Raw genomic sequence first — 72,089 nt, forward strand, 5'->3', positions numbered from 1 at the left:
TTCTCTTCAATCACACTCATTGTGAACTATGAGAGACACTCAGGAAACAGTCATTCAACAAGCTGATGGTGTTCAAGCTGGGAATGGAACCAGTTTTGACTCCAACAGTCCTCTTTTTCTTCATGCTTCTGATGCTCCAGGAATGACCTTGGTTATCAACTCTTTTGATGGAAGAGGATACCAAGGCTGGAGGAGATCTGTGCTCATTGCACTCTTAGCTAAAAACAAGCTGGGGTTTATCAATGGAAAATGTGCTGAACCTGAGGCAACAGCCAAAGACTTCCCTCAGTGGAGCAGATGTAATGATATTGTTACATCTTGGCTCCTTAACTCTTTGTCCAAAGATATAGCTCATTCTGTGATATATTCAAGAACATCAAAGGATCTATGGAAAGATTTGGAACAAAGGTTTGGACAATCAAATGGTGCAAAGTTATATCATCTGCAAAAGGAAATAACAGGATCAGTTCAAGGGTCTAATGATGTTGCAAGCTACTTTACAAAGCTGAAAAGATTATGGGATGAGTTGGATTCTCTCAACACAGATATTGTGTGCAGCTGTGTGTGTATCTGTGATGGAAAACACAAAATGATCAAGTCTGTGGAGGACCAAAGGTTGATTCAATTCCTGATGGGGCTCAATGATGGGTATGCTCAAGCAAGGGGGAACATTCTCATGATAAACCCCTTACCAAGTATCAACCATGCATACTCCCTTTTGTTTCAGTCTAAGCTTCCTATTTCCTACTGGGGAGAGTGTGTGTTGACTACAACACACTTGATTAATAGATTTCCCTCTTCTGTCCTCAAAGGAAAAAGTCCTTATCATATCCTTTTTGGAAAACCACCAAACTACAAAGGACTGAAAACTTTTGGTTGTCTCTGTTATGCTTCAACTTTGAAAAACAATAGAAGCAAATTTGATCCTAGAGCTAGTGCTTGTGTATTTTTAGGTTATCCTCAAGGGCAAAAGGGTTATAAGCTACTAGAGTTTGGCACTAAAAGAATATTCATTTCTAGGGATGTTCATTTTTTTGAAAACATTTTTCCTTTTTCCAAAGCACATCCAGAGACAAATCATCTTTTTCCCACTTCCTACTTCACACCATCCAGTGGCCAAGCATGAAGACTCCAATCCACCTATACCTAATCCCACATCAGAAACACAAGTAACTGATCCTGAAATTCCTTCCTCACATACTATATCTGATCCTGAACCATCTGAAGTCACTATATCAGATATTGTTCCTGATCAAAGACCTACTACCTCAACCCAAATTCAACCAGAGAGACAATCAACTAGAACACATAAAAGACCATCCTACCTAGATGATTTTATATGTAATCATGTTTGCTTGACAGATGTCTCATCCAATTGTTTTGCCCAACCTCCACAGCCTTCTACTTTTTCTTTTGGAGCCTTGTCCTTGCAAAATCAACACCTATTAAGTTCTACTTCTACTATAATAGAACCTACTAGTTTTAAACAGGCTTCTATGAATCCAGCTTGGCTGTAGGCCATGGATAAAGAGATCAGTGCTCTACAGGACAATGATACATGGGAAGTAGTGGTTTTGCCTCCAGATAGGAAGGCCTTACCTAGTAAATGGGTATATAAGGTAAAACAAAATTCAGATGGCACCATAGAGAGACTAAAGGCAAAACTTGTAATTAGAGGGGATATACAAAGGGAAGGAATAGACTACAATGAGACATTTTCCCCAGTGGTTAAGATGACAACAATTAGATGTTTTTTTACTGTTGCTATAAAGAAGGGATGGCCTGTTTCACAACTAGATGTTAACAATGCTTTCCTTCATGGAGATCTTCAAGAAGAAGTCTACATGAAGTTTCCAGCAGGTTTGACTGCCCCTACTCCTAATCATGTTTGCAAACTTAAGAAGTCATTATATGGGCTAAAACAAGCTTCAAGGCAATGGTATGCCAAGCTTGCAGGAGCCCTTAGTTTCAAAGGATATTCAGCATCTTTGAATGACTATTCTCTGTTTTTTAAGAAATCAGGAACTCATGTTTCTCTCATAGCTGTCTATGTTGATGACATACTCATCACTGGGAATGATCCCTCAGAGTTTGAAGCTATGAAGTCTTTTCTTGACACTGAGTTCAAGATCAAGGATCTAGGTGACTTGCATTACTTCTTAGGGATGGAAATTTTAAGAGAGAAACAAGGTTTTATTGTCAGTCAAAGAAAATTTACCCTAGAATTACTGCAAGAATTTGATTGTAACTCCTTACCTACAGTTTCTTCACCTCTTGATCCTAGTACCAAATTATCTGCACACTCAGGCACTCCTCTTAAAGATCCCACCATATACCGAAGGTTAATTAGTAAACTAAACTATCTTACCCACACAAGACCAGATCTATGTTTTGCAGTTCTTGTTCTAAGTCAATTCATGCAAAATCCTTATACGGATCATTTTAAAGCAGGCCTTCGTGTTGTAAGGTATCTTAAGGGACATCTCGATCAAGGACTATTTCTCAATTCAGACCCATCTTTTTCTCTCATAGCATTTTGTGATGCCGACTGGGCATCTTGCAGAGATACTAGAAGATCTATAAGTGGGGTTTTCATCAATTTAGGTGGTGCTCCTATTTCGTGGAAATCAAAGAAACAAGCATCTATTTCACTATTATCTGCGGAATCTGAATATAGATCTATGAGGAGGGTAACAGCTGAGCTTACCTGGTTAACAAGATTGCTTAAAGATCTTTCTATTACTCCATCTCTGCCAATTCCGGTACACTCTGATAGTCAAGCTGCAATCTACATCGCCCGGAATCCGGTCTTCCATGAACGAACAAAACATGTGGAATTGGACTGTCACTTTGTAAGACAGCAATTCCTTTCAGGGTTAATTTCATTGACGTTTGTTCCCTCTGCTTCTCAGCTAGCAGATCTGTTCACTAAAGCTCTTTCCGGTCCCTCGCATGAATCGATTTTGTCCAAGTTGGGACTCGTTTCTCTCCCCTCCAACTTGAGGGAGGGTGTTGAGAATGAAAATCAGCTTTCAATCTCTAATGGAGGAATCACTGGTTTGATTGAGAAAAGTAAAGTGAAGAAGAAAGGTATCGTGAGAAAGAGTAAAGAAGAGAAGAGTTGAAGTCAAAGTCAGATGAAAGGAGGAAAACAAAAGTTTTGTGGACTTAAACCACACTTGGGCCTCATTTAACCAAATTTGAGTTCCCAAGTGTGTTTTGGGCCAGAATCTGTCCATACTCAATAAAGCTGAAGATATACATTTGTACATACACAATATACAGCTGGGACATAGTATAGGATTCTATCTTAGATCATTCTAGAAAATGTATAGGTGTACAAAATACAAAATATCAGAATTGTACAGTGGTACAGCTCATAGACAGTTACAAAGTTTAGTTTATTGCATTTTTGCACATGTAACTATTATAAGAATCAGGTTTTGATTCAATGAAAACACACAGAAATTTCTCCACATTTTTTCTACAATTTCTTCAAGGATTCCCCGAGAAATTTTCAAACTAGTCGCAGTAGAGGAACATATCACACTCTTACTAATCCAACAGCCAAGAAATAGCACTTTAGTCTGAGTACTATTTCATGTACAGCCTGTAACCTCTTTTCCTGCTACACCCGAAACACTGTATTCAGGGTTGGAAGAGAACATAACATGCTTTGTTCAATTGCTTCAGTGTTCCTTCTCTGTTCTGTCACCAACTGCTTCATTGTTCATTATTGATTAAAAAAAATGTGACTAAGAAATCAAAATTAGAAAGATATATGTTATATCGTAAATCACCAAATTGTAATTCCGAAATGAAAATATAAAGTAATACATTTTATAGATGTAAGAAACAATAATCAGAGACTGCAAATGAAAGATGGAAAACGGGGATAAAAGTCACTCCCTCCCTTCACTTTTAATTGCCCACGTTGACATATCAAGAAAAAGAAATTTTTCTTCTTCTTATTTACCCTTCACATTAATTACTCATTTTCAAATCATTTTCTGAGGCTATTGAGACTATACACCAATGAATATGGATATTATGATAAAATATATACTTCATTTATTAATTCTTAAAGAACGTGAAAAGTCAAAAGTGGACAAGTTATGTGTAGAAGAATTAAAATTGAAGTGCATACGTGTATACATGAGAAGAGAATAAATACTCAGTACTATGACATATGTCCAAGTGAGATAAAAAAGTAGTTGGTTAAAGTGTATATATAATTTATATATGATCCAAATTTGCATTGCTATTGTTCGTCCTCTCTTCACGTTTAAAGTATTGACAAAGAAGAAAAATTAGGGATAAAAGTCACTCCCTCCGTTTATTTTTACTTATCCACGTTAACATACCAAGAGAATTTTTTATTATTATTATTATTAATTTTACCCTTTACATTAATTACTCATTTTCAAAGGATATTGAGATTTACACCAACAAATATGAATATTATGGTAAAATATATACTCCCTCCTTCCCATATTACTTGTCACTTTCTCTTTTGCACGCCCCTTAAGAAATCATAAATAAAATATGCATTTTACTATCTTACCCCTATCTCTCTCCAATAAATACATTCTAATCAAAATTGACTATTTTCAAGAACATTTATTATTAAGGGTAAAATGGGAAAGATTTAATTCATTTTATCTTGGTTTTGTAAATGAACAAATAATTTGGACATATATTTTTAGTAATGTGACCAAGTAATATGGGACGGAGAGGAAAATATGAAAATATTTAATTAATTTTATATTGGTTTTGTAAATGAACAAATAATTTGGACATATATTTTTAGTAATGTTGAGTACTTCATTTATGAACAAGTAAAAGTGCACGGAGGAAATAAATATGTGTCGGAGAATGAAAATTGAAGTGCATACATATATATATGAAAAGAGAATAAATATTCAGTACTATGACATATGCCCACGTGGGATAAAAAGTAGTTTAATAATGTGGCCAAGTAATATGGGACGGAGGGAGTACTTCATTTATTAATTCTTAAAGAACTTGAAAAGTCAACAAGTATAAGTGCACGGAGAAAATAAATGTGTCGGAGAATTAAATTTGAAGTGCATACGTGTATACATGAGAAGAGATAAATATTCAGTACTATGACATATGCCCACGTGGGATGAAAAAAGTGATTAGTTAAACTGTACAATTTATATAGCTTGTGGTACAAATTTGTATTGCTGTGTTAGTCCTCTCTTCACACTTACATAGATATTAGAAATTAAAAGACCATGAACATTACTGCTCCCAGTGCACCAGTATCTTTTTAGTGATCTGCTAATTTTACCATTAACCTTATTGTATTAGCAAGGCAGTCCAGTAATACCATGTTGATTGGGGGACAACTTCAGAGAAGCAAATAATCGTCAAGTAGGAGAAGTTTAAACTCAACAAGGATGGGGAAAAAAGTCAAAAACCTATGGTGTTTTTCCATTGGGAGTTTTCGTTTGCTTCGAATGGATGGGTTTGTCTATTTTCCGCTTTTCCCCCATTAGGCTATTGTAAGGACGATATTGTGGAACTATAGGTGAAAGCATGTATAATAGTAACTAGTGACATTAGGCTCGTGCTAAGCTAAGGCCCAAATCTAAAATAAAAAGTTAAATTTGTAATTATTTTGATTATTCTCTCTCTTTGTGACATTAAGTTATAGAAAGATTAGTTTAATAGTTTCGGCAAAACTCTAGCACGGGCCCAAAACTAAGATTAAAAGTTAAATTTATAATTCTTTCTTATTTTTTCTCGCTTTTTGTGATATTAAGTTATTGAAAGATTAGTTCGATATTTTTTATAAACTCTTAAAAACTAAAGACTTCCCATATATTTAGATTGCATAAAAATAAACAAAATTTCTTTTTTTGTCCTTCCTTTTTTTTTTTTTTAACCTTCAAAGAACTACGTGATATAAAGTCCTCAATTTCTAACATCATCTAATGTGAACTACAACGTTTTCTTCCAAAATAAGACATCAACTAAATGTGCTATATTTATTCTTTCGTTGAGATTTTAATGAGGTTACTTATAAACAAAGATAAGTTTCAAATAAATAAGACTAAAATTTTACACTTTACTAATATTTGTAGATGACAATTAATTAAATTATACAAAGTATATCGAAACATGAAGAAAATTATTCACAATTTCTTAAGCATTTTAAGAGGACTTTAAAAGTTTCTAAATTTATCAAAATTAGGTGTGGCACCTCAAGTAATTAAGAAATAAAGTAGGAGTAAAATAAAATATATGAAGAAGTTAGTACATGTTACATCACCTTAAAAAATGTTAGTCTAGGGAGTTTTGTATTTTTTTTTTTTTTAAGTGTCTAGATATTTTTAAAACACCTTATAATAGATGAAACAATATAAGACAAATATAGGGATAAATTTGAAAGAGGCAACCTTTAGTTGTAATCTAACCAAACCTCTAACTAAGGACTACAAAAAAGTTACATTAGCCCTTATTATATAGTAATAATGTATACAACAACAACCCAGTGAAATCCCACATCGTGGGGTCTGGGGAGGATAGAATGTACGCAGACCTTACTCCTACCAAGGTAGGATGGCTGTTTCCGAGAGACCCTCGGCTCAAATGAAGCATAAAAAGGGAGTCAGATAGGGTTAAAAGATTCAAAACGATATTGCAATGAAATAATGCAAGCGACACAGTAAAACAGGATAATCAAGGAATTCAAAGCGATATGAAAATGCAAATAACGACAGCGGCACAGATAAAATAGAGTAATCAAAGTACAGAAAGTAGCAAATAATAACATAAATCAGAGCACAAGAAATTATAATGCGCTAATGCACCTACTAATAAGGGAAGATAACGAGACTTATCTACTAGCCTTCTACCCTAATGTGGGTCCTCCACACCCTCCTATCTAAGGTCATGTCCTCGGTAAGCTGTAACTGCGTCATGTCCTGTCTAATCACCTCTCCCCAATATTTCTTTGGCCTACCCCTACCTCTTCTGAAACCATCCATGGTTAACCTCTCACACCTCCGCACTGGGGCATCTATGTCTCTCCTCTTCACAATAGTAATAATGTATAACGGACTTAATTATAGTTTATAGACTCTTGGACAATGTTCGATAATTTTTCTTCTGAATCTTGGTGGATAAGTCCAATGACTCAACAGCAGCAGCATTTTGGAATTGAGTATCTTGTCTTGTGGATCTGATGTATAGTTAGGGGGTCGGTCTTGCTCCTAATAATTCGTCAAACTTATTTTTCATTATCCACAGTAACGGATTTACTTTAACTATTTCCAAATCATCTCATATTTCTGGCTGCATTCCTCTCCTCACTTTAGTTTCCCATCCGACCAATCAAATCTGCCTCTTACTTGATTAGTTGCTAACTGCCCTTACTCCAAAATGGGCTTATTCTATTTGCTATTTGTGGAAGGAGAAGAGAGAAGATTAAACTAAGAGAACATTACTAATGCACGAAGGTCTTTTAGGATCATGTTAGTATTTAGCGAGAAAAACAAAGTAGGTCCCGCAATAAGAGAGGGGAATGCCTAGTATGATTGTGTGGTGCTTTTGAAAAAGCAAGTTAGTGCTAAGTACCCAAGGGTGTTGCCTAGTGGTCAATGAAGTGAGTCGAGAATCATGGGGTTTATTTAGGTTCAATTTCTGGCGGATGAGAAAACACTAGGTGATTTCTTTTAATTTGTCCAATCTTTGGTGGACAGAGTTACCTGATACCTGTGCTGGTAGGAGATAACATGTCCCACCTGGAATTAGTCGAGGTACGCGCAAGTTGGCCCAAACTTCAGGGTAATAAAAAAAATAAAAAAAAAAAGAAGCAAGTTTGTGCTAACGCTAAGGGGTAAAATTTTGGTTTAGTACAGGAAATATCTGTTAGACTGGTTGATGATAATCTATTGTAATTGTCTAATTATCTTTACAAATAGTTTACTTAAAAAGCCTATAAACAAGTTTATTTTAAAAAGTATTAAAACATGCTTTTTAAGAGTTTGAATTTTTTTTTGTTAAACACTATAAAGAGTGTCGCACAATATAGTGAACATTTTAGACGCTTTGGCTTCTTTGCAGAGCTTTTTATATCAACATAAACCAATGTATTTTTGCAGGCAAAATCTCTGTGGAGGATGTAAGCATCATTGAACAATGAAGCAGTTGGTGACGGAAAAGAGAGAGAACACTGAAGCAATTGAACAAAGCATGTTATGTTTTCTTCCAACCCTGAGTACAGTGTTGCGGGTGTAGCAGGAAAAGAGATTACAGGATGTACATGAAATAATACTCAGACAAAAAATGAGAGTGAGCTTGCTTCCTCAATGTCGTAATCTTATAAGTCTAGGAATGCAGAGCAACAAACCCATCTGGATATGATTTATTTACTCAATAAATTCCTGTGACTAAAAAAAAAAAAAAATAGTTCTAACTATGCCTCCACGAGTACAAGGTTGCTGCAGATGGTCTCATTTAAAGCAACTTGTCATTTTTGCAGCATGGAATTGACCCCATCTTCCTCCAATATAGACATGAGAACAAGAGGTGTATATCCTTAAATTCCATGACCTTTTTCTTTCATCTCTAATAATCAAACCACATTCCTTGTTGTTGAGACAATTTGCCTTCGCAAATTTATTAGGAATGCGCTGAATTTGTTTATTAACACATTTCATTAGACACTTCACACCGTAAATAACTCCAACTGATAAAGATAAAAAAAAAGAAACAAAATATTGCATATGTTCCCTTTGAGACTTACCAAGTAACCATTTGTAAGGAAATACTGTTTAACAGTGCATACAAACTGAGATTGACCAATAGGGTGGCGATTAGTAACTTCTGCGTGAGGAAATGCCTTGCTTTAATGGAAAAAAAGATTACAATTAAAAGATGAATATCATCTAAACATCCACCCAATCATTTGGCCAATTTTTCATCTAAAAAAACTGAAACTTCTTCTAAGATTAAGGGAACTAACTTGCAAATTCATCTAGTATAAACTATAGGACTCTACAGATGTTACCTTTGAATTCAAAATTCTCGGAAGTCTCTACAACAGTATCGGCTTCTTCTTCTTCTTCTTGCAAGTACTCTGCACACTCTGCATATTAAATAGAAAGTACAATGTTATCTAATGCTTTAAATACACTATTTATGAAATGGAGTGTGTAAATAAGGCCCTTTTGTTACTGCTAAATTAATCAAAAATGGCAAACTTCAGTGGAAGTCACTATTTATAGCTGGACAATTTGGCACAATATTTTGATGGGGTTACTAGAGAATTGTGTTGGGTCTCACAAGGTGGCTTGGGTGGTTCCTGGACAATTAGGTTGGCCGCACAAATGCCCCCCCTACCAAACAGCTTTTAGCAGAAAATCAAGCAATATCTATATTTTTGCATGGGGGATTATGGAGTTGCAAGCAATCTGGAGCCGAGGGGGTTCAGATGAACCCCTTGGCGGAAAAAAATACTATTTTTATAAGACTAAAATTATTTTTTATGTATATATAGTAGATGTTGAACCCCCTTAAACTTCTTCGTATATTTACTTTTTTTATATTTTGAACCCCTCGGTGGAAATCCTGGCTCCGCCACTGGCTATCTCCCAATGTAATTTATGGGAACGAAATATACAGTATTACTTTCTGTGTATACAAGTGTGTTTGAGCTGAAAAAGTGAGTAGAGGATACAAATTGTTGAGTAGACTTGTAGCTAGGAAGTTGAATGCCCTTGAAGCTTGTTCCTAGCTCGTCTGCTATATATAGTAATTTGAGTACTTGGAGTCAGAGGCGGCCGCATGAATGTCCAAGTTGGAGTCCATTACTGGCTTGTAGGTCTTCAAATTAGTCTATTGAATTTTTTTTTACTGTTGGAGTCGATATTCTCTCCCAGATCTCTGCGATGGTTGTTGAGGGAGTTTGGTAGATGTACGTTCAAGCCCTTAAGACTCGATCAAATTAAGAGAGTTGGAGAGGTCTACGGCGGGGCTGGCAACAGGGAGGACCCACCTTGAAGGATAGAGGTGCACATGCACCTGGTAAATTCAGAAAAAAAAATATATATACTCAAGTCGACCCAGGATTTGAGCACAATGGGAGCATAACTATTTTTTGTACGCCAATTACTAACGAAAAAATTCGGCGTACAACTCTTAAAGAACTTAATGATTATGATTGCAAAATACAAATTTCAATGTCATTAATTTGGTATTACTATAGCAAAAGTACATCATCCACTCATGCTTGAACTTGGCGCATTTTCATCTTTCGAAAACGATCAATAATAGCATCATTGCTTACAGTTGCAAATACTTCCTTCTCAGAGTAACAAACTAAACAATTACTCTATGTCCCAGTTTATGTGATACACTTTCCTTTTTGGTCTGTTAAAAAAAAGAATGATACATTTCTATATTTAGAAATAATTTAACTTAAAACTTCTCTTTTTACCTTTAGTGAAATGATTTTGAGCCACACAAATATCTATGGCTTGTTTTACACTATAAGTTTTAAAAGTCTTCTTTTTCCTTAAACTTTGTACCTAGTCAAATTATATCGCATAAATTGGGACGGAGGGAATTTTTAAAAATACATCACTAATAATAATATGTAATTCATCGTTGATGTACCTCAAGGATGAGAATGCTCTTTCAACAATTGCAGTCGCAATAGGTAAAATCGCAGTGAAGTAAATAAACAAGTGAAAGTGAGTCTCCACAAGATTTGCATTAACTAGCACTTCTGAAAAATCACTAATTCCTTTTAAATCAGAGAACCCAGGGTCACCATATCACGTGCATTATGAAAGTGCATTAGTGATTTGGCAAAAGCATTGGTTGATGCAAATCTTGTGAAGACTTATTTTCACTTGTTTATTACTTGTGCAGTTGACTCTGATTTTACTTGTCGCGACTGCAACTGTTGAAAGAGCATACTCATCCATGAAGTACATTTAAGATGAATTACATAGTACTACTTAGGGCTGTTCACAGTTTTGGTTAAAACCAAAACCAAACCGAATAAAATAACCGACATTTGGTTTGATTTGGTTTTAAATTTGAAAAACCGATAATATTTGGTTTGGTTATGGTTATAGTAAAAAATAACCGAATAAATAACCGAACCAAACCGATAATTATATACATAAAATTTATAATTATTTATATGTATAATATTAGCTTTTCATAAATAATTAAAGATATTTTATACCTTTTAATTATTAATTTAATTTTGGTCTACTTATTTTTAAGGCCCGTGTCTTAAAAGAATATGTCCAACAATCCAAGCCCAACTCTAATAAGTCGTAAGCATAAGGGTTGTTTGTATTTTGAAACCTCTATTTGACTTGTTCTTTTGAATCTAAACTGCGTTGCAAGTTTGGTCCACCTGATTTGCGAACAGCGTGTCTTTCCCTCAATATGCAGCAAAGTTCACCCTTGTGGGCCGTGAGGAAAAAAGATCTTCATAACAAATTTGAAGAATGTAGAGAGAAAATATTTGAATTGTCACGGCTAGTCATAAACCGAAAACCGAACCAAACCGACAATAACCAAACCGGTGGTTATTATTTTACTTGGTTTGGTTATGGTTTTAGACATTTAAAAACCGACTAAATTGGCTTGGTTATGATTTTAACCAATAACCGAACCATGAACACCCCTAGTACTACTAGTGATGTATTTTTAAATAATTGTTTGGTTTATTACTTTGAGAAGGAAGTATTTACAACTATAGCAGTGATGCTATTATTGACCGTTTTCGAAAGATAAAAACGCGTCGAGTTCAAGTATGACTGGATGATGTACTTTTGTTATATTAGCACCAAATTAATGATATTCGATAATATTGAAGTTTGTACTTTGCTATCATAATCATTAAGTTTTTTTAAGAGTTGCGAGCCGAACTTTGTCGTTAGTAATTGGCGCACTAAAGATGGTGCCTCCGTTGCGCTCAAATCATGGATCCGCCTCCAGCTGGAAAGCCGAAGGCATAGCCATGCAGGACTGGGATGCAGAGGCATTTCCCATGTTCCACATGGCTCAGGATCGTAAGCTTTGATTCGGCTGCACGGAATTTTGGACTGCTCCCCATCTCCTTGTTGAGTTTTAGTGAGGCTCAACCTTGTACTCGTGGAGGCATAGTTAGAACTAATTTTTTTGAGTCACAGGGAATTTATTGAGTAAATAGATCATATCCAGATGGGTTTGTTGCTCTGCATTCCTAGACTTATAAGATTACGACATTGAGGAAGCAAGCTCACTCTCATTTTTAGTCTAAGTACTATTTCATGTACATCCACTGTACTCAGGGTTGGAAGAAAACATAACATGCTTTGTTCAATTGCTTCAGTGTTCCTTCTCTTTTCTGTCACCAACTGCTTCATTGTCCAATGATGCTTACATCCTCCCCAGAAATTTTACCTGCAAAAATACATTAGTTTATGTAAATATATAAAAGCTCTGCAAAGAAGCCAAAGCCTTTAAAATGTTCACTATATTGTGTGACTCTCTTTATGATGTTAATAAAATTTTCACTCTTAAAAAGCATGTTTTTAATACTCTTTTAGATAAACTTGCTGTAGTTAATTAAACTATTTGTAAGAATAATTAGACTATTACAATAGATTCTACATCAACCAGTCCAGTAGATATTTCCTGTACTAAACCAAAATTTTAGCCCTTAACGTTAGCACAACTTGCTTTTTTTTTTCTTTCTTTTTATAACCCTGAAGTTTAGGCCAACTTGCGCATACCTCGACTAATTCCACGTGGCACTTGTTACCTCCTACCAGCACATATACTGGGTAACTCTGTCCACCAAGGATTGGACAAATGAAAAGAAATCGCCTAATGTTTTCCCGTCAACCGGAAATTGAACCTAAAACCTCATGGTTCTCGACTCACTTCATTGACAACTAGGCAACACCCTTGATTACTTAGCACAGAATTTCTTTTTCAAAAGCACCACACAATCATACTAGGCACTCCCCTCTCTTATAACAAGGACAATTGACTGAAAAAGACCTAAAATAAAAGAAAGGACAACTCTAGTAACACTCTATATACATTTTTGGGATAGAAATACAACAACAACAACAACAACAACCCAGTGAAATCCCACAACGTGGGGTCTGGGGAGGGTAGAGTGTACGCAGACCTTACTCCTACCAAGGTAGGACGGCTGTTTCCGAGAGACCCTCGGCTCAATAAAAACATAAAAAGAGGTCAGATACGGCTAAGAGATTCAAAGCAATATGGAAATGAAGTAACGCAAGTGACACAGATAACATAGAATAATCAAAGCACAGGAAATAACAGATAATAGCATAATAGCATAAATTAGAGCACAAGAAATTATACTACGATAATGCGACTATTAATAAGGCAGGGTAATGAGACTATCTACTAGCCTTCTACCCTAATATGGGTCCTCCAAACCCTCCTATCTAAGGTCATGTCCTCGGTAAGCTGTAACTGCGCCATGTCGTGTCTAATTACCTCTCCCCAATACTTCTTTGGCCTACCCCTACCTCGTCTGAAACCATCCATGGCCAACCTCTCACACCTCCGCACTGGGGCATCCGTGTCTCTTCTCTTCACATGCCCAAACCATCTCAATCTCGCTTCTCGCATCTTGTCTTCCACCGAGGCCACTCCCACCTTGTCCCGAATATCCTCATTCCTAATCCTGTCATTCCTGGTGTGGCCACACATCCATCTTAACATTCTCATCTCAGCAACTTTCATCTTTTGAACGTGAGAAACCTTAACTGGCCAACAGTCCGCCCCATACAACATAGTCGGTCTAACCACCACTTTGTAGAACTTTCCCTTAAGTTGTGGTGGCACCTTCTTGTCACATAGCACTCCGGAAGCAAGCCTCCATTTCATCCACCCTGCCCCAATACGATGTGTGACATCATCGTCAATCTCCCCACTGCCTTGCATAATAGACCCAAGATACTTGAAACTACTTTTCTTCTGGATGACTTGGGTCCCAAGCCTCACTTCCAAGCCAGCCTCCTGAGGTGCTTCACTAAACTTACACTCTAAGTACTCTGTCTTGGTCCTACTCAGCTTAAACCCTTTAGACTCCAGAGTTTGTCTCCAATCCTCCAGCTTAGCGTTAACTCCGCTACGAGTCTCATCGATCAGGACTATGTCATCCGCGAAAAGCATACACCATGGCACCTCACCTTGAATTTGCCGCGTCAATCCATCCATCACCAAGGCAAATAAGAACGGACTAAGAGCTGATCCTTGATGCAACCCTATCACAACTGGAAAGTGCTCTGAGTCTCCTCCTACTGTCCTTACCCTAGTTTTGGCTCCCTCATACATGTCCTTGATCACCCTAATGTACGCCACAGGTACACCTTTAGCCTCCAAGCATCTCCATAGGATTTCTCTTGAAACTTTGTCGTAAGCCTTTTCTAGGTCTATGAATACCATGTGTAAGTCCCTCTTCCTCTCCCTATACTGCTCCACCAATCTCCTCACAAGATGGATGGCTTCTGTAGTTGAGCGTCCCGCCATGAATCCGAACTGATTCTCTGAAATAGACACGCCTTTCCTCACCCTCATTTCCACCACCCTTTCCCACACTTTCATAGTATGGCTTAGCAGCTTGATACCTCTATAGTTGTTGCAACTCTGGATATCTCCCTTGTTCTTGTATAGAGGGACCATTACACTCGACCTCCATTCTTCAGGCATCATTGCCGTCTTAAAGATGACATTAAACAACCTAGTCAGCCACTCCAAACCTGCCGGACCCGCACTCTTCCAAAATTCCCCAGGAATCTCGTCAGGTCCTGGGATAGAAATAATGGAGCATATAAATTCTTTTGTTTCATAGGCCTAGCTAGTTACATAGGACTTAAAATGCTCTCTACAAAAAACAAAAGAATTTCATGAGAATATCACTTTCTCAAATTTAGAGAGGTGTAGTTGTGGGTAGTAGGAGGGAGGTTGGAGTTACGTGACAAAAATGAGTATCAAATAGCAGAAACAATAATTACATACTGATAGAAGCCAATGATAAGAATAAGAATTGAGAATGTTACAAATGAAAACGATTTACGCTCTCCCAGAACACAAAATGCTTTTCTACATTAAGTAACAATTGCATTATCCAAGATGCATACCAAATATAGTCAGAAGTGTGTGCATATAAATGAAGACAGAAAGAGATGCTGCTTAAATGAGAAAATTTACCATGAAATTTCCATATTGGTTTCTGTCCATCCGTAACCACCTCAAACATTATGTGATCTCCCTCCTTTAAGCAATATGTATCACGGAATTTATGCCATCCACCTCTAATACACACGCCAGTACCAAAAGGACGTAAAATTAAATTCCATGACCTTTGCCATTCATCTCTAATAATCAAATCGCATTTCTTGCTGATTAGACCGTTTGCGAGTGCAAACTGTCTTGGAAGGAACTGAAAGGGCATTTCACCACACACATCAGTAGAACAGTTCTTATGCTTCAAATTTTCACCAAATTTTAACTCCAAAAGAAAGAGAAAAGAAGTAAATGGTACGCATGATCACTTTAGCCTGATCATTGTTGAAGGGTTTTGGTGAAATGGGTTTTTAGACTTACCAAGTAACCATACTTCAGGCAATATGGCCTAATAGTGCATATGAGACGAGAATGACCAAAAGGCTTGTGAGTAGCAGCTTCTACAGGGGGAAATGCCTTGCTTGATGACTTGATGGTGAGGTTTGGTTTGTCTGTTACAAGGTAAATTTATTCATAAACTCATTTTATGGAAATAAAGTTTAATGATTCATATTTTAACTTGACTAGATTCTAGAAACGTGAAAAGAATAAGCATACTTGTACTAACTACGTTAGGCTACCGATGCTAACATTAATTAAAAAAAACAAGTTCGTCTTATAGATAGCTATTTCATCCTTTTTAAGAAACAGAACTTCTATAGATGTTGCTTTCAGCTTTCTAAATAACAAAACTTGAAATCTTGGAGGACTCATTATCTAAATTTGATGAATAAATAGAGCAGACTGTCCTTTAGTGTTATATGATTCTTTAAATACACTATTTATGAAATGGAGTGTACAAATAAGGCCCTTTTGGTATAACTAAAATGTTTGCTACAAAATATACATCCAACAACAACAAATATCATTTCATAAAAGACTTTCAAACTGTTTGGTTAGGTAAATTTTGAATGTGTAGCTGCTTGTGAAGAACATTTATTGAACAACCAGACACAAAACTCATAATTTTATGGGCTTTTTTCATTTTTAGCCCATCGGCCAAAATCAATTACTAGCGCCAGCCGAAATATACAAAACGTATACATTGATTATGTATATTTACACTTACAGAAACTACACATTTGCTGGCTATTTTGTAAATTAGATTACCGAAATACATTGGGCTGTAATTATCTCAAATTTTATCCTAGAAGTTATATAGTATCCTGGTGTACATAACAAAGTAAAAAGATAGTGAACAAATAAGAAGTGAGAGAAAAGGAGGATGATAAATAGCTTAATACAAGAATGGAGGGCTGATGTTCTATGTTTGCAGGAAACTAAATTGGAAGGTGGCATTGGAGAATTAGTTAAACAGATATGGGGAAACAGGGGAATCAGATACGGGCAATGGGAGGCAAGTGGTACTAGGGGAGGCATATTGATGTTGTGGGATAACAAGAGTTGGGAAGGGAAAGTAGTAGAAATTGGTTATTACAGTTTGACTTGTTCCTTCAAGTCAAGAACCAGTGATTTTAGTTGGCACATGACAGATATAGTCAGATATGCCTCAGAGAAGAAGAATTGTTCCAGGATATCCTTTTACATGAATGAATTCTCTGACCTTATTGAGGACATGGAGTTAGGGGCATTCACGGTCCGGTTTGACTCGGTTTTTGGTTAAAACCAAGTCAAACCAATTAAGTCAGTTTTTTTTAATATTCAAACCAAACCAAACCATTATAGCATAAATTCTATCCGTTTCGGTTTTTTTGGTTTTGTCGGTTTTATCGGTTTTGCGGTTTTTTTCGGATTTTAAGATTGTATTAATACAAAGAACCTTTGAATTAAATGGTAACTAAATACGGCTTTGACGTGATCCATTCAAATCTAAGAATCTTCTTAATTAATTCATTAACTTTATTTAGATATAGGCCTATGGCTATGGGTATAGGAATTACAGAAACATAACATCTACTTTTCATGATTCTAGTTACCTCCATACATATAACCTTTTGGTATTACGCTGCCCTCCGGAATTTTTGTTTTCTAGACTCACCGTGTTTATGAAGCATTGAAAAGAAAGCACAGAAATTAAAACGGAAAATGATAAATAGAAAGACAAAGTCATCTACCAAATCTTTTTAAATTCCAATTGCCATTTTCTTCCCTTTAATTTGTTACAGATAAAATGGTAGTTTATTAGTAGTAAACTAGTAATTCAGATGGCATGTAAAAGAGGGAACCATAAAACTAGATAAGGGGAAAATTTTTATTTTACCGTTAGCAAATTTTTATTTTATTTTACCTTAAACTTAAATGGGCTACACTTTTCTTTCTAATTATTTGAATTTATATTGGACTTGGTCTGAGCCAAAATTTTGAAGAAGATATATATATATATATATATAATATTTTCAATATGTATGTATCTATCGGTTTGGTTCGGTTCGGTTTTGGTTCGGGTTTTTTTGGTTTAACACCAAACCAAACCAAATGTTATCAGTTTTCGGTTTATTAAGTCGGTTTACCGGTTCGGATCGGTTTTTCGGTCTCATTTGAACACCCCTACATGGAGTTAATTGATCCTCAATTAGAAGGGGGAAGTTGCACCTGGACCAGGGGGAATAAGTTTGAAACTTCTTCCAGAATTGACAGAATTATGTATTCCACAGAGTGGGGAGAAAAGTTCAATAATGTGAAGCAAGAGATCCTTCCTAGAATCTGTTCTGATCACACACCAATTGCATTTAAATGTGGCAGTTGGGAGCACACAAAATCCTACTTTAAATTTGAAGGATGGTGGCTGGAGACTGAAGGCTTTAATGAAATATTGAAGAATTGGTGGGCTTCTTTTGTGGTTGAAGGCCTGACTTCATTTTAGCAACTAAACTAAAATCTCTGAAGGCCAAATCGAAAGACTGGAGTTCAAGCACATATGGGAACCTGAAGAAAAATAAAAATTTGATACTAGGTAAAATTGCAGATCTTGACAGTATCCAACAGAGCAGGTCCTTAACTGAAGCTTTTTCAGAGAATTGCTAATGCTCACAAGAGGAACAACCACATTGATCAATTGTTGGTGGAAGGAGTAGAAATTTGAGGAATCCGAGAACATTAAAAAGGAGATTATTTCTTTTTTCAGAAGTTGTACTCTGAATCTGAGAACTGGAGACCTTATTATGTATGAATCAGTGTCCTATTATCAGTATTGAGGATCAACATGAGCTACAAAAACCTTTTGAGGAGAAAGAGATGTTGGATGGTCTCAAGGCATGTGCAGTGGATAAAGCACCAGGTCCAGATGGGTATAATATGGGTTTCTTTGTTAAGTGCTGGGAGGTGCTGAAGGATGATGTGATGGCAACTATGCAGAACTTCCATTATCAGGAAGTCTTTGAGAAGAGTTTTAATGCTACATATATAGCTCTAATTCCCCAAAAGAGTGGAGCTAAGGAATTAAGAGACTTCAGACCTATCAGTCTAATAGGGAATTAACAGGGAGTATATATAAATTAATATCCAAGATCCTAACAGAGAGACTGAAGAAAGTGATGCACAAGTTGGTAGATACACAACAGAAGGCATTTTTGAGAGGTAGCAAATCACCGATGCTGTCTTATTGCAAATGAATGCATAGACTCCAGAATGAAAGATAAGTTACCTGGCATCATGTGCGAATTGGATATTGAGAAGGCATATGATCACGTGAACTGGAAGTTTTTGCTAGGAATTATGCAGAAGATGGGGTTTGAAGGGAAATGGATTAGATGGACGAGATTTTGCATTAGCATTGTCGGATTCTCTGTTTTGATAAATGGATCTCCTGAAGGGTTTTTTCCTTCTCAAAGAGGTTTGAGACAAGGTGACCCCTTATCACCTTTCTTATTCATTCTGGTGATGGAGGGATTGAACAATATGGTGAAGACTACTCATAACAATGGTTGGATTAGGGGTTTCAATGCAGCAAAGCATTTGAATGAAAGAGTGGAAGTAACACACCTATAATATGCAGATGATACTCTTATTTTCTGCGAGGCAGAGGAAAGTCAGTTGAAGTATTTGAGGATTATTCTTATACTCTTTGAAACCACTTCAGGGCTTCAAATTAACTGGAAGAAAAGTCTTATTTTTCAATTAATGAGGTGGCCAGGATTCAACAATTGGCTGGAATTTTGGGTGGAGAGATAGGTCAGATTCCAACAATTTATTTGGGGATGTCTTTGCGAGCTAAAACGAAATCCAAAGATACATGGAATGATGTACTGGAAAGATGTGAGAAAAGATTGACTAGATGGAAATCGAATTATTTATCTCTGGGTGGGAGATTGGTACTGATTAATTCTGTGTTAGATCCCTTACCTACATATTTGATGTCTCTATTTCCACTTCCTGTCAATGTGGAGGAGAGAATTGATGCTCTTAGGAGAAATTTTTTGTGGCAAGGAAACAAGGAGACAAAAGGTTATCATTTAGTCAAATGGGAAACCTTAGTTCTGGCGTAGAAACATGGAGGGTTAGGAATCAGAAATCTGAGGAAGCCTGATGAAATGGCTTTGGAGATTTCCAGAGGGAGATCAAACTCTATGGGGCACTGTGATTCAAGCTAAATATGAAAAGGAAGGATTCTGGAAGACAAAAGAAGTTGACACCACAGATGGCACTAGTTTGTGGAGATCAATCAGAAACTTGTGGCATGGTTTTTTGGAAAGAACTAGTTTTCATGTGAGAGATGGCAGGAGGATTTTTTTCTGGGAAGACGATTAGTTAGGGAGAGGTAGTCTTAAACAACTATTCCCTAATATCTACTTGAATCAGCAACAGGAGGCCACTCTACATGAAGTATGGTCTAATCAAGGATGGAATTTGACATATAGAAGGTTGATGCAAGACTGGGAGATTGAAAGATTGGCTAATTTTTAGGGCACTTTAGATCTATGTAAAGGGCTGAAAGAAGAAGAAGATACTTTGAGATGGAACTCACAGCAATGGTATATTTACAGTAAGTTCTGCTTATAAGGACATGAATCAGATGGGATCTCAGATCAGTTTTTTGCGTTGAAAGCTTATCTGGAAAGTCAAAATCCCTTACAAAGTGACTGTTTTCACTTGGCTGGTAGTGAAAGAAGTTGTTCTTACCCAGGAGAATCTCATGAAGAGGGGCATATATATGTGTTCAAGATGTTATTTTTGTGAACGAAAGGAAGAAACAATTAACCATCTGTTTCTTCATTGTAAAGTGCTTACTCAGTTATGGAATCTCTTCACCAGTTTCAGGAGTATTAGGCGGACTATGCCTAGAAGAACAGGAAAGGCTCAATTAAGCTGGAATACTGAGGGAAGTTGCTGCACAAACAAAGACAGATGGAGAATTGTCCCAGCAGTAATTTGGTGGACCATATGGAAGGAGAGAAATTCTAGTTGTTTTGAAGGCAATAGCAGCTCCCTGCAAAATATTAAAATGAATTACATTATAAGTTTTTGTTATTGGTGTAGTTCCGAGTATGTAGATGACCCTGTTTCTATAGTAGACATCCTAGGATCCTTGTAAGATGAAATAGGATTAGAGATAGACTTGTTTTTACTCTTTTAGATGTAGATTCAAAGCTGTAAATTTTTGGATTCCAGCAGTTTATGCTGATGATTTATTAATACAGTATGTGACCTTGTCAAAATAATAATAATAATAATAATAATAAGAAGAAGAAGAAGAAGAAGAAGAAGAAGCTTTAAATGAGAAACCGTACCATGAAATTTCCAGATTGGTTGGTCAAAATAAGAATTCCAGATTGGTTGTTCACCGTTAGTAATAACCTCAAACGTTATTTGATCTCCCACCTTTATGTCATTTGCAGCATGGAATTGACTCCATCTTCCTCCAATGTAGACATTAGAACAAGAGGTATATATCCTTAAATTCCATGACCTTTGTCTTTCATCTCTAATAATCAAACCACATTCTTTGTTGGTGAGACCATTTGCCTTCGCAAATTTATTAGGAATGCGCTGAAATTGTTTATTGACAACATAAATAATTCCAACTGATAAAGAGGAAAACAAGAAACAAAATAGTTCCTATGTTCCCTTTGAGACTTACCAAGTAACCATTTGTAAGGTAATACTGTTTAACAGTGCAAACAAACTGAGATTGACTGATAGGGTGGTGAGTAGCAGCTCCTGCATGGGGAAATGCCTTGCTTTAATGAAAAAATGATTACAATTAAAACATGAATAACATACAACATCCACCCAATCATTTGGCTAATTTTTCATCAAAATAAATGGACACTTATTTTAAGATTAAGGGAACTAACTTGCAAGTTTATCTAGTATAAACTATCGGACTCTACAGATCTACCTTTGAATTCAAAATTCTTGGGAGTCTCTTCAACAGTATCGGCTTCTTCTTCTTCTTCTTGCAAATACTCTGCACACTCTGCATATTTAAAAGAAAGTACAATGTTATCTAATGCTTTAAATATACTATTATGAAATGGAGTGTATAAATAAGGCCCTTTTGTTAAAAAGCTTGCTACAAAATATACTTCCGTATGTAGAAAAAGTTTTACAAAGATCATCTCATAGAACACTTTCAACCCGTTTGGTTATGTAAATTTTAAATGTGTAGCCTGTTTATGAAGCACATTATTTACCGATTTGAACAACTAGACACAACAACGACAACAACATATCCAGCGTAATCTCGCAAGTAAGGTTTGGAGAGGGTAGAGTGTATGCAGACCTTACCCCTACCTTGGGAGATAGAGAGTCTGCTTCCGATAGACCCTAGGCTCAAGGAAAAGAAATGAACAACTAGACACAAAACAAATAATTTTATCCTAGAAGTTATATAGTGTCATGGTGTATATAACAAAGTAAAAAGATAGTGAAAAAAATAAGAAGTTTCTTTAAAAGAGAAACCTTACCATGAAAATTCCAGATTGGTTGTTCTCCATTAGTAACAACCTCAAACATTATTTGATCTCCCACCTGTATGCCATTTGCAGCATAGAATTTACCCCATCTTCCTCCAATATAGACTTGAGAACGAGAGGTATACAGCTTTAAAGTCCACGACCTTCGTTTTTCATCTCTAATAATCAAATCACATTTCTTGTTGATGAGACCGTTTGCCCTTGCAAATTCACTAGGAATGCGCTGAAATTGTTTATAACCATTCACACATTTCATTAAACATTTCATATGCAGCACAATGTTCAGTTAAATAACTCCAGCTAAGAAAGTGGAAAAAAAGAAACAAAATGGTGCATAGAGACTTACCAAGTAACCATTTGTTAGGAATTGCTGTTTAACAGTGCATACAAACTGAGATTGACCAACAGGGTTGTGAGTAGCAGCTTCTGCATGGGGAAATGCTTTGCTTGATGATTATGATTAAAATATGAGTAACATCTAAACATCCACCCAATTATTTGGCCAATTTTTCATCTAAATAAACTGAAACCTATTTTAAGATTAAGGGAACTAACCTGCAAATTCATCAAGTATAAACTCATGGACTCTAAAGATGTTACCTTCAACAGTATGGGTTTCTTCTCCTTGCAAATACTCAGCATATTCAAGGGCCAAGCAAATTAGAGAAAGGGTCACATACTTTAGAGTTTAGTAGGACTTGTAAAAGTGTTTTTACAGGTTAAAATGACTATTGGATCCTTTGTTCTTTAAGAAAAGAGTTTGTACATTTACATAAATGACCGTCTAGAAGGTTGAGGATGAAATTATAGAAGACCATCTTGATCAAATCAAACACAAACATCCACAAAAACAAGTCTGTCTTATAGATACCTATTCATCCTTTCTGAGAAAAAGAACTTTGGATATTACTATCAACTTTCTAAATTGAAAACTTGAAATTTTAGAGGACTCATTATCTGAATTTGACGAATAAATAGAGTAAACTGTCCTTAGTGACCATATTTAGAAACAAGTACAATGTTATATAATTCTTTAATTACGCTATTTTTAAAATGGAGTAAATAAATATGAGGCCCTTTTGGTCTAACTGAACGTTTGCTACAAAATATACTTCCATATAGTGAAAAACGTTTTACAAAGATCATTTCATAGAACGCTTTCAAACTGTTAGTTAGGTAAATTTTACATGTGTTGCTGTTTACGCAGAACATTTTTTTTATATATATATTTGAACAACCAGACACAAAAAAACTAATTTTATTCTAAAAATTATATAGCGGCATGGTGTATAGAACTTAAAAATATGGCACTTGGGCCCAACTTAACCCCAAAAGCTAGCTCATGATGGGAGGATTGCCCAAGTCCATATAAGCAGACCAAGTGCCCATTCTCCAACCAATGTGGCACTCTAAGCCACTCTAACACCCCCTTCATGCCTAAGCCCAACTGGAGCGTGGACAATATAACATGGGGGCCCAAATAGGGAAGAACCTGGCTCTGATACCATATAACAGACAAGGTATGGAAGAATAAATTGATGTATTATTCCATGGAGTAACAAGTATATATACATGTACATATCCTAACTATGGAAAGAACCAAAAAGGAAAACCCTATAGATATGTTATTAATCCCTATAATTATCCTAATTATGTATGCAAGGAATATGACTACATTAATACTTTAAGAATAATATAGTAAAAAGATCGTGAAAAAGAAGAAGTTGTTTTAAATGAGAAACCTTACCATGAAATTTCCAGATTGGTTGTTTTCCATTAGTAACCACCTCAAACATTATTTGATCTCCCTCCTTTATGTCATTTGCAACACGGAATGCACCCCATCTTCCTCCAAGATGGACTTGAGAACAAGAGGTATATAGCTTTAAATTCCATGATCTTTGTCTTTCATCTCTAATAATCAAACCACATTTCTTGTTGATGAGACCATTTGCCTTCGCAAATTTATTAGGAATGCGCTGAAATTATTTATAACGACTCACACATTTCATCATCCACTTCATAAGCATTATATTTTCACTTAAATAACCCCAATAAAACAAAGAGGGGAAACAAAATGGTGCATATGTTTCCTTTGAGACTTACCAAGTAACCATGTGTAAGGAAATATTGTTTAACAGTGCAAACAAAGTGAGATTGACCAATAGGGTTGTGAGTAGCAACTTCTGCAAGGGGAAATGCCTTGCTTTAATGAAAAATGATGGGCAAGTTACATATTTGGCCGGTCAGTAAAAAATAATTACATTTGCTAGCCAAATGTACACAAACATACACTATTTTGTATAAAAAAAATGTATATTTTATGTATATCATACATTAATATTCAACAAATATACATTTGCTGGCTATTATTTCGGTGGCCGACTATTTGTATCAATTAATCAAAAATGATTACAATTAAAGCATGAATAGCACGTAAATATCCACTCAATCATTTGGCCAATTCTTCATCTAAGTATATTGTAAATTTGTTGTCATGTGACTAGGAGGTCACGGGTTTGAGCTGTGGAAACAGCCTTTTGCAGAAATGTAGGGTGAGGCAGCGTACAATAGACCCTTGTGGTCCGGCCCTTTCCCGGACCCCGCGCATAGCGGGAGCTTAGTGCACCGGGCTGCTCTTTATGTTGTAATTTATCTTAAGATGAAGGGAAAAACTTGTCAATTCATCAAGTATAAGCTAATGGACACTCAAGATGTTACCTTTGAATTCCTTGGAAGTGTCTTCAACCGTATGGGCTTCTTTTTCTTCTTCTTGCAAATACTCTGCATATTCCCTATCACATTGACTTTTATTAAAGATGGAAACATCAAATTCCATTTCTCCTTCATGTCTGAAAATCAACAAATCTCCTATCTGCAAATCATGCTCCTTTGCAAATTTTTTCCAGCCCCTTTTTAGTTGTCGGCCTTTCACTTTCACCAGCCACTTCTTACCAGCCCTTTTCAGTACAGCACGTTTAATATTCTCATATCCCTTCAGATACTTCAAGAAACCTATAGGAATTTTCTACAGAACAACAAATAATGTATAATTAGGGTAGTCTTGTCCCAAAAATGGCAGCTACTTTTTCCAGAATGTAAAGGCACTATTTTTTCTAAATTTATCAATACAACATAAACTAGACACAAATACTTCAAGAAACCTATAGGAATTTTCTGCAGTACAACATAAACTTGACCCAACTGATTATGCTGGATTTTTTAATTTTAGTATTTTACTTTTCTACAATAAACTCTTCCACCTCCATACATGTAATACTCCCCATTTCAATTTAGGTGTCCTGATTCTGAATACAACAACAGCATACTTAGCGTAATCCCACAAGTGGGGTCCTGATTCCGAATACAAGGGTCAATTATGTGCCAGGCAATTTATGTGTCCCTCCATTTCAATTTATGTGCCCGTTTGGCCATGGATAGTTTCCACTAAAATTCTGGAACACTGTTTGGATATAGAATTGTTACAATTTTTCGGAATTCAACTAATTCAAAAAGCTGTTTTCACAATTTTCAATCCAAATCAGTCACAAAAATCCAAAAACAGCTCCGTATTCACGTCCAAACACAACTCCAATTTCCAAACACCACTTTCAACTTGAAAACAAATACTACTTTTTCGTCTTCTTCAAATTTAACAATTTTTATGTCCAAACGCTAACTAACTAATTTTCCGTGTGAATTCGAAAATAAAATCTTCAATTTTAAATTTACATAGTTTGGAACAATATAAAAAGTACTCCGTCTCAAATTATCTATCGTTTTTTTATTTTTCACGCCTCTTAAGAAATATTAATCAGGAGGGGTGATTGACCTAGCCTTATTTATGTCTTAAGTTATAATCTTTCTCTATTAAATGTTTATTATATTTATGTCTCTCATCTACGTTAATGATAAAATTCTGCTAAGGTTAAAATGGAAAAAAAAAATTACTTGTGCTTGGAATTCTAAAACAATAAATAATTTGACACAACTAATTTAGTAATCACGACAGTCAATTTGAGACGAAGGGAGTAAGATACATAAATTGAAAACGGAGCAAGTAGAACAAAGGAAAGATGAAATAATTGGAAGGATTACTCACAAGACCATGCTTGAAACCTGGTAGAATGGGTTTGAAAAAATGAGGTTCCTTTGGACGGATTTTCATGGCAGCAAAGAAAATAATGCAGTTACTGTAGACAACAAAGCATCCTTTCTTTCTACTTTTTGATTGACAGAATTGAAAGATGAAACTTCAATACAATTTTCAGGTGAAAATAATTACTTTGGAAATTGAACTTGAAAGAAATGGTGATTAATTGGAAATAACGACAACATGTGATAGCTGCTTTTTTTAAGTAAGTGGACTGTGTAAAGCAGACAAAAATTTACTATATCTTCAGAAATAACATAAAAGTACAATACATCACACCATAATTTATATAAAAAAAAAAAGCAGTCCGCTGTAGCTATTGCTATGCGCGGAATCCGGGATAGAGTCTGGACTATAACGGTCTCTTGTACGCAGTCTTACGTCACACCATAATTGACAATCTAAATTAAAAATCATTGTCAAAGATAGTACCTTTGAGTCTCCAAATAATAATTAGGACATATAAATTGAAACAAAGGAAGTAGAAGAATTAAAGATGAAATAAGTGAAAGAATTACTAGCAAGACCATGCTTGAAACCTGGCAAAATGGGTTTGAAAAGGTGAGGTTTGACTGGAGGGATTTTCATGGCAGCAAAGAAAATAATGCAGTTACTGTAGGCAACAAATCATCCTTTCGTTCTACTCTGAGATTGATAGAATTGAATGATGAAAATTGAATACAGATTCAGGTGAAAACAATTACTTTGGTGATTGAAACTAGGGGTGGGCGTTCGGTTCTTCGGTTCGGCTATTTCGGTTTCGATTTTTTGAAGGTGGACACAGAACCAAACTAGTTCGGTTCGGTTCTTTCGATTTCGATTTTTTGAAGTTCAGTTCGATTCAGTTTCGGTTTTTTCAATTCGATTTTTCTATATGATATTAGAAGCGATTCCATTTACACTTATTCATATTCTCAAAAGCAATAAAACATAAAACTGATAAATAGAAATCAAAGTCAAACAAACAGGATACACAAGAATAGAAAACCATAACTATAATATAAGATTAGTAGGTGTTGTTATATACATACAGCAAGAATAATTAAAAAAACACATAAAGGACATACATTAATCCTAAAGACACATCCTAGTCACCTTTTTTTATTAAGGATATTTGATTTTCTCAACTGAAGTGGAAAATTAGGGATATAAAAGTAAAATAGGGCTTATTACAATTAGTTTTTTTTGGGCTTAAACTTAATAAGTCTGGACTATTTTAATTTTTTTGGGTAATGTATTATTTCGGTTCGGTTTCATCAAAGTTCGGTTCGGCTATTTCGGTTTCAGTTTTTTGAAGGTGGACACCGAACACCGAACCAAACTAGTTCGGTTCGGTTCTTTCAATTTCGATTTCTTGGAGTTCGGTTCGGTTCGGTCCGATTTTTCAATTTTTGGTATTTATGCCCAGCCCTAATTGAAACTTGAAAAGAATGATGATTAATTGGAAATAACGACAACAGTGATAGCTGCTTTCTTGAAGTAAGTGGACTGTGTAAAGCGACTAAAATTACTACATATTTAGAAATTATTCCGCTTATTTCAATTTAATTGTCTTACTTTTTCTTTTGGCCTATCCTAAAAAGACCGTCTCGTATTTAGTAAGTTATACAGTTCACAAGTTTAAAACTACAAGATACATTTTAGTACATTACACACATCAATTTGGAATCATAAAGTTCAAAAATGTCTTTTTATTACATAAATTTTGTATTCGGTCAAATTAAGACAAAGACAGTACATACAAAAGTACAATACGTCACACCATAGTGAACAATTAACAATTTAAAATAAAAAATCATTGTCAAAGAAAGTAGACTCTCCAAATAATAACTAGGACACATAAATTGAAACAAAGGAAACACAAAAAATTAAAAATGAAATAATTGGAAGGATTACTCACAAGACCATGCTTGAAACCTGGCAAAATGGGTTTGAAAAAGTGAGGTTTGACTGGAGGGACTTTCATAGCAGCTAAGAAAATAATGCAGTTACTCTAAGACAAATCATCCTTTCTTCTACTTTGCAATGACAGTATTTTGTAATTGAATGGAAATATGGACAAAAGTTGCAGCAGTTTTCGAAGTCAGTGGACTGTGTAAAGCAGACAAAAGTTTGCAGCATCCCAAAGCAAACAAATGGTGGGATCAGCTTAAGCTCACTTTCATTTATAAAAAATGTTAGTTATTGTCAGACTCCTATTGTGCACACTGTATAAGAAAAGGGTGCTGCTAAATAGCAAAACCCACTTTGTCAAAACGGTCAAAATTGAGGCCCTGCAGTAAAATGACCAGAATACCCTAATCTCAACAGTCAATCTCTCTCCTTCAATATAGTTTAATGATTAAAGTAGGTCACACTAAAACATAAAGGACAATATTAAATGAGAACCTACCTAACAATATACACAAATTTATTTATTTATTATTTCATTATACGATGGGCCAGTCTAAACAATATACACAAATTTATTTACTTTTTTTTTCATTATGCGGTGGACCAACCTAAACAATATACAAAATCTTAATTCTTTTTCTTTTTTTTTTTCCTTTTTAGAGACATTTACCCTCTAAACCAATTAGTAAGAATTATATATAACAAAAACATATCTTTTTAAAAGTAACAAATAGAGCACATTGAATAGAAAAAAAATATAAATACAAAAATAAACTCCGATTAAAGCCAACGCTCTCCATTAATTAATGAAATCTATTTTCATTAATACAATTTTAGTCATTTACTCTTTTCTCTCACTTCCACAATGATCTCTCTCCCCACCTTAATTTTATGATTTTTTTTCTTCAAACTTATAATACTTAGCTAAATAGAAGGAATTCAATGTTTTAACTAAAGTCAACCATAATGTTGACTATTTGTTATATTCACTATTTTTGTTTAAATTAATTAAATTAGATCGAAACTTGTTAAATGTTACTCAATTCTATTTAATACTTAACTAATTGAGATAATTTCATGTTTTAATTAAAATCAACCATAGCATTGACTACTTGTTGCATATATTTTTTTTCTTAAATTGATTGAATTAAATCAAAAGTTGCTAATTATTATTCAATCCTATATAATACTTAGCTAAATTGCAGCAATTCAATTTTTCAATTAAAATCAACCATAGTGTTGACTAATTGGTAAATCTACTATTTTTGTGTAAACTAATTGAATTAGATCTAAATTTGCTTAATACTACTCAATTATATTTAATACTTAACTAATTGAGATAATTTCATGTTTCAATTAATGTCAACCATAGTATTGACTGCTAGTTACATCTACTTAAAAAAAAAAATCAAAAGTTATTAATTGTTACTCAATCCTATCTAATACTTAGCTAAATTGAAAGAATTCAAGTGTTTCAATTAAAGTCAAGCATAGTGTTGATTATTTGTTACATTCACTATTTTTGTTTATGTTGATTAAATTAGATCTAAACTTGCTAAATGCAACTCAATTCTATTTAATACTTAACTAATTCAGATAATTTCAGTTTCAATTAAAGTTAACGATAGTATTGACTACTTGTCACATATTGTTTTTTTAAAATTGATTGAATTAAATCAAATGTCGCTAATTGTTACTCAATTCTATGTAATACTTAGCTAGTGTTGATTATTTGTTACATTCACTATTGTTGTTTATATTGATAGAATTAGATCTAAACTGGGTAAATGCAACTTAATTCTATTTAATACTTAATTAATTGAGATAATTCCATGTTTCAGTTTAAATCAACCATAGTATTGACTTCTTGTACATATTTTTTTTTAAAATTGATTGAATTAAATCAAACATTGCTAATTGTTATTCAATCCTATATAATACTTAGCTAAATTGCAACAAATCAGTGTTTCAATTAAAATCAATCATAGTGTTGACTACTTGTTAAATCTACTATTTTTGTTTAAATTGATTGAATTAGATCTAAACTTGCTGAATACTACTCAGTTATATTTAATACTTAACTAATTGAGATACTTTCATGTTTCAATTGAAGTCAACCATAGTATTGACTACATGTTGCATCTATCTTTTATATATATATATATATATATATATATATATATATATATATATATATATATATATATATATATATATATATATATATATATATATATATATATATAAAATGAGTGCATTAAATTGAAGGTTGCTAATAGTTAAAGAATCTTATATAATACTTAGCTAAATTAAAGGAATTCAATGTTTCAATTAAAGTCAACCATAGGTGTTGACTATTTATTGTATCCACTATTTTTGTTTAAATTAGCTCTAAACTTGCTAAATCTTACTCAATTCTATTTAATACTTAACTAATTGAGATAATTTTATGTTTTAATTAAAATCAACCATAGTATTGACTACTTGTTGCATATATTTTTTTTCTTAAATTGATTGAATTAAATCAAAAGTTGCTAATTATTATTCAGTCCTATATAATACTTAGCTAAATTGCAGCAATTCAATGTTTCAATTAAAATCAACCATAGTGTTGACTAATTGTTAAATCTACTATTTTTGTGTAAACTAATTGAATTATATCTAAATTTGCTTAATACTACTCAATTATATTTAATACAGTTAAGCTAATTTCATGTTTCAATTAAAGTCAACTATAGTATCGACTACTTGTTACATTTTTTTTTTTTGAATTAAATCAAAAGATGCTAATTGTTACTCAATCTTGTATAAAACTTAGATAAATTGCATCTATTAAATGTTTCAATTAAAATTAACCATGGGGTTGATTTCTTGTTAAATTTACTATTTTTATTTAAATTGATAGAATTAGATCTAAACTTGGTAAATGCTACTCAATTTTAATTAATATTTAACTAATTGAGATAATTTAATGTTTCAATTAAAGTCAACAATAATATTAACTACTTGATACATCTGTTTTTATTTAAAAAATGATTAAATTAAATAAAAGTTGTTGACTGTTACTCAATCCTATATAGTACTTAGCTAAATTGAAGGAATTCAATGTTTCAATTAAAGTCAATCATAGTGTTGACTACTTGTTAAATCTAATAATTTTATTTAAATTAATCGAATTAGATCTAAATTTGCTAATTGCTATTGTGATAATTTCATTATTTGGATCCAAACGACATTCCCTTCTTTTAGCTGAATTTCTAAGTCAGAAAAGGTCATGGAATGTAATATTACGTTTTAGATTTTTTAAGGTAGTCAAAATTGAAACAAAAAATTGCACGGATTGTCCTTCATTTGGGGTGGTCTTTAATTTTTGTCCTTCAAATTGATGGTCTTTAAATTTTGCCCTTCGCCTAACACCCTGAGCTTTTGGGTTCAAACCCCAACTAAGTAAAAAAAAAAAAAATCGCAAGGCAAATGTTTGGGTTTGCAAGGCAGAAGTTGCAAATTCTGCCCTTGCAAATTAGGCGCAGAATTTGTAACTTCTGCCTTTAAAGCAGAGGTTTGCCTTCAAAACTCTGCCTTGCGAACCCAACTTTTGCCTAGCGATTTTGTTTTAATTTTTGCCTGAGCAAGGGTTCGAACCTGGGACCTTGATATTTTAGGCGAAGTACAAAAGTTAAATACTTTCATTTTGATGGGCATAATTTAAAGACTACCCCAAAATAAGGGCATTACTGCTAATTGCCCAAATTGAAATATGTGATGCAAATAGCTCGGCACAACAATTTATGTTTTTCTTGTGTAGTTTTAAATAAATAAAAAACAAATGTTAAACAATAGTAAATAACTAAAATAACGTTATAATGGTTATATCCATATTTTCAAAACAAATTACTAAGAAACAGAGAAGCGTATATTTTTAACAGGTTAGTTTAGATCTAATTCAATCAATTTAAATGAAAATAGTATATTTAACAGGTAGTCAACTTTATGGTTGATTTTTAAATGAGACATTGAATTGTCTCAATTTAGCTAAGTGAACACTAATTAGATATAATTGAGAAACAATTAGTAAGTTTAAATCTAATTCAGTCAATACAAACAAAAATAATGAATTTAACGTGAATTGCTTCAATTAATTAAGTATTAAATAGTATTGAGAAGCAATTAGCAAGTTTAGATCTAATTCAATCAGTTTACCTAAGTATTAATTAAGATTTAGTAAAAGGTCCACTAAGTGTTGATTCAATTGGATCAAATTCTTATATAAATATGTGAATGTAACTATGGTAACATTATTTTGCATTGAATTTCCTATTAAATATTGAAAAACCATTTGTTCTACCATTTTTCTCTATTCAAAAGATAATACTTAGATAAATTGAAGGAATTAGATTTAAACTTGTTAATTTAACATGTTTTGATTCCATTAAATTTATTTTTTAAATAGTGGATTTAACAAGTAATCAACACTATGGTTGACTTATTTCTACAAAATCTGTTCATTTCTGCAATTTCTGTGCAAAATTATGAAAAACAGCAAATCAATGGCTATTTATACAAAAAGCTGCACTTTTATCATCTTCTTCACCACCTTCATATAGTTCTTCAAAATTGCTTCAAAGTTTTTTTGTCATAGATTCTTCAAACCAAGTCAAATCAACCCCAAGCTCGAACCAAAGTCATCTATACAAACTAGAACAATCCTCACTCATCAATTTTGTCAAACAAATAAGAAATCAATTAAATTCATTTGTTAGTTTCTAAGCTATTCTAAGAACACATATGAAGATCTTCAAGAACACCATGAACTTGAAATTTGTAAGTCAAATTACTCCAAATTTTAGATCTAAGCTCTTCCTCAACATAGAGAACAAAATTTAATACAAATTGAAATCAATCAACCCTCAAATCAACAAACCCAAATTGCTAGTTCTTCAAACCTTCAAACCCAACAATGGTGAACTCTTCAGATCAACTTGAAATTCTTCCAAACTTCGGATCCATTACCTCTTTCAATAGAAAAACAAAGACCAATAGATTTGAGCCTTCAATTTTGTCCTAATCTTCGAAATCCATCAACTCGTTTTCAGGCTTTGACCTCCGCCAAATGACTTGAAACTTTAGATCTAGGTAGATTTGACCTCTGAGAACTCAAATCTACACTCCAATTCACACAAATCAAAAAACAACAATTTTCATTTTTTTTGGGGATTTTATTTTTGTTGCGATTTTCAAAATATGAACAACCTAGGATTAAAAATTGTAGAAATAATCTTGTGGCCTAACGCTATGAGATAATGCTTCTCCTCATTATTTTACATTAATGATTAGTAATTGTGAGCTCATTAATAATAAGGTTGTAACTAATTATAGTTTATAGTACTTCAGTACTAAAAGTGACTTAATACGTTATGTTAGAAAATAATGATTTGACACTGCATTAACAAGAAATAGCAATATGGAGTTCAACAAAAAATAATACCATATGTATATAGCCAATATATAAACAATAGAAATTAATCATTCATTCAAATTATTCCACTCTTCAATATATAACATCCAATAGAAACCAAATACCGTGTGTATATAGCCAATTTAGCCAGTATATAGCCAAAAAGAGTAACAATATTTTGCGTTCAATTTCCTATTGAAATGTCATTTTCTTTTTTTTACCATTTTGCTCTATTCAAAAGATAATACTTAGCTAAATTGTAGGAAATAAACTTAGATTTGTTAAAATAACAAGTTTTGATTCCATTAAATTCATTTTGTCTAAAATAGTGGATTTAACAAGTAGTCAACACTATGGTTGACTTTGATTGAAACGAACCAATATTTTGCATTGAATTTCCTATTAAATATTGAAAAGTCATTCATTTTACCAATTTTTTCGATATATCCAAAAAATTACGTTGTAAAATATCAATGGAATGAGTCTTTGTGTATTGTTTATCACATATTTTTATTTTATGAATTGAAGTATTACATTTTAGTGGACAAATTTTATGTTGTGGAGTGTGTGTTGTGAACATAAAGATGCATGGGTATTGGGCTGCTCAAAGAAGCTGGGCCCAAACAACCACAACCCATATATTCAGCAGAAGAGGAGACATGCAGCCCAATATCAAAGCGAAAGAAAAATTGGAAGAAAAAAAATCTTTTCACTGTATGTACACACCTAGACTCGAACGTGAGACCTAAAAGTTCCAAACGCGGACCTTGACCAATTTTTCTGCAATAATATTCGTCATTTCTTGGAACGAATATTTATTTAGATGCCTTTTTTAATATAGCAAACTGGTAAAATAAATGATTTTTCAATATTTTATAGGGAATTCAATGCAAAATATAGGTTTGTTGCACTCTCATAATCAAATTGGAATGTAAATAATGATATTCATGTTTTGTGTGATTTTTTACGTTACGAACTTGTGTACACGACGATCGTTAGCGATTCTCGTCGTTGTTTTGCATTACCGATCAGTAATTGTGAGCTCATTTATAATAAGGTTATATAGCTCGCTATAGTTCATAGTTGCTTCAACACCAAAAGTGACTTGATTCATTATGTTAATACATAATGAGTTGACACTGCATTCAAAGTATTAGATACGTTGACGTGTTGTCTTCAAACAAATGAGTATGTGATATGACACTTTGTTCTAAGTCTTAGTGTTTTCTCAATCAAATAACAAAACTATAGGTTTGTTGCACTCTTATGATCAAATTGGCATCAATTCATGATATTCATGCGATTTTTTATGTTATGAACTTGTGTACATGACTATCGTTAACGGTTCTCATCGTTGATTTACATTACCGATCGGTAATTGTGAGCTCATTTATAACAAGGTTAACTCATTATAGTTCATAGTTGCTTCAACACCAAAAGTGACTTGATGCATTATGTTAAGAGATAATGAGTTGTTACTGCATTCAAAGTATTAGATACGTTAATGTGCTATCTTTAAACAAACGAATATGTGATATGACATTTCATTCAAAGGCTTAGTGTTTTCTCAATCAAATAGCAATACTAAGTGAGTTTTGGTGTTTAAAAGGATTAAAGTACATTGATACTTGATTTTTTTGAGTTTGGTGATCATATAAGTGAAAGAAAAAATGAAAAACAAAAGTTTTAGACTAAACGCGCACACCTAGACTTGAACTCGGGACCTAAGGGTTCTAAAGGCGGACCTCGAACAATTTTGCTGCAATAGCATTCGACATTTCTTGGAACGGATAAATTACTTATCTGCATTTTTTTAATAGAGCAAAATGGTAAAATAAATGACTTTTCAATATTTAATAGAAAATTCAATGCAAAATATTGGTTTGTTGCATTTTCATAATCAAATTGGCAGCATTTCATAATAAGGTCATACCTAATTTTAGTTCATAGTTATTTCAACACTAATAGTGACTTGATTCGTTATGTTATTAATAAATAACGATTTGACACTGCATTCACAAGAAATAGCAATATTGAGCTCAACAAAAAATAATACAAAATTAAACAACATGAACAAAAATAAAACAACAGAAATTAATCATTCACTCAAATTATTCCGCTCTTCAATATATAATGTCCAACGGGAATCAAGTATCGTATATATATATATATACATATACCGTAAAAAAAACAAGAAAAAGAAGAAAAAATACAGTCCAGACCAAATACCGTATGTCTATAGCCAATATATAACAAATTTATAAGAAAAATAAAAACACTTTCAGATACCAAAATAAAAAGAAAAAGAAGAAAAAATACACTCTAGGCTAATACCATATGTATATAGCCAATAAATGACACTTTAGTTACAAGAAAAATGAAAAAAAAAAAAAAACTTTCAGATGCCAAAACAAAAAGAACAAAAGAAAAAAGAAAATGAGTACACCCTAGGCCCACCGTATGCATACACAATAAGTAAACAAAAAGAAAAAGAATAAAAAAAAGGAAATACACCATAGGCCCACCTTATGCATACACAATAAGTGAACAAAAAAAAAGAAAAAAAAAGAAATACACCCTAGGCCTACCTTATGTATACACAATACAGCTAATGTAAAAATAATAATAATAATAAAAAAGATACATTAAAAAATGGAAAAGAACATGGGAAACATAACCCATGATTAGTCTATATGAGAGAGAGTCTCATTTTATCAGAAAGGGCAATGATGTAAAAGTACATGACAATAAAATAATAAAAGGCAGAGATTCCCCAAGATTCCCTATGAAATGACTAACATACCCCCATTTTTGATAGTTTTGCCCAAAAATGGTTTTGCCAAATAGATTTTTCCATAAGAAAATTAGAAAAAGAAAAAGAAGAGAAAATGCTAGTGTATTGTGAGACTCCAATACGTACCGGACACGATATGAGATTTTTTTTTTTAAAGGAGAAAATGTTAGTGTTATTCTCAAGGTATCGGACTAGTGTGAGAAAAAATTAAAAAAGAAAAGAGAAAATGCTAGTGTTATTGTGAAACTCCGATGGTGTACTGGACCCGGTATGAGAAAATGAAAAAAAGAAAGAGAAAATGCTAGTGTTATTGTCATATTCCAATGGAGTACCAGATACGGTATGAGAAAATGAAAAAAGGAAGAAGAGAAAATGCTAGTGTTTTTGTCATACTCCAATGGGGTACCGGACACGATATGGGAATTTTTTTTAAAAAAAAAAAGAGAGAGAAAATGCTAGTGCTATTGTCGGACTCCAATAGGGTATTAGACACGATATCAGACTACAATAGGGTACTAGACACGATATGAGATTATTTTTTTTTTAAAAGGAGAAAATGCTAGTGTTATTATACACTCCAATGGGTATCGGATACGATATGAGAAAAAAAAAGAAGAGAAAATGCTAGTGTTATTGTCGGACTCCAATGAGGTACCGGACACGATATAAGAAAATAAAAAAATAAAAAGAAGAGAAAATGCTAGTGTTATTGTCAGACTCCAATGGTCTAGCGGATACGGTATGAGAAAATGAAAAAAAGAAGAAGAGAAACTGCTAGTGTTATTGTCAGACTCCAATGGGGTACCGAACACGGTATGAGAAAATTAAAATTAAAAGAGAGAGAGAGATAATGCTAGTGTTATTGTCCGTCTCCAATAGGGTACCAGATACGATATGAGATTTTTTAAAAAAAGGAGAAAATGCTAGTGTTATTATACACTCCAATGGGTATCGGATATGGTATGAGAAAATTAAAAGAGAGAGAGAGAGAGAGAGAAAATGCTAGTGTTATTGTTGGACACCACGAGGTACCAGACATGGAATGAGAAAAAAAAAATGTTAGTTTATTGGCAGACTCGAATGAGGTACCAGACATAGTATAAAAAAATGCTAGAATTATTGTCAGACTTCAATGGAGTACCGAATACAGTATGAGAAAATGAAAAAAAAACATGCTAGTGTCATTGTCCGCCTCCAATGGGAGAATTTTTTTTATTTTTTTTAAAAAAGAGAAAGAAAATGCTAGTGTTATTGTCAGACTCCAATAGGGTACTGGACACGATATGAGAGTTTTTTTTTTTTTTTTTTTTTTTTTGTAAAGGAGAAAATGCTAGTGTTATTATACACTTCAATGGATATCATATATGGTATGAGAAATTAAAAGAGAGAGAGAGAGAGAGAGAATGTTGGTGGTATCATAGACTCCAATGAGGTACCGGACATGGTATAAGAAAACTTTTTTAAAAAAATAGAGAGAGAAAATGCTAGTGTTATTGCAGACTCCAATGGGACACCCGATAAGGTATGAGAAATTCCTTTTTTTTTTTAATTTTTTATGTTGGTGTTATTGACGGACTCTAACAGGGTATCAGTCACGGAATGAGAAAATGAAAAGAAGAAGAGAAAATACTAGTATTATCGTAGACTCTAATGCAATACCGGACACGATATGAGAAAACGAAAAGAAAAAAAAATGCTAGTGTTATTGGGAGTTGGACAAGCGAAAAAAACAAAGAAAATTTGAAGGGAAATTAGGGGACCGAATGACCCCACCATCCAGGTAAATATTCATCAGTATTACTGCTCCCTCCATTTTAAATAAACGGACAAGGGCCTAAAATACCCTTGAACTATTAGAATTGGTGCAAAAATACCCTCCATCCACCTTTGAGCCCCCAAATACCCCTGTCATCCACCTTTGAGCCCTCAAATACCCTTGTCATCCACCTATGGGGTCTAATATACCCTTATTTTCTAACAGCCCCATGTTGACACCAATTTTGTCCATCCTTTCGTCCAAGTTACATCGTTAAGCTTCTATTTTATTAGATTATTAATTATATTTTTTTTATCACAACTTGTAGTCAAATTTCTTGATGATCTCTATTACTATTATTACTTTTATTATTACTATTATTATTATTATTATTATTATTATTATTATTATTAATAATAATAATAATAATCTTGAACTTGGACGGATTTTTTGAATAGATTCGGGTCCAAATTTCTGTCATTTTGTTCTTGGCATATTAGATGAAAAGAACAAAGTTTCGATTTCGCAATGAAGGAGGATATTAAGTTATGATTTTTATGATTACTAGTAAGAAATTAAGGTGAATGAATTAAGGAAAGAAAGTGGAATTGAAAAGAGAAGAGAAGAGAAAATCAAACTAGAATAAATGAAAGAATATAAAAGGCACAAAGAAAGGGATTTTGTAGCCGGGGAATTTCGACGAGAATCGAAGAATGTTTGATTTTAAGGAAATTTAGAGATGACGGGGTCTTAGGAATTTTGAGTAAATAACAATGAGTTATGGATATTTGGTTTTGGAGGTAACCTGATGCCTTTGGGGATTTTTAGTTGGAAAGGGATTATGGGCTGGGTAGAAACTTTAGGAAATGGGTGAAAAAAAATTATTTGGTTTATTTGGGGAATCTAGTAATTTCAAATAGATTTTCTCGATTTTCATAATGATAATAAAAGTAGAGGGAAGTAATAGTAATAGTAAATCCAAAGAAAAACCTGCTCTCGGCGCAGTTTAAGCTAACCTGCGCCGTCATCGTCAATGGCAGGGAAAAGAGGACGAGGCCGACCCAAAAAGGAAACGTCGATCGTTGAACCAAATATACCTAGCATCAAGCGTGTCGGTGGTAGCTCCGCAGCAGTCATAGAATCGATCTCAGGCATACAATCAACCAGATCTGGAGATGCTCGCCATATACCCTTTGTCGAAATATCGAGGTCTGCAAATCAACAACAGAAGAAGGCGAACCAGAGCCCTATTCCGATACAGGGTAATCTCCAAGCACCTATTACCCCACCAGTTGCTAAGAAACAGACGGAGACTTCGATACCAGTAGTTGAAGAAGAAAGGGTGCAAGAGGAGACCAAGACCTGGGCTAATCTATTCACTGGGAACAGAGCAACGAGTAATGGTATGACACTTAACTATGTCCCGCCGGAATTAGTTGAAGGTAAACTTGTACCTAAATTGGATAAATCAGAGATGGATAAGGCGATTATGAAATGGAAATGTGCTTTAATTGTATATGTTGTTGGGAAAAAACCTGGTTATAATTATATGCGACGATATATTAGCCAAACATGGAATAGTGTACTTGTGCCAGACTTATACTACCATGAAGAGGGTTATTTTGTAGTCAAATTTCAGACAATGGAGGACATGAATGATGTCATTTACTCTGGGCCGTACACAATCAATAATAAACCACTGATTCTTAAACAATGGACACCGGACTATGAGTTTGATGCTGATTTCTTGAAGGTGATACCTCTGTGGGTAAAATTCCCAAAGCTTCTAATGTCTTGCTGGGGTGATGATTCATTGAGTCGCATAGCAAGTGCTATAGAGATTCCACTGTTTGCAGATGAGTGTACTGCGAAACAAACAAGGATCTCCTTTGCTAGAATTCTCATTGAAGTTAACATTACCAAGCCCTTACCAGATGAAATTACTGTTATGGATGCTTATGGAAAACTCTTTGAACAAGAAGTGGAATACGAATGGAGACCTGAATTTTGTGGAGAATGTCTCCGAATTGGACATGACTGTGCTAGAAAAGCTAAGGAAGTGCCCAAGCAACAGAAAACTAAAAAAAGGAGACCACATAAGAGGGTTGAACCAGTGTGGCAATACAAGGCAAACATTCCATCAACTAGCATAGCACCAACTGCAGTTCAAGATTATTCTCCCCTACCCCAAGCTGGAAAGAAAGATGCTGAGGCGGTGCGGAAGCAGTTGGAGAAGGGGAAACAAGCTGTGGAGATTAATGGCAGACCAATGAACTTTGTGACAGCCATTAAGGCACCAGTGAGAAATGTTTCCCCTACTCCATCAAGTGAAGCTGTGTTGGCTGTCACTACACGAGAAACTGAAACTCAAAGTTCTCAGAAAGGGGATGACCTTAAAAATGATGATGAAGTAAATGAGCTCAATGTAAATCAATTAGGTGATGCTATGGTAGCTAATGAGACACCACCAGATACAGGTGGTACACTTCCATTTCAATGTTGATGTCTTGGATGGTTTGGAACATACGAGGTACCAACAAGAGATTTAAACAAAAGGAGTTGGGTACCTATATCAAAGAGAACAACATAAAGTTAGTGGGATTAGTTGAAACAAGAGTTAAAAAAAATAAAGCAGATGGGATATTGAGTAAAATTGCTCCTGGATGGCAAGCTAAATTCAACTATGATTATGCAGTGAATGGGAGAATATGGGTCATGTGGGATCCTACTATATATGAGATTACAATACTGGACCAAACGGCTCAATCACTGCACTGCCAAGTGAAAGAAAGACTGTCCAAAATGGAATGCATCATGACAGTTATATATGGCTACAATACAGTAGAGCAGCGAAAACCATTGTGGCAACACCTCCAAGATCTTGCAACTCAAATCACTAAGCCCTGGATCATCTGGGGTGACTTTAATGCAGTACTTACTATCCAAGACAGGGCATCGGGAGCACCAGTAACTAGCCAAGAAACTCATGATTTTGCTGCTTGTGTACAGGGGCTGCTACTTAATGAACTTTCTTGGAGAGGAGAGTATTATACATGGTCCAACAAACAACGAGGTGATGATAGAGTGCTTAGCAGGATAGATAGAGCTTTTGGCAATGATGAATGGATGAATTCATATGGGCAAATGGTTGTAGATTATAGACTGCCATTTATTTCAGATCATGCTCCTATGATCATTACTATGAGAGATGCTGAACCATGTGGGAAAATCCCTTTCAAAATTTTCAATATATGGGCGGAACATGCTAACTTTTTGAATTTAGTGAAGGGGATCTGGTTGAAAAAAATAGATGGGGATCCTATGAAGAATATTTGGTACAAACTCAAAGCCCTAAAGCCAGCTCTCAAGCAAATGAACAACAGAGAATTTAAAGGCATAGCTGACAGAATTTCCCAGGCCAGACTTGATTTGCAATACACCCAGGCCTGTCTCAATAATCAACTAACTGATGAGTTGGTACAAGAGGAGAAACAATTATTGGAGAATTTGGAAAAATGGACTATGATAGAGGAGAGCATACTTCAACAGAAGTCAAGAGCTAAATGGATCAGACTTGGAGATTCAAATACCAAGTATTTTCAGCTGTTATAAAGGAGAGTAAACAAAAAAAACTATTTCAGAACTTATAAATGCAAAGGGTGACCTGCTCAATACTAAGCAACAAATACAAGATGAGATCACTAGCTTCTATAAGGCTTTAATGGGTACAGCTTGTCATCACTTACCAGCAGTAAATATGCAAATAATGAGAAAGGGACCAGTTCTGTCACATGATCAACAAATATTCCTATGTGCTACTGTCACAAACCAGGAAATCCTTGAGGGGTTGAACTCAATTGGAGATGATAAAAGTCCTGGAGTGGATGGATATAATTCTTTGTTCTTCAAGAGAACCTGGCCAGTGATACAAGATGAGATATGTCAAGCAGTGAAAAACTTCTTTGAATCAGGGAGGCTATTCAAAGAAGTTAATTGTACAGTTGTAAATATTATCCCTAAAGTGCCAAAGCCAACAACTGTCAAAGAGTTTCGACCAATTGCCTGTTGTACAGTACTATACAAGATTATAGCTAAGGTGTTAGCAAACAGACTACAAAAAGTCATGAGATCCATCATATCAGATACACAGGCTGGTTTCATCCCTGGGAGGAAGGTGGCTGATAATGTACTGCTAGCTCATGAGTTAGTAAAATCATATTCTAGGAAAAATATCTCACCAAGATGTATGATTAAAGTTGATATTCAAAAGGCTTATGACACAGTGGACTGGGGATTTCTACACCAGATTATGGAGGGACTAGGCTTTCCTGCGAAATTTAACAAATGGGTCATGGAATGTGTTTCTTCAGTAAACTATTCCATACTGATAAATGGAGAAACCACTAAGCCATTTGATGCAGCTAGGGGCCTTCGACAAGGAGACCCAATGTCTCCTTTCTTATTTGCCATCGCCATGGAGTATTTAAGCAGAAATCTCAAGACCCTCAAACAGGAAGGATCCTTCAAATATCACCCTATGTGTGCTAGACTTGACATTACGCACTTGAGTTTCGCTGATGACCTCCTTATGTTTACTCGAGGAGATATCAAATCTGTAGAAATGTTGCATAATAAATTCAAAACGTTCTCAGATGCCTCTGGGCTTAAGGCCAATCTATCCAAGAGCTTCATATACTATGGGGGAGTGACTACTGAAACAAGGCAGGAGATTCAGAAAATTCTGGGTTATTCTCAAGGAACATTACCATTTAAATATCTTGGTATACCACTGTCCACTAAGAAACTTACAGTCTTGGAATGGAAACTGTTAATTGATAAGATAGTTGCAAGAATTGCATCTTGGACAGCAAAGAAGTTATCTTATGCTGGAAGGGTTCAACTGGTACAAACAGTGGTGTTTGGGATTCAAGCATACTGGGCTCAGATATTTATCATCCCCGCCAAGATAATGAAAATTATAGAGGAATATTGCAGAAGTTACATTTGGTCAGGGATCAACATAATCACAAAAAAACATTGGTCGCGTGGGAAAGAATGTGTTCACCAAAAGCAGCCGAGGGATTGAACTTGATTAATTTGAAGATTTGGAACAAAGCTGCAATCGCCAAGACATGCTGGGAACTGTCGACCAAGAAAGACACACTCTGGATACGTTGGATTCATGCTTACTATATCAAAGATCTGAACTTTGATGACATGAAAACTCCCCAATAGGCATGTTGGATGGTCAAAAAAATATTTGGGGCTAGAGATAGTATTAAACATCTTAGTAGTTGGCAAGAGGATAAAAGAAGTGCAATTAAACATGTCTACCTGCAAATGTTAGGCATCCTGCCTAAAGTACCATACAAAGGTTTACTATGCCATAATTTAGCCAGACCTAAAGCCATATTCATCATGTGGATCCAACTCCACGGAAGGTTGTTAACGGCTGATAGGTTGAGGAAATGGGGATTGCCAACTGATGATTTTTGTTGCTACTGTAAGTTGATACTAGAAACAGGGGATCATTTATTCGCAGACTGTATTTACACCAGGAAGATTTGGTTGAGATTGATGACATGGTTACACATCCAGTATCCTCAAGGGATGGGCTGGCAGGCAATGCTTGAATGGATCATCCAACACACTAAAAGCAGATCTCACCCGGCGAAACTGATCAAGTTAGTGTATGCAGAGTTTATACTTGAAATCTGGTTGGAAAGAAATGCTAGGATTTTTTAGCATAAAGAAACAAATGAGGAGAGCCTAGCAAGAAGAATAGCGTGCCTCTGCAACATCAGGGCTGAAGGATACATTAAAGATATACTTAGTCGTTGCCGGTTCTGAGTAGGTCTAGTTTCTTTCTTGCTTTATGACCCTAGCAGGGTTAGTGATAAAGGTGTATAAAGAGAGGTTCAGGATCTGATAGATAGAAGAGGCAGAAGAGAATACAATAGCGAGAACAAGCAGATTGTGATAATCTGCTTTGCTTTGTAAATACTTCCGTTTGGTATTAATAATATTCTGTTAATTACCAAAAAAAAATAGTAATAGTAATAGTAATAGTAATAATAATAGTAATAATAATAATAGTAATAGTAATAATAATAATAATAGTAATAATAATAATAGTAATACTACTAATTATAATAACAGTAATTATAATAATAATAATAATAATAATAATAATAATAGTAATAGAGATCATCAAGAAATTTAACTATAGGTTGTGATAAAAAAATATAATTAATATTAAAATAGAAGCTTAACGATGTAAATTGGACCAAAGGATGGACAAAATTGGGCATCAACATGGGACTGTTAGAAATAAGGGTACATTAGACCCCATATGTGGATGTCAGGAGTATTTGGGAGCTCAAAGGTGAATGACAGGGGTATTTGGGGGCTCAAAGGTTGATGGAGGGTATTTTTGCACCAATTCTAATAGTTGGAGGGTATTTTAGGCCCTTTTCCGTTAAATAAATGAATTTTTGGATTTGACAGCCTTTAAAAAAGTTAATTGATAATATTAATTAAAGGTTAATTTATTAATATTAATATTCTTTTACTTTTCTTAAACTTTTCTTAAAACTAGAGATAATCAATGTTGAGAGTTGAAAAAATCATTTTAGAGAGAGTTAATTTTGAAAAATATTAATTAATACTCCCTTCGGATAAAAAAGAGTGTCTACTTGTCTTTTTTTCTTGAGTCAAAAAGAGTATCCACTTATCAAATCAAAAAAAAATTAAACTTATTTTTTTTTTTCAGATTTGCCCCTATTATGTGCTATGTGATCAAATCTCAATACATATTTAATTAGGGACAATTTAGTCAAATTACCTCTTTTTGTGTAGGAGTTGATATTTCTTAAGGGGTGTGCAAAAGGCTAAGTTGACACTTTTTTTGATCCGGAGGGAGTACATATTTGGACTTTGTAAAATTTATTTATTTTAGATCACAAAAAAAGTGCTAGAATTACATTTATTTGGAATGGAGTGAATATACACCAAATTAATTAAACTTATCATGATTAAGTAATTTAATGAACTGCAAATATTAATTAATTAACATTAGTTAAGCGGCAGAAACTTGTATATAAGCACATGCCATGTGTATATTGATTTGGCTAACACCCTACACGAGCAAGTTTTTTACGTAACCATTTAAATTTCTCCTATTTTTAATTAATTTTATATTTTTAATTATTTTTATAAAAAGTATTTTATGCGGCGGTGTTAAAAAAGTTCATAAAGTGCAGTTGGGGTCAAACTAAAATTACAAAAAGTTTAGAGACATTTTAGGAATAATAACACTTTTGGTCCCTCAATATTGATAAATTTTGATTTTGGTTCTTTATGATAATATACTACTTCCTTCGTCCCAAAAAAATTATCTTAGTTTGACTTGGCACAAAGTTTAAAAAATAAAGGAAAACTTTTGAAATTTGTGGTCCAAAACAATCCTTAGATATTTGTGTGGCTGTAAATCATCTCATAAAGTTAAATTATTTCTAAATATAGGAAGGTGCCAATCTTTTTAAGACATACTAAAATGGAAAGAAAGACAAGCTTTTTGGGACGGAGGGAGTATATGATTCAAAACATTTAACCTTCAAGTAATAAGACTTTTTCCCTTTAAATAGGAAAGTATTATATTTTGACTATTTTTAGAGTATATAACCTTCAGATATAGAGTAACAATGCAAACTTAACATAACACATAGGTAGTTAAATGGTGAAATGATTAATAATTCAGAGAATTTGTGAATATTTACAGGCAAAAGATCAAAATGCATTTTTAAGTAATTAAAAGTTAAATATGCTTAGTCATATATTTCAAGAACTAAATAAAATTTATCACTAATTGAAGGATTCAAAGTGTTGTTAGCCCTAAAAATTATGTGTGATTTCTTCGCACTAAGAAAAACGGATAACATTTAATTCTATTAGGTATTTAAAGAAGGGAAAAAGTGCAAATATACCCCTCAACTTTACGATTTAGAGCAGATATACGTCTCGTTACAAAAATGGTATATATATACCCCTGACGTTACAAAGTAGTGCAAATATACCCCTGCAATTATAAAATGGTGCAAATATACCCTTTTCGTTGACAGATTTTTTAAAATCTCTTAGGTTATTTTTTAATTAAAAAAAATTCCACATGACTTTAAAAAAAAGTCTACCTATTTGTTTTTTGAGTAGACACTTTTCTAAAGCCACATGGTAATTTTTTTTTTGGTGTGTCGGGTCTGGTTCGTTTAAAAAATTATCTTCATGACTTTTAAAAAATAAGTCTACCCATTTTTTTAAACGAATCAGACTTGACACACCAGAAAAAAATTACCATGTGGATTTAGAAAAGTGTCTACTCAAAAAACAAATAGGTAGACTTTTTTTTTTTAAAATTAACGTGGCATTTTTTTTAATTAAAAAATAACCTAAATGATTTTTAAAAACCCCGTCAGCGAAATATATTTGCACCTTTTCCCTTTAAAGAAAGAAAAATTGAACTGAGATGAACACTAACATTATAGCATTGAATATTTATAACTTGGGCAGGAAAAGTTGGATAAACTCAAAAGAAGATGGAAAAGAAGGGTGTGTTCGGTATGGAGGAAAATGTTTTCCAAGGAAAATATTTTCTAGAAAATGTGTTTTTGGAAAATAAGTGTATTTATATTTATTTTCTCATGTTCAGTTGGGTAGTGAAAAATAAGTGAATTTCTCGGAAAATACCACCCATGTCCCACCATGTTCGTTTGTTTGGTAGAAAATATTTTTCGGAAAATACCACCCATGCCCCACCATCCCCACCACCCCATACGACACCAATCCCGCCACCCACCCTCTACACCCAACCAAATCCCACCCCCACGCAACCACCACCCACCTCCATCCCCACCTCCCAACTACAACCCACCACCCACCCCACACCAAATTTAACCACGCACACTTTTCATTTTTGTAAATTTTTATAAGGGTAAAATGAAATATGAAGTAGAAAATTCGGGAGGGGGTGGGGGGGGGGGGGGGAGTGTAGGTGGGTGGGTGTAGAAAATCAAAAAGATTTTTTTTTTTTGGAGGTGGTTGTAGTAGAAAACCAAACTAAAAAAGAAGCTTTTCAAAACTATTTCTTTTAAAAAAAAAAATTTAGGAAGTTTTCTTTTTTAAAAATAAATTAATTAATTTCTTAGGAAGGGGTGTGGAGGGGGTCATAGAAAATCAAAAGAAAAAAAAACTTTTTCTTTTAAAAAAAATTAACTTTTTGGAGAGGGGTGGGGGTCCCATGGGACCAGGGAGGGTTGTTGGGTGGGTGGTCGTGGGTGGCAGGGACGGAGCCAGTAAGGGCCACGGGGGTTCATGTTCGGCGAAAAATTACACTGTATATACAAGATGAAAATTATTTTTTATGTATATATAGTAGATGTTGAACCCCTTTGGTTTCTCAACTTCTTTATATTTTTGAACCCTCTTATTTAAAATTTTCTGGCTCCGCCACTGGTGGGTGGGGGAGGGTGCGTGGGGTTGTGGGAGTTGTTGGGGTTTAGTGGTTGGGTTATGGTAGGGTGGTTGGTGAAATGTCAATTGTGAACTTGTTTTCCCTACTTTAATTAGGGAAGCCATTTTTACCATTTTTGAGGAACTTGTTTTCCAGAATATGTTTTTCAAATATTTTGACCAAATGAATATGAGAAAACTGGAAAACATTGAAAGTCCTAGTAGATGAAGCAGAAAACAGTCTAAAGCATGTTAGCATTCCAGGGGAAATTTTCAAGCTAGTCAATACATGAACATATCACACCCTTTTTGATCCAATGGCCAAAATATTAGCACTTTCATCTTTGTACTATTTCACATGCAACTTCTTTTCCCGCTACTCACGGAAAACTGTACTTAGGGTTCCAAATCTCCCGTGAGTGACTTCATTACATAGAGTTTTGTGGAAGAAAAACAAAACACACTTTGGTAAGGTTGCGTGCCATATTTTATATCAACCGAGAGAGAAAGAGAGCGCGCGCACGCTTCACTTTTCCTTTTTCTAACTGCTTCATTGTTCAATCAACCCCTTGAATGATGCTTGCATTCTCTCCACACTTGTTTTGCCTACAAAATACATAAGTTTATGGAAGTCAATGTAAAATCTGTTAGGAAGCCAAAGGGTTTAAAATGCTCATCTTATTGTATGATATTTTCTTTAAAATGTTCACATAATTTTCACTCTTATGCATGTAATAAAAAAATACTTCTTTAAATACACTAAGAGATGATATGTCAAACATAGAACTGTTAGATTCAAGTAGGAATAGAAGCTAGTCTAGCAAAAGATTTCCTACCAAAACTTTACCTTACTCTTAGCATTAGCGTAAACTTCCTTGTGAAAAACACCATATAATCATACTAGAAAAGATAAAGAATTCTTGTTAAGGCACTATAGGCTAATTATATATGTTGAATGTTGTGTGATATACGTGAACGTTTTTACAGAGTATACAACTTCAGAAGTACAACATTAAACATCGATATCCAAGACTCTACAAACTATAACAAAGTCTGTTAGACATCACTATTATACGTCCTCTCGTTAATAGTCCCCCACATTTACTCTACTCTATTAGCCTAATGGGAAAAAAAATGACGAAAAACATCCATACAATCCCATGGAAACACACCACAGATTTAAGGCATTGGGTGCCAGTCACATTCTCATTGTTTTTGGGGAGTGACAGGAATTTTCTGAATAACCTCTCAAGATGTGAATTTGATAAAACTTATCCCCAATGGAACCTAGGGTCAGGGCCTTAATGGACTAATGGACTCGATGTTCAAACTTGAGTGAATAAATGGAGGAGCAAATTTCTTTATGAAAGATGAATCACTCTTCTTATTACAGGAGAATTAACTAACAAAGACTTGGAAGAGAAAAGAAAAGACAACAGCATACAACACTTTAAATATAAAGAGTGCTTTCTTCCATTTATAAATTGCATCATACAAGATGCAGACCAAACAGAGTTATAGTGCATGTGCAAGAGGCTATTAAATGAGAAAATTTACCATGAAATTGCCAAATTGGTTTCTCTCCATCACTGACAACTTCAAACATTACGCGATCTCCCTTCTTTAAGCAATTTGTATCACGGAATTCATCCCATCCGCCTTTAATACATACACCAGTGCCAAAATAACATAACCTTAAACTCCACGACCTTTGTCTTCCATCTCTAATAATCAAATCCTATTTCTTGTTCATGAGACGATTTGCACGTGCAAATTTGCTAGGAATGCACTGAAATTGTTTACAACGATTTGTACATATTTGATCAAACAACAGTCATTGTGCTCTTCATACCAAAACAAAGAGGAAATTAGAAAATGGTATGCATAATTACTTTAGCCAAAACAAGACTTACCAAGAGATCATATGAAAGGCAATAGGGTCTAATAGTGCATACAAAATGAGAATAACCAAATGGCTTGTGAGTAGCAACTTCAGCATGGGGAAATGCCTTTCGTGATGACTTGATGCCGGGGTTTGGTTTGTCTGTTACACAGTTAATGGCACACAAACACATATCAATAAACTAAGTATGAAAAACAACAAGGACTAGCCTCAGTCCCAAACAAGTTGGGGTCAATATACTATGAATAGCATCGACACATTGACACCATCTTTTGGCTATTTTTCAAAAGTAGACCTTACTTGAAATTTCATCCTGCTTCCAAATAATAAGGAAACTATGATGAAAACGAGAATGATGTTATGAAAATAAATGTTGATGATATTAATTGGTATCAAATCTGATGAGATTCTAAAACATGGAACAAGAAGAATTAATGCATACATTACTACAATATATTCTAAAATAGGCTCCACTCAAAGAGGTAAATAGGGTCCCAATAGAGATAGGGAAAACGCAGGTCCAATTATGTGTATTTCTAATCCTAAATGGAATGTAATAATGTCGGGATCCTCTTATAGAACTATTTTAGAAAGATTGTTTCATAAATCATTTTGCAACTGTTTGGTGGGGTAAAATTTTGAAACTGTAGCTGTTCATGAATAACTGTGTATTAAACTTTTGTGCAGACAAACACAAAGCTAAACTTCATGACGTATATAAAAAAGTTTAAAGATCTTCGAGGTTGCTTAAATCAGAAAACTTACCATATTGGATTTTCTCCGTTAGTAACAACTTCAAACATTCTATGATCTCCCACCTTTAAGCCATTTGCAACACGGAATTCACTCCATCCACCTAGTATATAGACTTGAGAACCGTAGGCAGTTAGCCTTAAATTCCATGACCTTTGTCTTTCATCTCTAATAATCACATCACAATTCTTATTGCTGAGACAGTTTTCCTTTGCAAATTGTTTAGGAAGGCGCTGAAATGGTTTATAACGATTGTCACATATCATCAAGCATATCATATGAAATCATATTTTTTGCTTTAAACAACTCCAATAATTTTGAGACTTACCAAGTAACCATTTGTAAGGCAATATGGTTTAACCGTAAATACAAAATGAGATTGACCCAAAGGCCTTTGAGTAGCAGCTTCTGCATTGGGAAAAACTTTGGTTGATGACATGATGCAGGGGTTTGGTTTGTCTGTTACATTGTCAATTTAAAACAAATCCATATCAAGAAATTAAATTTGACAAATGAGAACATAGTTAAAGTACCAAAAAAGAATGAATAACATGCAAATATCCACTTCCTCTTTTGGCTATTTCTACACTATATAGCCGTCCACTAAAATAATAGCTCATAAATGTATATTATTTGCATATTAATGTAAATATATACATATAATATACATATTTTATACTTAATTAGTGTAATATAGCTAGCAGTTGTAATAATTTTGGCGGCCAAATGTGTAACTTTCAGAGGTGAATCTAGGATTTATAGAACATGGTGCACCATTAAAAAAAAATGTATTAAGTGAGAATTGATTTCTAGTCCTCTATGTATATAACTCAACATTCAACCAAGTGCACCATTTAGCCTTCTTGTAGTATGGGTGCCAGCAGGTAATATTATACCAATTTTAGAAAATATATACATGAAATACCTAATTTTACAGACAGACCATGAGTTCATTTTCCCCAATTTTAGCCTATATAATCACCCCTGGTAACTTTCCCAATTTTTAATCTAAATGTAAACTGAAACTTATTTATGCAGTCGAACTATCGGAAATGGATGAGCCATTTTGGTAACAGCGATGACATAAATGAGTCAAACTAGTGACGAGTGGTATAAATGAGCCGTTTCCGATAGTTCGATGGCATATTTGAGCCTTTTCCGTTTTAAAATTAAGGGAACTAACTCGCAAATTCATCTAGTATAAACTAATGGACTCTAAAGATCTTACCATTGAATTCAAATTTCTTGGAAGTCTGTTCTTCTTGTTCTCCTATTTGCATATACTCTGCATATTCTCTATCACAATGACTTGAATCAAATATAGAAACATCAAATTCCATGTTTCCTTCATGTCTGAAAAATAACAAATCTCCCAATTGCAAATCATGCTCCTCAACAAAGTTTCCCCAGCCCTCTTCCAATAGCTGGTCATTCAGTTTCACCTGCCACTTTTTACCATCACTTTTTAGTATTGCATGTTCATGCTGATCATATCCCTTCAAATACTTCAAGAAATCCACAGGAATTTTCTTTAGTACAACATAAACTTAGAATTAGCCTTTTTCCAAAATCACTATGACATAAAAGTGTAGTAACTATATATACACCCATTTATGCTTTTTTCTGGGACAAAATTCTTCCATACTACGCCACACATAAAACATATATAAATTTTGATCAACATTTTTTAAAGTGTATTTTTCACCAAATTGATATAAGAAAGTTGCAACTTATATTAATTTTCACGTAGTTTCAAATATATACCCCTTCCGTCCCATTTTAAGTGTCTTATTTTTCTTGTGTCTCTTTCTATATTTAGTAAATTGACAATTCAAACATCTTATATGACTAGTTTATAACTACCAGATTTAAAGGACATTTTAGTGCATTATACATAACTTTAAATTAAGACCATAAGATTCAAAAGTCTCTCTTCATTTCTTAAATTTCATGCCTAGTTAAACTAAGACATTTAAATTGGGATGGATGGAGTAAATTTTAATATTAAAATATTAAATTAATCTAATTCAATTTAGCTTTAAAGTTCAGTCAAATTGACTCTCGAAAAGCGAAAAATATCACGTAAATTGAATAGTGAGAGTAATAGACAATAATATTGACTAAAAGGATTACTCACAAGACCATTCTTGAAACCTGGTTGAATGGGCTTGAAAAAATGAGGTTTCTTTGGAGGGATTTTCATGACAATCAAGAAAATGCAGTTACACCTACAGTGTACAATGTCTACTTCTTTTCTTGAACTCTGTTTTGTGTGATTGATATAATTGAAAGATGAAACTTCAATTCATGGAATTACAATAAAATTTATTAAGTGGATTTACTGACAACAAAGGCAGCTTTTTCAATTTAGTGGACTGTGTAACATTAATGATGCACTTCAAATCCCAAAAGGGAGCCCAAGAGAAGTAAAACTGACCGGCTCCACGTTTATGTTGTACTCCTTCCACCTCAAATTATTTATTTTGATTATTAAAAATAATTGTCTCAAATTATTAGTTATTTTAGAAGTTTAAGACATAATTTATTAATTTTTCTTCATTTTACTCTTAGTAGAATTTTATTATTAATGGAGATTGATACATAAATGAAGTAAACATTTAATGAAGAGAGATTATAATTTAGACATAAATAAGTGTAAGTTAGTCAAATACACTTCCTAAGTAATACTCCATCCGGATAAAAAAAAGAGTCTACTTAGCCTTTTTTTCTTGGATTAAAAAAGAGTCCACTTAGCAAATTAAGAATGAATTAACCTTATTTTTTCATATTTTCCCCTATTTAGTGTTATATGATGAAATCCTAATGCCTATTTAATTAGGGGTAGTTTAGTCAAATTACTTATTTTTGTCTAGAAATTAATATTTTCTTAAGGGATGTGCAAATAGCTAAGTGAACTCTTTTTTTGATCCGGAGGGAGTATTTGTTAAGGGGTGTGTAAACAAAACGACAAATAATTTAAGACGGAGGAGTAGAAAATCTGGATTTCTTTTTAAAATGAAAAAAATTATTCCCTCCATCCATTTTAAATTGTTCAGTATTTACTGGGCACGCCCCTTAAGGAGTAATAAATAAAATGACAAATTTATTATATCACCCTTAGAATATAATAAATTCAATGTTTTGGGAAATGTTTATACTCCTTCCGTTCATATTTACTTGTCCACTTTAACATATCAAGAAAAAGTCAATTTGTTTTTTCTCGTTTTAACACTAACATTAATTACTTATTTCTAAATCATTTCTCAAGTCTATTGAGACTATACACCAATTAATATGGATAATATGGTAAAATATATATTTCATTTATTAATTTTTAAGGAGCATGTAAAACTAATATTGTACAAGTAAAAGTGAATGGATGGAGTAGTTAATAAAAATTAGGAACTAAGTGATAAATTTTGTCTTGATTTTGCACATGACACATTTAAGTCAACTTTGCACATGACATGTTTAAGATCACAAGATAAAGGACATTTTGATACATTTTACCTATTTTTAGTTAGCAACCATAAGATTCAAAAAATTTCTTTACTTTTTAAAATTTCATGTCAAGTCAAAACCAAACACACAACTTGAGAAAATTCAGCTTTCGGCTCGATGGATTATCTAGTTAAAAGTTAAAACCCAATACTTCACACCCATAATATTATAATGTAGCATTATGGAATCTGCCACATTAAATGAATTTGATGGTGTTTGTTCAGATCTGATTTTGATGATTAACAATTGAAGTGTTGATTTTTAGCAGGCGTTGATGCATAATCTCATTTGAATTATGAGTCAGATTTTTAGTTTTTTATTTTTATTTTTTTTTTATTTTTTTACTTCACTTTTGACTTATAGCCTGTTTGGCCAAACTTATTTTTCCCCCAAAAGTACTTATTTTTTTAATAAGTGCTTATTTTTTTTTAAAAAAAGTGAGGTGTTTGGCCAAGCTTTTGAGAGAAAATAAGTGCTTTTGGGGAGTAGCAGAAACAGTTTTTCAGAAGCTAAAAAAATAGCTTTTACCCAAAAGCACTTTTTTGAAAAGTACTTTTGAGAAAAATAAGCACTTTTTAAAAGCTTAATGAAACACTAATTGCTGCTCAAAGGTACTTTTTAAATTAATCGGCCAAACACAAAATGTTTTTAGGTAAAAGTATTTTTTAAAATAAGTTGTTTTTATAAGCTTGACCAAACAGGCTATTAGTAGTCGTCTAGCTCTTTAATAATCGATGTTAATTCTTAATGAGGAGTTTAATCTTATAAGGAAGTAGTACCATATTAGGAGTGTTGTGGGTAATACACGATCCCAATCGAACTGGGAGTCACATTTTCATACGTTTTTACTTCACTTTTGAACTGAAAATCCATTAGTTAGGCGTGATCAACCTAATTATGACTGACTGAGATAAAATAGTAAAAATCCTTGTCAAACTAAAAATATATGCTGAAAAACCATTAGTTAGGTGTGATCTATTTATGGCTGGAATAAAATAGTAAAAATCTTGATCAAACTAAAAATATTTATATGCTGAAAAGTCATTAGTTAAGCGTGATCAACTTGTGACTTTTGGCTATTTTTGCCATTTTATCGATTAGGCAATGTTAGATATATTTAAGGCAAAGTTAGTAATGAACCTATAGCAAACGTTCTCGATTAAAAGATAAATTGAAATTCAAAAAAAAAAAAAAAATCTTACGAAAAAGATAATACAAGATTAATCGGTAGATACCATCTTTTATTATTTTTTGCCAGTGATTAAAACGATTCCAATAATATTATTTATATAGGAGTTGGAATATACTTTTGCCTTTCTTGCACTAATAACGTGGGACTCCTAATAAGTTTGAAGTTCCATATATCTTGAAGGCTACTCCAATAAAATAACTTGGAGCATACTCTACTCATCTTATATATATATATATATATATATATATAACTTTTGCCAATTAAAAGAATCATTAATTAAGTGTAATTTTGAGAAGGCTTCTAATAACCATGGATGATGGTTAGCATTTTCTTTAAATATATATTTGTTTATGTTATTCAATTTTCTCCTCTTTTTATGTATTCTTCTGATCTTCTCTTTAAGTTATTATGTTCGTTGTTGAATATTTAGTTTTGGCTCTAACATTGTTTGCACTAATTTTACGCAGATGACAATCAAAATTCTGAAGATCATCAACTCGATGGTATTTTGTGGGGTATGTAGAAAAGAGTTACGTTGTGACAATATTAATGACCTGTCTTTTAAATACATAATATCTTGAGAGTTTTTGTACTTTTAATTCCTCAATTATAAGATTTATCTCTTCACACCAGACAATCTTCTGACTCTGAGTACAAGCGCTACTAGAAGCAAAGTTTTTTCTCACCAGCATTTAGTGAGAAATTTATGCTATAAAACATGATTTTCCCACCAAACAATCTCACTGGAAAAACGCATGGTGAGAAGCAAATTCTCATTGAAACGTTGGGAAATTTCGTAATTTTTCCCTATGAAAACACTAGTATTTAAGTTTTCCCCACCAATATTATGTGGGAAATAGCCACTGAATATTTTTTACTGGAAAATTCAGTGAGAAAATAGTAATTTTTTAGTAGTGAAGAAAATCAATATTCCTCTAAATGTATGCCCAAAAACTATCCTTCTTCCTTTAACAAACACCCTCGATAAAATTGGAGTGATAAAGAAAAGATTCACCTCAAATCAAGAAAGAGGGTTGAAAATTGCTTATGTTAATTTTAATTTACTAGAATAATAAGTAGCTTAGTTGTAGGATGAGTTTACTTTATTTGAATTTTATTTTATTTTATTTTTTAAAAAAGTAGGTTGTTGAGATACTTAAGACATTTGAAATTATTCTGCAGGTTTTATGTTGTTAAGTTGGCTATTTAAAGCCCTCTATGTTTAATAAAAATATTTAGAGACAATTTTAATCATTTTTAATCTTTTTGTTGTTGCACCATCTTGTAAAAAACAAACAAATAGTCCTCCTTTACTCTAGATAAAGAGAGATCTAGTAGAAAACATGAAAAGAATATGTTTTTCTTTCGTAGCTTTCTTTTGTTTATGCTGGGCCAATTAATAGAGATAGAAGCTTATTATGTTACTTTAATAATTGACATGGACAACCAAAAATAAATATGTAACTAGTAAGATCTTCTACATACACTTTGTTTGGATGTTTATTACGTATTGTTTCATAATGGATCGTATTATTTTGTATTGTGTTGTGTTGATGCATATAGCGTTTTGATAGATTATATCGGATAAACCTATGAACAAAGTAGGGTAAAGAATAAAATAAGATTATTAGATAATAAGTAAAGACAAAATGAGGAGGGAAATAAGGTAACAACGCGATCACACTAAATCTGTCGTTATAAAAATTGACATTTCATCCTTACATAACATGGATTTAACGATAGTGTATACTAAAATTTAAGTTACAATCAAAACAAACATTGCATTTAAACTAACAACACAATACAATGCAATTGGTTATAACAACCATCCAAACTGAGTGTAAATGATTTAGTAAGAGATATCTTCTACAGATGATTTATAAATTTGTTTTTTGTTATTAGGTTTGACATTTGGAGCAGCTTCTGCAATAGCTTTCAAGACCATTGGTGCTCTATTTCCTGGACGAACTGCTAAAAGTGATGATAATAAGGAGGAGAAAGTTACTCAAGTTATTATACCTGCTATTAATATTAATGTGCCTCCCAAGTTAAGCGAACAAGTGAAACTCCAGCACACCGTTGCATGCACCTGCCAGTAAAGCTGATGATACTTCAAGAAATTCTCAAACTACTTCTGCAACTACTCCTAAAGCCACGAGTCGTAATCTGTCATGTGGGGAACTGATAGACTTATTCACTGATGTATGTATGTTAACTTCTTTTTTACTTCAGTAAATTATTTGGGTTGATTTCTTCGACTATTAGTTATTATCTCAGAAAGTCACTTTTTTATTGAAACACTATTAGTTGAATGACCAAATTAGAAATCAACTCGTAAATTCTTTGGTTAGAATATTTTTTAGTAATTGGGTCCTTATTCCATTCAGTGCAAAGAGTCGGGGCATGAGAAACGATGTGACTCCTATACTAAGATTATGAAGAAATTTTGCAACGGATCAGGTATCTATATATCTCATCTATTGCATAGACACTTGGAAATTTTAATTACTTTGATTGTAATTAACCTATGAACTTTTGGCTCCAGTAACTGCAGCTGCTGGCCCTTCCCCATCCGATATTGGCGCAACTCTTCTTCTGGGATCCGCCTTTGGAGTAAGTTCAAGATTTTAAATTCTATTTCTCTGTCCCAATTTATGTGATAAACTTTTCTTTTTAGTATATCCTAAAAAGAATGATACACTTATATATTTAGAAACAACTTAACTGAAAACTTTTCCTTTAAATGATTTACAGCCACACAAATATCTATGACTTGTTTTAGACCACAAGTTTCAAAAGTTTCATTTTTTTTAAAACTACGTGCCTAGTCAAACTATATCACACAAATTGAGACGAAGGGAGTATTATCTTAATATGAGAAAAATTAGACCACTACTTTTTCGCATGCTTTCACGATAACAAGAAATCGAAATTAATCAGGTTCTGGCAAGAAACTCCTCCTTTCTTGCTTCTTAATCAGGGTATGCCCCCTCCCTACTTCTAGAAAAAGAAAAAGATGTTGAACAAAAACATATTCTTAAGTACAAGCTGAACACGGACCTATTTCTACTATTTCGGGTGCTTATTGATGAAGTATTGGTACTATTCTATTTATTAAACAAATTGTATATATTCTCTATTAACTAGGACCGTGGATTTCGCATGAATAGGGTATTTGGACATAATTACTTCAACGAGAAAAATTGATCACATGATGCCATTTCAATATAGGCTTGTGTTTAATTCTATACTCTTCATCTAATTATCAACTAATGTTTCTCCCTTGCAGTGCTTGTACAAGCTGCGGCATTCGTCGTCAGACAGAGATAAAATTACCTGCTTGGAAAAATACAGCAAATTGGTGCAAATGACCCGATGATGTATCTGAAAGAGAAGTCCAAAAGCAACTCATGATTGTGATTAATATTCTTTATGGTTTTGATCAGTACGTAGTTTAATTTACCCGCTAAGTGTTTATACTTTTGTTACCTTTTTTTCGATTCTATTGTACTTTAGGATGTTATATTTAATTGGTTTGTGGAATATCTCTTCCCACAAATTTTAGTGTTTGTTCCAAAATGATGTAGTTGTAGTATTTATATTAAAACGTACTAGTATTAATTTCGCCCTAAACTTGACCCACCAAAAAAACAAAAAAAACAAAAAAAGGAGCTTACTTGTAGATATAGTTTAAATGATTTGATAGTATAAACTTTTTTGTATATTGACAATGTATATATAACTTAACTCAAAATGTATTCCTCATCCCCTACATTAAAATAAGACAATTTACGGAGTTGATTGCGTAATACATACCCTTGATATGTAGCTTTCATCATTTTATTGTCAATGCTCCTTTCCGTAGCTAAAGGAAAAGATTGCTCATAATATTCTCATTGCAAACAGTATAATATTACATGTATTATTTACACCTTTTTCTTCAATGAAAGTTAAGGCAATTCATGAAATTAAGAAGCGTTGAAGCACTTTAATAGACAATATTAAACAACATGGTTTAGCTTGAAAGGAACATAAATGACAGTTAATGTAAACATTGTCAAAGGTCAAAGTTGTTTTGTGAAAACAGACTTATAGCCTGTTTGGCCAAGCTTATTTTCCCCCCAAAAGTGCTTATTTTTTCAATAAGTACTTATTTGAAAAAAAGTAATGTGTTTGGCCAAGCTTTTAGAAGAAAATAAGTGCTTCTGGGGAGTAACAGAAGCAGTTTTTCAGAAGCTAAAAAAAACTGCTTTTGCCCAAAAGCACTTTTTTTAAAAGTACTTTTGAAAAAAATACAAATAGAAACACTTTTTAAAAGCTTGACCAAACACTAATTGCTGTTCAAAAGTACTTTTATAATTAATTGGCCAAACACAAACTGATTTTCGCCAAAAGTGCTTTTGTGAAAAGTACTTTTTTTAAAAGTACTTTTTAAAATAAGCTGATTTTAGAAGCTTGGCCAAACAGACTATTAGTTTTAGCTCTAATGAAAAACTAAGCTCTTGTTTGTTTGCGCTAAACCTATCAAGTGGGCCGGGCCGGGCTGTTTAAACGTGGGCTACACGGGGGCCGGTGCCGGGCTGGGGGACGGACTTGGGGAGGGAAAGGGGTGTCCGGCCCAACCCCTACCTGGATAGGGGGTACACGACGGGCTAACCGGGCCGGGTTTTAGTTTTTTTTTTTTTTTTTTAAAAAAAATCTAATACTAAAATATACATTTACATCTAATGATAAATTTGCTAAACTAAAAAAAACAAAAGTTAGTCGTTGTCCAATTAAAGAAGCTAGCTATTGTAAATTTAAAAAACTAGTCGTTGTCAATTTTTCTTTTACTGAAGTGATGGAATTTGTCACGACCCAATTTCACTAAGTCGGGCACCTACGTTTCCCACCTCGGTAAGCAAACCCTTATCCCAACAATCTTAAAGCATGAATAAATAAATAGTTGAGCGGAAGAGATAGAAATATTTAAGTATGACATATAAATAGATAAATAATGCGAAAATACGTCAAAACCAATGTAGTCTGGTCATACAAGAGCATCTAACTAGAATCTACAAGTCTAGAAGTAATAATAATACATCAATAGTCTCAATATGTCTCAGAATATCAAGTAAGACATAAATAAAGAAGAATCTTCAAGGCGGCGAACGTCCTCCTGCTCACCCTGAAAGACTCGAAACAGCAACCCTCGAATTGCTATCAGCCACGAGGAGTAGAGGTCGAACCCACCTAGAACTCTGCATTCACAAAAGAATGCAGCAACTGCAGGTCAGTACAAACAGTACTGGTAGGTATCATAGGCCGACTAAGATTAGCTAACATATATCAAGGCAATAAAGTAAGATAAACAGGTAAATCAACACGGTATAAGTCAACACGAACCAGTAATCAAGTACAATCATCGCCTATGTTATAGTATCTAAACCCAACTGTGCCAACTTTCAGTACATCTAATCTGAATCCGTCTATCACAAGTACATCATAAGAATATCACAATAAAAGCCATGGTACAATGCAATGCAATAATGTATGAAGTGTGAATGCAATGCATATGCACTGTACACATGTACTCCAACGATGGAACATCACATCTCGCAGCACAACCCATGGGGGACCTGCGAAGTCCATGTACCCTCACGATTACGGTAAAGACCTCGGCAATCGCTACCAGCACTCATACCTCGATTTCGGGATAAACATCCGACATCGATCCTCACGTCACTCTCATCCAACTGAGCCTAGCTCATATCAGTGTTTTCTTACATATCATCAATGTATCAATAATATATCATAAAGAATGAGAATGCGTGCAATGTATTAGTTCAATGTCAATATCAACAGTACCACACATAGGCACGCCAACAATATCAATAAAAGGGCTACACAATAAGCCGAAATAGAATCACAATCCTCGTCTCAAAACAGCAACAAGTAAGGTTCTACAATATCGTAATCAAGATATATCAATAGTCACCAATATCTACTATCTCCACGTGGCATCAAGCCAACAACAATAGAAAAAAATAAGTCACAACACAACGAGGTGGATAGCCCCCAAATCACACAACAAGGCCCAACCTAGGATAATATCCAACCCAACTTCATACCCCAAGGTTTACATGCATTCTCCGACAATATCATCTAAATATATGTTTCGTTAGAAGTCTCACCATAGGGTAAATCGTAACCTACCTGGAAGGCCGAACAGTAAGGTCTCCAACAATCACACCTTAGTCTTTCCTTTCATTCGAGCCTCGAGATAATGAAATTTTAAGCATATTCGAATCATGAAATTAGAATCAAGAAGAACATCCATCAAACCCTACTTCTATTCAAGACCCAAATTCTCAACCTATAGAATGGAGTTTATGAACTAGAAAGGGGAAATTAGGAATCTATAGGCCTCAACATGAAATTAAGCTCTAAGTGATCACTTCCCATCAATTACAAGCTAGGAGAACCAACAATTTACTTAAATTCGGATTCTAGGCAAAACCCCTAAATTAGGGTATAAACCCTAACTTCTAATCCTATAAATTAGCCACTAATTTGGAAGAATCATGCAATCATAAGTTCTAATCATCAATTCCATGCTTAATGAAGCTAACCCACTCAATAAATCAAGATTTAGAAGCCTAGAAAGAAGAACTCATGGAACCCTCTTTTAATCATCAAATCCTTAAGAAACTATCACAATAATGGAATCCTAAGGTGATTAAGGACAATGGATCATAGCAAAGAGAATAGAAGAACTTACCACCAAGAGTTTCTACCAAAAATCACCTTGAAAAGCTCTCAAAAACTCCAAAGTCAAAATAATAAAGAATGAGGGACTTAGGGCTTTTAATACTCATTTAATGAAATAATCTGCCCAATACCGCTTCTGCAGCAATGGGACCACTGCGGCAGTCCCGCCTCGACGGCCACTCAGGCCGCCATGGCGGTCAGCAAAAAAATTACACTTGGCCGCTGTTGCGGCAAGCCTACCGCTATAGCGGTGCCGCTACTGCGGTAATAGTGTCGCTATAGCAGGCACCAGAACTAGAAATTCGCAAAATCACAATCTCAACCCGAAATCCCGACTATCACCCCAGGTTATCTGCTCATATACCATATATGTAGACATACATAAAACAAGCTAAGAACGCACTCCTGGGCTTGGAATTCCCATCAGGGGTCTCGTTGACCGAGTCAACCCCCAATACCTCAAGTCAACTTCCCAACCCAAGTCCCAAAATCCACACGAGTGCATTGGGAACCGAACCAAATATGCACACAAGATCTAAATGACCATTCGGACCTCTCGGAATCGACAGATTTTTGAAAAAGGTCCGTTTACCAAAAAGTCAACTTTGAGTCAACTCTTTTCGCTTAAATCCCAAATTTCCCAAAAAGTCGCCCAAATCATATCCAAACACCTCGGCGATAACTATTGAGATAGATTAATATTTGTGAAGCAAACTAGTGTGTAGAAGATGTAAATTAAGTACAACTGTTCTATCTAAAAAATAAATTAAACCAACTAACCTTGAATCTCAACCTTGCTATATTAAAGTAATGTCTCACAACGAGTGCATTAGTTTATTCATGAAAACTGTCTCAAAATTTAGAAACAAAATAATCTCTCCCTCTAAGATTCGATCAATATTATATGTGTAATACGGAGTGTTATTATTTTCTTTCGCTGATGTTAATTGATTTGTCAACGATGTATGATGGCAAAGCCAATCAACTAGCCTTGGTGGAGCCATTTCAATCTAGAGTAGTGCTCAAAATCTCCAAACAACTTGATAGGCTTAGTTTATACTTAATGGAGGTCTGAGATCCTAGGTCATTAACTGCCTTGGTTTACATTAAGATTTAAGCACTTAGTAGGTTTGAATATTACTAACAATTATTTTTGTGTGGATAATTTTTACCACCACTTTATCCACAATCACCAGCCACCACCACTGACCACCTCTGTCATCACAACCACCACCATCATTGTCAATCACCACTACCCTCGCTAACCACAACCACCAAACACCTCTGCCATCACAACCACCACGGGAAACTACCACCACTACCGGGGGCGGCTCAACAGTATTTGTGGCCTAAAGCCAATATTTGATGAGAGGCCTTAAAATTTTTCTAACATTTTGAAAATAATCAGATTTATGATTCCTAGTTGACATATTTAAATTCTAGTAAATTACTAAAAGAATAATCTATAACTATAAAGTAAAAATAATAGAAATAACAAATATTAGATAAAAAAAAATAACACTTGAAAATTTAGAATAAGAGAATCTGATTCAAGAAAATTGATGATTTGATTCTAAAATTTCTTTTGGCTACTCAATAACTCCTTCGAAACATGAGGAAAGAACATAAAATATTGTGCAATATATTTTGTCAAAAGTACTCTTAACCTATGATTTTTCAGAGAATAATAATATTATAACTTATCGGATAAGTGTATAAACATTATGTAAGAGATTGACTTTTGGACAAGCCAAGAAATTAAGAGCACTGTGTAAAGTATTCAAAGTTTGGATTACCATAAACGAGTTTTATTCCGAGTGTGTGATATCTCAAAAAATCGAAACGTCGAGGGGAGTTCATATATGAAATTTGAAGCAATTTGGTTAAGATTTGACATGGTTTAATATCAAATTACAGCAGTTGTTCGTCCAAAGGAAGAAGACGACACTGCCAGAAACAGTTATTAGAATCTTATTCAAGTCTATAATGGATTTTTGAGCATCCTACAGTTTCTACTAAACTTCTGCATTGGCTATATATATATATATATATATATATATATATATATATATATATATATATATATATATAATAACTTGGAAGAATTAGTTATTACATGAAATGTAGCAGCTATCAATGTGTTCAAAATTGGATTATAGTAAACGAGTTTTATTTCGAGTAGGTGATATCTCAAAAGAAGCGCAACATCAAAGGGAGTTTATAGCTGAAATTCGAAGCAATTTGGTTAAGGTTTGACATGATTTCAGATCAAATTACAGCAGTTGTTCTTCCTAATGAAGAAGCCGACACTGCCAGAAACAGTTATTAGAATCTCATTCAGGTCTATAACAGATTATTGAGCATTCTATACTTTCTACTAAACTTCTGCATTGGCTAATATATATATATATATATATATATATATATATATATATTCTAATAACTTGGAAGAATTAGTTGTTATATGAGATGTAGCAGCTACCAATGCCAACATAACTGTCACGACCCAACCCCGTAGGCCGTGACTGGTGCCCTAATTGGGCACCCTGACATACCTATCCATATCGAATCACATCCAAATAGCATATGCGGCCATAAGTACTATATGCCGTCTCAAACCATATCAAATTGTATCAGACACATTTCAACACAACCATGTGCGAACATATATATATATATATATATCAAAAATCCGGCAAGGCTGTCAAATGTATCAAAAGCCGACAAGGCTATCAAATGGCGCAACGGCCCAAAACGCATATACAAAATGCACGCCGATGAGGCTGCCATAACGAGTAGAATCATATAAACACAACTGTACAGAAGCAGGCACACACACCCACAAATACGTCTACAGACCTCTAACAGACCAAACGAATCATATGGCGGGACAGGGCCCCGCCGTACCCCTGAACGAATATACGTACATACATAGCGAACAAAAATATATACCAAAAGATATGCTCTGAAAGGAGAAGAGCACTCCAACGGCAAAAAGGGGGTGTCCTAAACCGGTGGATCACCAAACTGTGCGTCTGTACCTACGGGCATGAAACGCATCCCCCGAAGGAAGGGGGTCAGTACGAAATATGTACTGAGTATGCAAAGTAGAATGTACAGAAAGCAAATCTGAGATATAAACGAAATGGAAGTATCAAACATAAGTGCAAATCCAACATATCAAAATTTGTTTACTTTCAAAAACATATAAGTCATGCATCAGGTACAGAAGAATATGGTCGCCCACCCGTCGATGGCGCCATAACACAGCATAACACTAGAAAGTCTCAAATCTCCGTATCCCCGTCACATATCACATCACAACATAACGCCATACACAGCATAACACCAAATATAGGTGGAACCCGACCCTCTTTTGCGAGTAGCTCGGTGAACCATAAACACAGCATAACTCCGGAGTATATCAAAATGCGCACGATAACGGAACCGGCCCGGGACTCGGCGAAAGGAATAACAGAATGCACGAATAGAGTCGTGAGTAGTCATATGCATAAAATCATTATCATAACTTCAAACATAAGTAAAATGATCATATTTGAAATCGGAATAATGGTCATACCAAATTCTTTCAAAGATTCTCCGAATTACATAAAGGAAGGTCGCGGGACCCACGGACGGGTATCGACCCGAATCAGGCCCGCTTATGGAGAACATACTCATTATACATCATGCAAACTCTTATGAAAATGTTGGAACAATCCGAGCCTTTATGCGAAAGATATGGCTTCAAAAATTACGAAATTCATTAAAGTGAAACCTTTTTGTACAAAGTTTGGAAATCCCTTCTTTCAAAAACATAATGGTTCATTTTTCATCAAATCATACATAAGAGTGCCAAGGTATATATATAGATCATATCATGCTCGGATTTCGGATTTGGAATTCCCTTAAGGCTCTAGTCTAGCCTATGTGAAACTAAGGCATGCCAAGAAAAGAAGGTTGCTTTACATACCTCGTACGCACTCCAAGATAGCCAGTCTAAAGTAAATCCCAGTCTACAAATACGCCAACGAATACCAAACATTAGCTAAGGGCACTTAAGCCATTCATTCCAACTATTCATTAAATTCTACAGAAAATTCGGCAGCATTTCCCCTGTAAATAGGCCATCCCGAGAATTTAACTCGCTCAAAATCAACAACAACAACCACAATAACCAACCTAGAAACATCGATAATCAATTCGAAAGGCAAAATAATAATAATAGCTCTCTTTTACACCATTCGACAACTTTCCAATCATTCAATTCAATGGCTTACTTTTCAAGCCACAATATCGTTCGTACATTCGATTATTAACCCAAACTCATACTAACAACATTCAAGAACATTCTAAACAATTCACAATTTTTTTTTTTCCAAAAGTGGCCGAAAACAGCCCCCTAGCCGTGAGCAGCCCCTAAAACCGAAACAACCCTCTTTTCACGTTCCTCGATTTCAATTCATGTTTTGTATCACAATCCACAATATAACGATATCATTCTCATAAAATATACGAATTACATCAAACGTACAATAAGCCTTAAATCAGCCCCTACCATTCCAACATCATTTTTGAGTCATTAAATGCTCAATTCCAACTAAAATTCATAACGACGACAATTAAGACGCTAAGCGATAGTAATGCGATCTTCGACATATTATAGGACTCACATTCGTCCACACTACACATATACATATGTTAATGGTCCTCATATATAAAGATTGCATTAAATGCACAAATTTCTCCAAATCAGTCCGCACATTTATCATATCAAATTTGGGACATTAAACTCTCATTTCCAACATAAAAGTCATCACAATAACCATTACGACGCTAAGCGATATTAATTCATTCTTTGCCACACATTGGGACCATATATACGGCCACACCCACATCTATACATATACACATTTAGATGGTTCTAATCTATCTCTTCACCCTACAACAATCAACAAGCTACAAGGAACTAATTTATCAACTCAATCACACCACACACTCATACCCCTCACACGACCCACATACCAAACACAAGACCCAACTTCAACATTCCATATTTCATGATTTTTATCCATTTTAGCATACTACAATACATATACAACATTTATAACTCAAAAACAAGATTAGAACTCACCTTTCTTCTTCAATCCACCAATAGGCTAGGGTTTGCAAATCTCTTAAATGAAAGACTTGATCGCTCCAACGATGTTTCCACGTTACTTAGGGACCTCTAATTAGTTGATTTGTACCAAAGAAATAATTTTTGGGTGGCTTGAATTTGATTTGGTTTTCTTGGTTTCTTGGCCGAGAATGGTGGTGATGGGGCTCTTCAATATTCTTGATATTTTGCTAAGTGTAAAGTGAAGGAAGATGACTTGAAAGTCATCTTTTTAAGTTTCACAAAATTTGCTCCATGTGTCCTTGGGCCCACACATGTGTTGGACCAATTAAAATTGGCCACAACAATGTGTGGGACCACTCCCATCCACACGGCCACAATGCCTTATTTGGCAAGATTTTCAATTCCAATTATATCACTTTTGGTCCCAAATTTTCCTAAGTGTTCAATGCCAACAATTTCATATATAACTTATGTCTCAAAATAAAATGAAAGGTCAAAAGTCCCGACTTCAAATCCCGGAATGGTCTTGGCCTTAAATTATCATAGTTAATCCGGGTTGTCCCAATGTATAAAAATACGGGACATAACAATAACTATGCTAAGACAAGTTGTGCGACAACTTGATGGTAACTTCTGGAATATTCGTCATATTACTTTTACGGGGAAAAATGAGAACAAGCGGTAACATAGAAGAATCAATAGGATTCTCACTATACTCCCCAGGATTCTCGATGTACTCCCGTTGCTCGGAGAGAGACGCTCGTAAACTACAATAACACCTTCTTTTCCCCAGAATCAATAAGTGTGTCTTCTAATAGACTGTATTTGGATTCTACTACGCTGTAAGGACCATTGCTATTCTAATACACTATTAGGACTATTCTAATTTTCCCCGAACAAGGCACCTTTTCGTGAAGCAGCACCTTATCAAGAGAGGTTTCATAAGTGTGTCTCTAATAGACTATATTTGGATTCTACTACACTATAGGGACAATTGCTATTCTAATACACTATCAGGACTATTCTAATTTGCCCCGAACAAGGCACCTTTTTGTGAAGCAACACCTTATCAGGAGAGGTTTCGTAAGTGTCTTCTAATAGATTGTATTTAAATTCTACTACACTATAAGAGGGTCTTATATGGAATGTAGCAGCTACCAATGTGTCTTCTAATAGTGTATTTGAGTAAATTTCATATTTGAGTAAAGATTATGCGTATTTCTGGCAGTGTCGTCTTCTTCCTTTTGGACGAGCAACTGCTGTAATTAGATCTGAAATCATGTCAAATCTTATATATATAATGCATATATACATCAGTTGTCATATGGAATGTAGCAACATAAGTTTTATTAGCATTGTATAGTTTCTACTAAGCTTCTGCATTGGCTATACATATATATATATATATATATATATATATATATATATATATATATATATATATATATATATATATATGGAATGTAGCAACATAAGTTTTATTAGCATTCTATAGTTTCTGCTAAGCTTCTGCATTGGCTATATATATGGAATGTAGCAACATAAGTTTTATTAGCATTATATAGTTTCTACTAAGTTTCTGCATTGGCTATATAAATATATATAGGGCAAAAGACATAAATCGACCGTTAAATTATACTCCAAATGTCGATATCACACTTAAACTTTACTAGTGACTTATTACACACCTAATAAATGAAAAAGTGATATTATTTGCCCCTTTAGAGCTGATGTGGCATAAAAAGAATTATATTTAAATAATAGGAGAGTGAGGTCAATTCTTTTAAAAAAAATTATTATTATATATATATATATATATATATATATTTGCAACTTCTTCTTCTTTATTCAACCACCCCCCAAACCCCTCTCCCTTCTCCTCCACCTTCCCACCACCCCCTAAAACCATTCTTCTTCTTCCTCTCACAGCCACCCTACCCCTGCCTTCTGCCACTTTCACGCCACCTCCACCCCCACCCCCACCCCCACTTCCCAAACCCTTTTTCTTCTTCATTTCACCATCAGTACCACCGCCTTCAGGCCATCCCCAACCCCCAACCCCACCCCCCAAAATCCTTATTCTTCTTCTTCGTTTTCATTTCATAAACCCCGTAGCCAGCATATTAAAAAAAAGGATACATAAAAATACAATAAAATAAAAAAGAGTAGTGTAGGCTCCTCCTTCATAAACCCAGCAGCCACCTTCTCGGTTTATTTCTTTTTTGATTGAATTTTATCTGGGTTTTTGTTTTCTTACAAAAAAAAAAGATATTTTCTATGTTCTGGTAGTGGGGTTCTTGAAATATTTTGTATCAGAATGAAATTGGCATGATAGATTGTGAAATTGCCCACACAAAATTAATAATAACAAGGCAAATATGTTGCCATTGATGTAATAACAACAGTAGTAGTAAAATTACTAATACTCCCAGTACTAAATTTTTGATGACTATTGGTGAAATTTTTTATGTAATAGCAATAGTAGTAGTAAAATTCATGTGGTGGTGAAATTGGTGGCAATGGTGGCGGTGAAACTGGTGGCGATGGTGGTGGTGGATTGGTGCTTTCGGTGAGATAGGGTAGCGGTGATGAAGAAAATATAATTATTGGAGAATTTTAATGGTTAATTAGGGATTAATAGTGTAAATATAATTAATAAAAAGAAAATCAAATGAATAAAGAATAGGAAATGAATATAAAATTAAAATTTAGGAAATTTCCAAGGTGGCGCTGACGTGGTGCTGGCGTGGCGCTGATGTGGCGAGAGAGTGTGTTACACTTCCCACCATGTGAATGGTTTTCAGCTCTGGCGGGGTAAATAATATCACTTTTTTATATATTAGGTGTGTAATAGGTCACTAGTAAAGTTTAAGTGTGATATTGACTTTTGGGGTATAGTTTAAGGGTCAATTTATGTCTTTTACCTATATATATGTGTGTGTGTGTGTGTAGCTTCTGCATTGGCTATATATATATATATATATATATATATATATATATATTAATGAGAACTGAAAAGGTTCACATTTTAGCCACTAAGAAGCGACTACGGTTATTAGAAGCGACTATGATTTTTATAAGCAACCTACGATTTAGATGAAATTATCTTGAAAATTAATGAATTAATTCTTGAAACTTATCATTATTGGCATTAAAATGAATATTTAACAAAATGATAATGTCATTATTGATATAAATACTAATATCATTGAAACAATACAAGTTGTTCGCTATCAATCTAAACATTACAAGTTGGTCGCATAATTATTTCACCTATTACAACAAAGACAAGAACATTTCACATTAATCGCATGTAATTATGTCATCAATTTCATCATAGATCATATGTAGTATAGTAACCATTTGCAACATGGCTAAAAAAATGTGATGTTCACATATAGTTGTGTCACCAATTCCAAATTGTTACATATAGCTATGATTATCATAACTTTTTCTTCAACACATTACTACATTACTCATTAATTATCATTATTTTAGATTATCATAGTGTTGTTTCACTAATTTCATGGTGATAACATATTATTTAGTTACAAATATAAGTTTTATAATTTAAAATTAGTTCACTTCTTATTAAAAATAATCTTTTTTGGTTACAAAAATGAAATTATACAAGTCGTTCTCTATTAATCTAAACGCTACTAGTTGGTTGCATAGCTATTTCACTTATTGCAATAAAGACAAGAACATTTCACATTGATCACATGTAATTATGTCATCAATTTCAAAATGGATTATATTTAGTATAGTAACCATTTGCAACATAGCTAGAAAATATGTGATGTTCACATATAGTTATGTCACCAATTCCAAGTTGTTTGTCACACCCCTACCAGGAGTATGACGGGCTCCGACTCGTAGGCCGGGAACCACCTGACTTATCCGTTACTTTGAATATTATAAATCATAACTCAAGAACACCTGCACACAGAAAAGGCCCAAAATAGGAATATCCGCTCATTCAACACATATGTACATATGCGGACCGACAAGGTCGCCACAACATAACGTATATCATAAAGCCGGCAAGGCTAACAGTAAGGTACCAAGAGCTCACAATAAGGCCGACAAGGCCACTAATATATATATATATATATATATATATATATATATATATATATATATAGATTATACAACATTATGAACCGACGGAGCTATAAAACATCTAACTGTACACACACGTCTACGAGCCTCTACATGGAACACAAATGATCATAAGGACAATACCAATTAGACTGCAGCTCCGACGAAAGTGGAGTGCTCCTGAGAATCCGCTGATAGAAGACCTACGGGTCTGATCCATCTCCCTGCCTACCTGCGGGCATGAGCGCAACGTCCACAAGAAGGGACGTCAGTACGAATAATGTACTAAGTATGTAAGGCATGAATAACAACATAATATAGATATGAAAGGTAACATGGAATAAGAGAGATAACCTGTACATCTGAATGCCTCATAAGACGGATGTCATGCATGCTTAGCCTTTTAAAAAAAAACATTTCTATACATATACATAGTACCATGCCCGACCATTAAGGCTCGGTGTCACATATATATATTATCATGCCCGGCCATTAAGGCTCGGTGTTATCATCATTAGCCCGCATCCGGGCCTCCCGCGTCCGGGGCAATATCATAACATGCCCACTGCAGTGGTGTGCACATCTACGTGCCATGCCCGGCCGACTATAGCGCGGCGCGGTGTGAGAAAATACATACATATATATATATATATATATATATATATATATATATATAAAGCATGCATAAGAGCCCAATCAAAAGCCACAACTATATCGGAGTGACGTAAGGTCGGTAGCCTTCGATTATATTATGGATCAATCATCATCGTTTATCCCACCTTGAAGGAACAAGGGTCATAAGGTGAGATTACCAACAATGAAGGAAATTAAGAAATTGCAAAGTAAGCTCAATCACCTCATAATAAAATAAAGCTCATGTACTTGGAAATCTCTATGAATAAAATCATCTCATAATATCATGAAATCCGTATGCCTTGGAGCTTGGATAAATAAATCCCTCATAAACATCATCATGGTTATCATAAAAATTATTCATCTTTACCATCATAAAAACTTTAAGAGTC

General features: G+C 34.0%; 1 protein-coding gene and 1 long non-coding RNA gene across 8 annotated transcripts; one reads left to right on the forward strand and one right to left on the reverse strand.

The window, feature by feature from the left end:
* Positions 1 to 12,986: 12,986 nt before the first annotated feature.
* LOC132609516 (B3 domain-containing protein REM17-like) lies at positions 12,987 to 52,616 on the reverse strand. 7 transcript variants are annotated; one of them, XM_060323531.1, is made up of 17 exons: positions 52,536 to 52,616; positions 51,627 to 51,927; positions 50,727 to 50,821; positions 50,464 to 50,631; positions 49,300 to 49,363; positions 24,909 to 24,971; positions 24,294 to 24,373; positions 23,935 to 24,166; positions 22,743 to 22,811; positions 22,534 to 22,613; positions 22,179 to 22,410; positions 21,611 to 21,688; positions 21,350 to 21,429; positions 21,000 to 21,258; positions 15,634 to 15,764; positions 15,238 to 15,469; positions 12,987 to 14,834 (listed from the first exon to the last, which is right to left on the reverse strand). In XM_060323531.1, the coding sequence occupies exons 1-17, from the start codon at positions 52,599 to 52,601 to the stop codon at positions 13,426 to 13,428; spliced, it is 3,639 nt and encodes a 1,212-aa protein (XP_060179514.1). In that variant the 5' UTR covers positions 52,602 to 52,616; the 3' UTR covers positions 12,987 to 13,425. The 7 variants fall into 7 exon arrangements, with proteins under 7 accessions (XP_060179514.1, XP_060179516.1, XP_060179517.1 ...); XM_060323533.1 differs by lacking the exons at positions 49,300 to 49,363; positions 50,464 to 50,631; positions 50,727 to 50,821; positions 51,627 to 51,927; positions 52,536 to 52,616 and adding an exon at positions 28,241 to 28,524 and having other exon boundaries at positions 24,909 to 25,215; XM_060323534.1 differs by lacking the exons at positions 49,300 to 49,363; positions 50,464 to 50,631; positions 50,727 to 50,821; positions 51,627 to 51,927; positions 52,536 to 52,616 and adding an exon at positions 26,859 to 27,167 and having other exon boundaries at positions 24,909 to 25,215.
* Positions 52,617 to 57,411: 4,795 nt separating this feature from the next.
* On the forward strand, positions 57,412 to 58,608 carry LOC132609129 (uncharacterized). Its single transcript, XR_009570704.1, has 3 exons — positions 57,412 to 57,551; positions 57,637 to 57,704; positions 58,381 to 58,608. It is a non-coding gene; the product is annotated as an uncharacterized LOC132609129 (long non-coding RNA).
* The last annotated feature ends 13,481 nt before the right edge of the window (positions 58,609 to 72,089 follow it).

This window comes from Lycium barbarum, chromosome 9, assembly GCF_019175385.1.
Source record: "Lycium barbarum isolate Lr01 chromosome 9, ASM1917538v2, whole genome shotgun sequence".
NCBI classification, from domain to species: Eukaryota; Viridiplantae; Streptophyta; class Magnoliopsida; order Solanales; family Solanaceae; genus Lycium; species Lycium barbarum.

Excerpts from the sequence above, each read along its gene's own strand:
- LOC132609516 (XM_060323531.1), bottom strand. The coding sequence starts at position 52,601 with ATGAAAATCCCTCCAAAGAAACCTCATTTTTTCAAGCCCATTCAACCA. Across the intron at positions 51,928-52,535 it reads CAGGTTTCAAGAATGGTCTT|AAAATTCCTGTGGATTTCTT; the intron begins GTGAGTAATCCT and ends GTTGTACTAAAG. Across the intron at positions 15,765-20,999 it reads ACCAATCTGGAAATTTCATG|ACAAACCAAACCTCACCATC; the intron begins GTACGGTTTCTC and ends ACCTTGTAACAG.